The following is a 72,089-nucleotide window of genomic DNA, read 5'->3' on the forward strand; positions in this document are numbered from 1 at the left end:
GACGTTGTCAGGGCATTGAAAATATATATTTCAAGGACGGCTGGAGTCAGAAAATCTGACTCGCTGTTTATACTGTATGCACCCAACAAGCTGGGTGCTCCTGCTTCTAAGCAGACGATTGCTCGTTGGATTTGTAGCACAATTCAACTTGCACATTCTGTGGCAGGCCTGCCACAGCCTAAATCTGTCAAGGCCCATTCCACAAGGAAGGTGGGCTCATCCTGGGCGGCTGCCCGAGGGGTCTCGGCATTACAACTCTGCCGAGCAGCTACGTGGTCGGGGGAGAACACGTTTGTAAAATTCTACAAATTTGATACCCTGGCTAAAGAGGACCTGGAGTTCTCTCATTCGGTGCTGCAGAGTCATCCGCACTCTCCCGCCCGTTTGGGAGCTTTGGTATAATCCCCATGGTCCTGACGGAGTCCCCAGCATCCACTAGGACGTTAGAGAAAATAAGATTTTACTTACCGATAAATCTATTTCTCGTAGTCCGTAGTGGATGCTGGGCGCCCATCCCAAGTGCGGATTGTCTGCAATACTTGTACATAGTTATTGTTACAAAAAAATCGGGTTGTTCTTGTTGTGAGCCGTCTGTTCAGAGGCTCCTACGTTGTCATACTGTTAACTGGGTTCAGATCACAAGTTGTACGGTGTGATTGGTGTGGCTGGTATGAGTCTTACCCGGGATTCAAAATCCTTCCTTATTGTGTACGCTCGTCCGGGCACAGTATCCTAACTGAGGCTTGGAGGAGGGTCATAGGGGGAGGAGCCAGTGCACACCACCTGATCCTAAAGCTTTATTTTTGTGCCCTGTCTCCTGCGGAGCCGCTAATCCCCATGGTCCTGACGGAGTCCCCAGCATCCACTGCGGACTACGAGAAATAGATTTATCGGTAAGTAAAATCTTATTATTCATGGTCTTCACCTGGGAGGCAGCGGCCTTTAAGCTCTTTTGCATAGCCGCCACCTGCCCAGGGCTTCCGACGTCTTCCTCTGGTGTCTTCACCTGGGAGGCGGTGGCCTATAAGCTCTTTTGCATAGCCGCCGCCCATCCAGGACTTCCACGGCGTCTTCTATCTTCAGGAGCTCTTCACTGCTCCTCCTGTACCGTCGGACTGACAGCCGCTGCTTCGCGATGACTTATATAAGTCAGCCTGAGGGGGCGGGGCGATGACGCGGCGAGCCGTGATTGGCTCGCGGTGGCCATCTTTAATTTAAAAAATGACACTGTGCCGCCATTTTTTAAATGGGTACCGCTCCGCTGCCAAACTCTGCAGAATGGCAGGCAGGGATCTGACACCCGCACCACCACCGCATCCCGCCGCATCCTGCCGCCCGCATCTCTGCCGCCCGCATCTCAGCCGCATTCGCCCGCACCCAGTGAGTGATGGCAGCAGATCCAGTGACGGATCCACTGGCCAATCACATCTGGCATCACTGACATGGGCGTGCTTTCATGGGTTGAAAGCACGTTCCTGTATGAAAGCGGCACTTTAGTAGGTGCCGCTTTCCATTATATTTTCAATGGGCTTTTACTGCCCAAGGCTTGGCCCGCCCCCGTCCCAGCCACTGCCCGCCCCCCGTTCCCATTAACAACGGGAGGCACCAATGATGGTGCCTCTCAAACCCATTCTAGAAGTAAAAATTATTAGATTAATATAAAGGAGATACTTATGACACAGAATATGTGTCATAGGTATCTTCTTTGTATTATTTTAATCATTAATGACAGGGGAGGCCCCTGCCTCCCCTGACTGCACGTCCCTGGTGAGGAGGGGTCAGAGGGTGCCGCAATGGGGAATGAGAAAGGATGAAAAAGGAGTTGAGGGAGAAGAGAGAAGGAACATATGAAATGGGTGGTGAGAACGGCACAGGGCTGGTCCCAGAGGTGGGGCCAGTCCACTGTTACTAGCCACTCACTGTAGGGGCTGGGGTTGAGTGCAGGGGAGAATGGCACAGGAGACGGGCTGTGGGGAGGGAGGAGGTGGAGCAGACTTGCCTACTCTCCTGGAATGGTCAGGAGGCTTACGAAAATCGGGTGCCCCGGAAAGGTGGGTAAGTCTCCCGCAGCGTCGCAACTCCCCCACACCCCCCTTGGCCGACCACTTACAGAGAACAAGTGGGTGGTCCGAGGGGAAACGATGACACGATTTGTGCTGAATTGTGTAATTGTAGGCCCGCCCCCCACTGTACAATGCCTGCAATAGCGGCACTGTATAGCGGGGGTGTGGCCACGGTGATGTGCTGCATCAACTACATAGCGACGCCCCACCATGCCCCCTATGTCATGTCACGCCCGTCCTTCCCCTGCTGCACTGAGCTGGCTGCCCTCTCCCGGAGGGGGCGGCCAGAAAGTCGGCAACCCTGAGGTGGAGCAGCTGGAAAAGGGATACTCTGTGTCATGACACTGCCCCGTGGCAACTAGGGTGGCCAATCCCAGGATCGGGATCTGTGGGATCCCAGGATTTAGGCCTAAAATTGGCCGGGATTCAATCCCAGGATTTGAGCTTCTAATCCCGGGGATTTCGGTATTAGAAAGCCCCCTTGATTTTTCAGTGCCAGGCAGCATTGAGCGTTCTCAGGAGGCTCAGACGCTGCCCAGCTCCCTCCTCCCGGCTCCCCCTGCCCCAGTAGTCAGAGGTCACACTGACTTCACGTCACGCAGTCTGACGCCAGCCGCCCGGACCGCACCTTGCCTTCCTCCGCCTGCAGCAAGTGAACCCGCCTACACTCCCAGAGGATGGTGTGTAGTTCTGTGGGCTGGGCGGGTCCGGGAAGGGGGCAGGGGGGCACTGAAGATTTTAATTTTAAAATCTTCAACCCAATCCCGGGAATCTTGGAATCCTGGAATTGCTCATTTTTCAATCCCAATACCCGAGATTGAAAAAAAGGCCCGAGATTGGCCTCCCTAGTGGTAACTCTAGATGGCGACTGCACTGCACCCTGAGATCCAATACATTGACTGGTGCCTCTCAAGTAATTGGAGGAAGACAAGCTGTTCCCCACCTTCCCATTCCGGCACGTATGGTTGGGCGCTCATTAATTATTACCGCCTAATAGCCTTAGGATTGCATATGTTTCATAGCATCACTACTGACCCTACAGCAGTGGGAGTCAAATGGAGAGAGTACAAAGGCAGGGGGTTACAGACACTGGGTAGACACTGTCTAGTAGTACCCCATCCACACCGGGTGATTTTAGCCTATTTTCTAAGCGATCTGTCTAGATCGCTTAGAAATTAAGCACGGATCGTTCTGTGTGTACACCCCATAGCGATGGCGATGCGCAGTCCTGTGCATCGCCATCAGCCGCTCAGATCTCTTGCACATACAGGCAAGATCTAGTTAGATCGCCTAGCATGTGTATAAAATACACTGGTTAGCACAGATCGCTCAGCACCCATCGCTGTGTGTATAGCGGTGTGCTGAGCGATCTGCGCTAACCTAAATCGCTTTAGCACACAGGACAAGTCGCCCCCTGTGTATGGGGCATTACAGAGTCAACGCCATATGGTCAACATGTAAAAGATCGAGAGGATCAATAGATCGATAGGTAAAAGGTTGACTGAGTGTAAGGTCGTCAGCTACAAAAGGTTGACCAGTTAAAAAAAATATATATTATTTTTTTAAACTTTTGCTTCATTTACCATCATGTGGACTACAATTCGGTGCCTCAGCATAATCCCTAATAAGTACCGGGTATCGGGGTAATTGAATAGCCCCCGGCAAATTAATTAGCTACTGTAGACTAAATGTATACTCCTCTAAATATTCAGGAATAATAATAATAATAATATTATTATTATTATTATTATTATTATTATTAATAATAATAACACCCTGTTGACAGCTTATTTAAAATCTGAAAAATAATAAATCCTGCTATAACATATTTTCGTGTTTGAAGTTTGAACAAGCTTCCACTTATTACAGCAGTTTATTTTCACATCTTCGATCTCAGTGAACAACCTACAGGTGACATCATAAATAATTGCAGTCGCTCTGCTGCTGAGTGAAAGAACAGGTGCTATCAGGTTATCGCTGTTATCATAGTAAATCTGTATGATTTATCCTTTACATAAATTTACATTCTGTATCATCTGTATGAATGATATATATTGACGTAACATTTGCTATTCTTCTGTTTGTCTTGCCCTTGCTGTAGGCTGCAGGCTGCAGGCTGTCACATATTCATGTGTATAGTTATTTGGGACACTGTCGCTTTAGTCACTGCCACTGTTTTAGCAATCAAGTTGCCGAATGAAAGAACATTCGCTGTCCTACCGCTGCGACCAACTTGACATTCAAATGAGAGACAGAGAGAGGAGCTCCTGGCAGGGTGAAAGGGGTGTGTTCCACCTCCTTGTGACGTGGCATTCTGGGCTGTTAAAGGAGAGGGATTCGGGCAGAGAGCCCGATCCGGGTGAGCTGAGCTGGGGGAAGGAGCAAAGCGGGAGGTACGTCTATAAGGCGCTGCCGCACAACAATCGCACAGAGCTGCGGCAGAACCAGCGCAGGCAGCGTCAGCGCCATCACCATGACCTGCCCCAAGGAGCCTCCTGGAGAGGGGGCGCAGCAGTACCCCCCCTCCCCCAATCGACCCCTACACGGTACACCCCGCAACAACAACTCCCACCACACAGAGGCAGAATGCCAACCATGTGCTATATCGCCGCAGGGATACAGCACAGCAGCAGCATTGAAGCGCAGTGGTCACATCATCTAGTGGCTTTGTCGCATGCAACTTATTTTTGCGATTTTTTTTTTTGCCATCTGTCATCTATTCTGTGATTTAAATGCCAGAAGTAATTATTATTTTTGGTAATCTGCATTTATATGGCAAGCAGTGCATGTGTTACAGAAGATTACGTATGTTTAATTTCTATTTTGTTCTGGATGTTTTATTAGAACAGCTGCAGATTTAGTTCATGGAGAAAGTTCCATATACTGTAGATTGTGCTGTAATGAGTTGCTAGGTCACTTACCTCCATACTGTGATGTTCTACAGAACGTTGACCCGTGGTAGACAACCCTTTGATAAAATACACAAGTTATTTTACTCTATGTATATAACCCCTGTAAAGTATATCAGTGAGTCTGATGTAATTGCTTCAATGTTCAATAGGGAAACGAGTAGTAATGCATTTTTTCTATACTGTCAGTTATTAACAGTTATTAAGGATTTTACAAGTTAATGAGGTTTATTATAATGCATAGTCCCGCATGTCCTTGGTGACTTTTAATATCCATATAACGTAGAGTAGCTAATGTATTGCCATACTGATGTTTTTTGGGTGGATCATGTGCGTTGACAGATCAATTATATTGCCAAGTTTTAATTATTCCAATACTTCTTGATCCACTGCATTTCTCAAATTGCACTATTCACCATAATTCAGAACTATATGATACTGTTGAAGTTCTGGCTTGTGTGTCTAAGGACAGGATTGGACTGTCCTAGAGGGAGTCTAGTAAATACCTGGGGGCCCTCCTGCTTTGGAGATCTACCCACTTGTCAGACTTTAGGGGTCAGTCCATTTAAATGCGAGTTTCTCCACTACGCATGTCAGCATGGCAAGAGCCGCACTTTGCAGCACCCTGAACTCTCACAGCCCTATGGGGCTGCAAGCACTTTTAAGCGAATTCGGTCTGAAATCAGGCCGTGAAGGGTGCAAGTTTGGGTGCTGCTTCCAGCGTTGAAATGAAGCAAAACTCGCACCCTTCACATTCCATTGGATTTACCCCTTAGCCTGACTAGCTGCCAACAGTTTTTAATGTAAAGATAGACTCACCTCTTTGTGTGCATACTGCTACACTGATGTGTCTGTAAGGCATCCTGTAAGGATCCTGGCAGTCTGAATCCTGACACTGCTTGGAATACCAATGGCGACATAGATTGCAATGCCTGCGCTGGATTCCCGTACACCGGGATCCCGAGCGTAGGTATGCCTGGGCTGTGGGGGGTGCAGGGTTAGGTTTAGGCTCCGGGGAAGGGAGGGTTAGGCTGCAGGAAGGAAGGGGGGGGTTAGGTTTAGGCACCACTGGGGAGGGTTAGGCTGCGGGGAGCGAGGGTTAGGTTTATGCTGCTGGGAAGGGGGGGTTAGACTGCAGGAAGGGGGGGGGGGGGTTAGGCTTAGGCACCATCGGGGAGGGTTAGGCTGCACGCGCGCATATGTATGTGTGTGGGTTGGGGGGTGGGGGAGGGGGGTTATGGTCAGGCTGCAATTAGGGTTTTGTTTGGATGCTGTGCATTGGAATGCTGCTGCCGGTATTCTGACTGCCAATATCCCAAGTGCAGGGATCCCCATACGATCCTATAGCGCTGAGGGGTTTCTATCTATCTCAGAATAACTTTCCCCATGTTGTATGCAAACTTTGTATTTGTACAGAGGTGCAGCTGCACATCATTTTAAATACTTTATGCGTAACGGGATGCAGTTAATAACCCGGCTGTCGGGATTCTGGCATTCAGGATCCCGACGCTGGAATCCTAACAGTCGTGGAAATACCGGTGGTTGGAATCCCGACTTAAGCTCCGTATTCCCACTCGGGTGGTGGTCCACGCCACCACCCAAGGGAGGATATAAGAGTGTGGCCTGAAGCATGGTGAGCGCAGCAAGTCCGCGAGGGGACTTGCTGCGCTCGCTGTCGGGATCCCGGCGTTAGTCTCCTGACCGCCGGGATCCCGACCGCTGGTATTTAATACTGGATCCATGTGTAACTACTGCCTTCGTCTTCCTTTGAGTCCGCAATTCATTCTGTGTGGGTCATCCTGTTCTGGTTTAGATCACATTTGAAAATTACCCAGCTCTTTTCAATAGGACGAAAGCGACTTAAGTGTTTATCTGGGTGCCCGTCACAGCAATTCAATTGTTGCTGTATTTTGTGCCCTCTAGTGGTAGCCACAGAAGAAAACAATGGAATGCCCCCCCCCCCCCCCCCTCCACGTGAGGCTGACCTAGATTAGGAACCAGATGATATACTGTACAGTCTGTTAATGTCACTTTTTGTTTACTAATATAAACACGTAGAACGATATCTAAGAATTTGTTTGGGGCCCCATTGTTAACTTTTCAGAGGGACCAGGAGGCTTTAGTTGTTTTATATACAATTAAAATTGAGGTGACATTAAAAGTTAATCTATTTCTAAAACTTTGCTTTAATTCTAAGCTTGCCTGTGAAAAATTAGAAATTCACTAAGTGTCACGCCTGAATACCCCCTCCCAGCTCATGGCCATGCCACTTTTACTTACGTTAAACAATGGTACTGTACTATGAAATATAAGTTTGTTACATAGTAACATAGTAATTGTGATTGAAAAGAGCCAAAATGCCCATCGCGTTCAACCTGTATTTTGTATTAAGTCGAGTTGATTTTACTGTACCTGCTGAAGAATGTTTTATGACTAGTTAACAACTACAATTCATGTTACACCCGGATTAACAACGTCAATATTTTAAAAGTTGTAACCTCGGATATCCTTTTCAATCAGAAATTCATCCAATCCCCTTTTAAATGCATTTACAGTGTCCACCATTACCACCTTCCCTGGCAAGGAATTCCAAATCCTTATTGCCCTAACAGTGAAGAACCCTTTCCTCCGTTGCGTATGGAATTTTCTCTCCTCCAGCCTCAGCGAGTGCCCACGTGTTCTAAACAGGGTTCTTTTAATAAATAATTCCTCTGATAACTACTTGTAGTGCCCCTTTACATATTTGAAGACATTAATAATGTCTCCTCTTAGACGCCTCTTTTCCAGTGTATACATATTAAACCTAGTAGGCCTTTCCTCGTAATCCAGTCCCTCTAGCCCTTTAATCAATTTAGTAGCTCGCCTTTGAACCCTCTCTAGTTCACCGATATCTTTTTTTATACAGTGGTGCCCAAAACTGAACACAATATTCCAGGTGCGGACGTACCAATGATTTGTACAGCGGCATGATTACATCCTCGTCCCTTGTCTCAATTCCCTGTTTTATGCACGCTAGCACCTTACTTGCCTTCTTTACTTGCCTACTTTGACATTGTATACGGTTATTAAGCTTATTATCAATGAGTACCCCCAAATCTTTTTCCAAAACTGTTACCCCTAGACTGTCCCTGTTTAATATGTAGGGTGCAAGTTTGTTTTTAGTCCCGAAATGCATAACCTTGCATTTTTCTATATTGAACCTCATTCTCCATTTAGACGCCCAGATTTCAAGTTTAGATAAGTCATTCTGCAGAGACTCCACATCTATTTCTGAATTAATTACCCTACACAGTTTAGTATCATCTGCAAAGATTGACACTGTGCTTTCCAGGCCTATTTCTAGGTCATTGATAAATATGTTGAACAGTAGTGGCCCGAGTATGGACCCCTGTGGTATTCCGCTGACTACTGGTGTCCAGCTTCAAGACTTCCCGTTGACCACTACTCGCTGTGCCCTGTTGTCCAGCCAGTTATTACTTATCCATGTACAAACAGTTTTTGCTAGGCCAAGCTCTTTTAATTTGATGATTAGTCTCATGTGAGGCACTGTATCGAAGGCTTTTGCAAAATCCTAAGTAGACCACATCCACTGCTTTTCCTTGGTCAAGATTGTCGCTCACTTCCTCATAGAAGTTAACTAAGTTAGTTTGACATGATCTGTCCCTCACAAACCCTGGTTCTTGCTAATAATCTTTGTGGTCTGCAGATACTCCTGCATGCTATCCCTTAGAATTCCTTCCAATATTTTCCCCACTATAGATGTCAAACTAACCGGTCTGTAGTTACCCGGATGATTTTTGGATCTCTTTTTAAATAATGGCACTACTTCTGCTATACATCAATCCTTCTGTGCCATGCCAGATCTAATTGAACTATTGAAAATCAAGTATAGGGGTCTGTTTGGTTGGGGAATGTTCTTATTCTCATACTATTTACATTAGAAAGTTGATGTGGTATGTGTATCACATTTCATCCACTGCAATTTGCACTAACCAGTAGAAGAGAACTGTAGACTAAAGCTGGGTACACATCCATACAGTCGTCGGGCTGTTCTTCGATTCCCAACCTGCTCCTAAAATATATTAAGAATGTGTATGAACCATCAGTCATGTTTTATTGGATGAAAACATGTTGCATCGGAAGATCGGGTTTCTTGTGCAGTTTAATATTCGATGGTACACCCTTATGTGCAATGCTTCTCCAGCAGAAGTGCCATCTTGTGTCTTTTGAGCAGATTTGTTTTACATCATTAAGTTTCATGGATCAAAGGTATTTGTACAGATGTGTGCTCAGGAATCGCACTTTTATCAGGACTTCCAAACATAAGTAAAATGGACAGTAAAATCGCATTGAAAGTATTTGTACAAGTGCGTACCTAGCTTTATTCTTTCAGTGGCCATCTGGATTATGTTTATGGCTCTACAAATGTAGTATCCACTAGTTCTAACCACCTAGATCATAAAAGGTTTTACATGTTTAGGTAAGTTGTGTGCTTTCTGTGTTATGTAAACAATCTCCTTGTAATAAGTTGTTTGTATAAGGCCAGTGAGTAGCAATGCACTATGCATTTAGCTCTCTGAGCTGGGGGAATGTCTTCTGACTGTAATGTATGTTCATCTGGTCTTTTCTCCATGTTATTCTTTAGATGGGAGGGGGCACATGACCAACGGCCCATTGATTTTAGTGTACGGAACCAACTAGGGTGTTGGCGCACATTTGTGTTACTATATTGGGCTAAAGGTGTCCCAAGGATTTATGATTAAAGGAGAAAAAAAACACATAAATAAGTTAAAGATGTGCAATTGGGGAAGTTATAACTACTAGGAATGAACAGACTTGGATGAACACCCACCTTTAGGGGTCTATTTATGAAGCAGTGAAAAGTGTGGAGAAGTTGCCCATGACAACCAATCAGCATTGAATTAGTATTTATGATTTGCATACTATACAATTGTATGTAGCAGCTGATTGGTTGCCATGGGCAACTTCTTCACTGGCTCACTTCTCCACTCTTTTCACTGCTTCATGAATAGACCACTTAGTGTCCATTGGTTCTGATAGGTTCGAGATAATCTGGTACACTGCAACAGATGTGCGTTCTCTTCTTTCCTTGGCAGAGAGGTGAAGGCAACCGACTATAGACACATGAAGAACACAGTTTTCTAAAATAAATTCATGATCTATTTGTCATGTTCTACTTTGTTGGCTTTCTACAAATGGTCATTCTGGCCACCTGGGGGACAGATCTACTTTTAGTAATTTGAGGGCATCCTATCATTTTACATGAGTGGGGGTAAGGCCTAAGGCCCTCATATGCATTCACCCGTATAACCACATGGCTTTTTTGTGTGCTCATATACACCTGGAAACCACTAATACAACTACCCAACCCGTTCTTTGTTGCTTGGAGTACTCTATTATACTCCTATTGCTCCCTACAGTTTACCCAGATTTCCTGAGCACACCTCCTTGGACACAACTGTCCCAACTGAATTGTACTCCTCCATTCACATCTGAAGAGTGAGGATCGACCTCTTTCTATTCTCCCCTTCACCCTCACAGATGCACTGCTTTCCTTCTCTGAACAAGTCCAGGGACAGTTTTCTGTACATTCTGTAATCTGTTACTAAAACTACATTAAAAGTCTCAATCTCCGAGTAAGACATCCTCTCTCTATCGCACTTCATCTGAATGATTATGTGATGTTCTCATAAGAGACCAATATTCGTTCAAACCAATCCATCTAATGGTTCTAAACACTTTTTCTCTGACGTCCTAGTGGATGCTGGGAACTCCGTAAGGACCATGGGGAATAGCGGCTCCGCAGGAGACTGGGCACAAATAGAAAGCTTTAGTACTACCTGGTGTGCACTGGCTCCTCCCCCTATGACCCTCCTCCAAGCCTCAGTTAGATTTTTGTGCCCGAACGAGAAGGGTGCACACTAGGGGCTCTCCTGAGCTTCTTAGTGAAAGTTTTAGTTTAGGTTTTTTATTTTCAGTGAGACCTGCTGGCAACAGGCTCACTGCATCGAGGGACTAAGGGGAGAAGAAGCGAACTCACCTGCGTGCAGAGTGGATTGGGCTTCTTGGCTACTGGACACCATTAGCTCCAGAGGGACCGATCACAGGCCCAGCCTTGGAGCTCGGTCCCAGAGCCGCGCCGCCGGCCCCCTTACAGAGCCAGAAGCAAGAAGAGTCCGGCAAATCGGCGGCAGAAGACATCCTGTCTTCCACAAGGTAGCGCACAGCACTGCAGCTGTGCGCCATTGCTTCTCAGCACACTTCACACTCCGGTCACTGAGGGTGCAGGGCGCTGGGGGGGGCGCCCTGAGCAGCAATAGAAACACCTTGGCTGGCTAAAAATACATCACATATAGCTCCTGGGCTATATGGATGAATTTTAACCCCTGCCAGATTTTCACAAAAAGCGTGAGAAAGGCCGCCGAGAAGGGGGCGGAGCCTATCTCCTCAGCACACAGACGCCATTTTCCCTCACAGCTCCGCTGGAAGGACGTCTCCCTGACTCTCCCCTGCAGTCCTGCACTACAGAAACAGGGTAAAAAAGAGAGGGGGGCACTAATTGGTGGGATATTAACAATACAGCAGCTATAAGGGAGAAACACTTATATAAGGTTGTCCCTATATCTATATATAGCGCTCTGGTGTGTGCTGGCATACTCTCCCTCTGTCTCCCCAAAGGGCTAGTGGGGTCCTGTCCTCTATCAGAGCATTCCCTGTGCGTGTTTGTGTGTCGGTACGTTTGTGTCGACATGTATGAGGAGGAAAATGATGTGGAGGCGGGGCAATTGCCTATAATAGAGATGTCACCCCCTAAGGAGTCGACACCTGAGTGGATGGCTTTATGGAAGGATTTACGTGACAGTGTCAGCTCCTTACAAAAGACGGTTGATGACATGAGACAGCCGACTAATCAGCTAGTCCCTGTCCAGGCATCTCAGAAACCATCAGGGGCTCTAAAAAGGCCGTTACCTCAGGTGGTGGATACTGACGTCGACACGGATACTGACTCCAGTGTCGACGGTGAGGAGACAAACGTGACTTCCAGTAGGGCCACACGTTACATGATCACGGCAATGAGAGAGGTGTTAAACATTTCTGATACTGCAAGTACCACTAAAAAGGGTATTATGTGGGGTGTGAAAAAACTACCTGTAGTTTTTCCTGAATCAGACGAATAAAATGAGGTGTGTGATGAAGCGTGGGTTTCCCCCGATAAAAAACTGATAATTTCTAAAAAGTTATTGGCATTATACCCTTTCCCGCCAGAGGTTAGGGCGCGTTGGGAAACACCCCCTAGAGTGGATAAAGCGCTCACACGCTTATCAAAACAAGTGGCGTTACCGTCTCCGGATACGGCCGCCCTCAAGGAACCAGGTGACCGAAAACTGGAAAATATCCTAAAAAGTATATACACACATACTGGTGTTATACTGCGACCAGCAATCGCCTCAGCCTGGATGTGCAGCGCTGGGGTAGCTTGGTCGGATTCCCTGACTGAAAATATTGATACCCTGGATAGGGACAGTATATTGTTGACTATAGAGCATTTAAAAGATGCATTTCTATATATGCGAGATGCACAGAGGGATATTTCCACTCTGGCTTCAAGAGTGAGTGCGCTGTCCATTTCTGCCAGAAGAGGATTATGGACGCGACAGTGGTCAGGTGATGCGGACTCTAAACGGCATATGGAAATATTGCCTTATAAAGGGGACGAGTTATTTGGGGTCGGGCTATCGGACCTGGTGGCCACGGCAACTGCTGGGAAATCCACATTTTTACCCCAGGTAGCCTCTCAACATAAAAAGACGCCGTCTTATCCGGCTCAGTCCTTTCGTCCCCATAAGGGCAAGCGGGCAAAAGGTTCCTCTTTTCTGCCCCGGGGCAGAGGAAGGGGAAAAAGACTGCAACAGACAGCCACTTCCCAGGAACAAAAGCCCTCCCCCGCTTCTGCCAAGTCCTCAGCATGACGCTGGGGCCTTACAAGCGGACTCAGGCACGGTGGGGGCCCGTCTCAAGAATTTCAGCGCGCAGTGGGCTCACTCGCAAGTGGACCCCTGGATCCTGCAAGTAGTATCTCAGGGGTACAAATTGGAGTTCGAGACGTCTCCCCCTCGCCGGTTCCTGAAGTCTGCTTTACCAACGTCTCCCTCCGACAGGGAGGCAGTATTGGAGGCAGTTCACAAGCTGTATTCCCAGCAGGTGATAATCAAGGTACCCCTCCTGCAACAAGGGAAGGGGTATTATTCCACGCTGTTTGTGGTACCGAAGCCGGACGGCTCGGTGAGACCAATTTTAAATCTGAAGTCTTTGAACACTTACATACAGAGGTTCAAATTCAAGATGGAGTCACTCAGGGCAGTGATCGCGAACCTGGAAGAGGGGGACTATATGGTGTCTCTGGACATCAAAGATGCCTACCTCCATGTCCCCATTTACCCTTCTCATCAAGGGTACCTCATGTTTGTTGTAGAAAACTGTCACTATCAGTTTCAGACGCTGCCGTTTGGATTATCCACGGCACCTCGTGTCTTTACCAAGGTAATGGCCGAGATGATGATTCTTCTTCGAAGAAAAGGCGTTTTAATTATCCCTTACTTGGACGATCTCCTGATAAGAGCAAGATCCAGAGAACAGTTAGTAGTCGGAGTAGCCCTATCTCAAGTAGTGCTACGGCAGCACGGCTGGATTCTAAATATCCCAAAATCGCAGCTGATTCCGACAACACGTCTTCTGTTCCTAAGGATGATTCTGGACACAGTCCAGAAAAAGGTGTTCCTTCCGGAAGAAAAAGCCAGGGAGTTATCCGACCAAGTCAGAAACCTCCTGAAACCAGGGCAAGTCTCAGTGCGTCAATGCACAAGAGTCCTGGGAAAGATGGTAGCTTCCTACGAAGCGATTCCATTCGGCAGATTCCACGCAAGAACGTTCCAGTGGGATCTGCTGGACAAATGGTCCGGATCGCATCTTCAGATGCATCAGCGGATAACCCTGTCCCCAAGGACAAGGGTGTCTCTTCTGTGGTGGTTGCAGAGTGCTCATCTTCTAGAGGGCCGCAGATTCGGCATTCAGGACTGGGTCCTGGTGACCACGGATGCCAGCCTGAGAGGCTGGGGAGCAGTCACACAGGGAAGAAATTTCCAGGGCTTGTGGTCAAGCCTGGAGACATCACTTTACATAAATATCCTGGAGCTAAGGGCCATCTACAATGCTCTAAGCCTAGCAAGACCTCTGCTTCAAGGTCAGCCGGTGCTGATCCAGTCGGACAACATCACGGCAGTCGCCCACGTAAACAGACAGGGCGGCACAAGAAGCAGGAGGGCAATGACAGAAGTTGCAAGGATTCTTCGCTGGGCGGAAAATCATGTGATAGCACTGTCAGCAGTGTTCATTCCGGGAGTGGACAACTGGGAAGCAGACTTCCTCAGCAGGCACGACCTCCACCCGGGAGAGTGGGGACTTCACCCAGAAGTTTTCCACATGATTGTGAACCGTTGGGAAAAACCAAAGGTGGACATGATGGCGTCACGCCTCAACAAAAAACTAGACAGGTATTGTGCCAGGTCACGGGACCCTCAGGCAATAGCTGTGGACGCTCTGGTAACACCGTGGGTGTACCAGTCAGTGTATGTGTTCCCTCCTCTGCCTCTCATACCCAAGGTACTGAGAATCATAAGAAGGAGAGGAGTAAGGACTATACTCGTGGCTCGGATTGGTCAAGAAGGACTTGGTACCCGGAACTTCAAGAGATGCTCACGGAGGACCCGTGGCCTCTACCTCTACGAAGGGACCTACTCCAGCAGGGACCCTGTCTGTTCCAAGACTTACCGCGGCTGCGTTTGACGGCATGGCGGTTGAACGCCGGATCCTGAAGGAAAAAGGCATTCCGGATGAAGTCATCCCTACCCTGATCAAAGCCAGGAAGGATGTAACCGTGCAGCATTATCACCGTATTTGGCGTAAATATGTTACGTGGTGCGAGACCAGGAAGGCCCCTACAGAGGAATTTCAACTGGGTCGTTTCCTGCATTTCCTGCAAACAGGACTGTCTATGGGCCTAAAATTAGGGTCCATTAAGGTTCAAATTTCGGCCCTGTCGATCTTCTTCCAAAAAGAACTGGCTTCAGTTCCTGAAGTTCAGACGTTGTCAAAGGGGTGCTGCATATACAGCCTCCTTTTGTGCCTCCAGTGGCACCTTGGGATCTCAATGTGGTTTTGGGGTTCCTAAAATCACATTGGTTTGAACCACTCACCACTGTGGACTTAAAATATCTCACATGGAAAGTGGTAATGCTATTGGCCCTGGCTTCAGCCAGGCGCGTGTCAGAATTGGCGGCTTTATCCTATAAAAGCCCTTACCTAATTTTTCATACGGATAGGGCAGAATTGAGGACTCGTCCTCAATTTCTCCCTAAGGTGGTTTCAGCGTTTCACCTGAACCAGCCTATTGTGGTACCTGTGGCTACTAGGGACTTGGAGGACTCCAAGTTGCTGGACGTAGTCAGGGCCCTGAAAATATACGTTTCCAGGACGGCTGGAGTCAGAAAATCTGACTCGCTGTTTATTCTGTATGCACCCAACAAGCTGGGTGCTCCTGCTTCTAAGCAGACTATTGCTCGTTGGATTTGTAGTACAATTCAGCTTGCACATTCTGTGGCAGGCCTGGCACAGCCAAAATCTGTAAAAGCCCATTCCACACGGAAAGTGGGCTCATCTTGGGCGGCCGCCCGAGGGGTCTCGGCTTTACAACTTTGCCGAGCAGCTACTTGGTCAGGGGAAAACACGTTTGCTAAATTCTACAAATTTGATACCCTGGCTGAGGAGGACCTGGAGTTCTCTCATTCGGTGCTGCAGAGTCATCCGCACTCTCCCGCCCGTTTGGGAGCTTTGGTATAATCCCCATGGTCCTTACGGAGTTCCCAGCATCCACTAGGACGTCAGAGAAAATAAGAATTTACTTACCGATAATTCTATTTCTCATAGTCCGTAGTGGATGCTGGGCGCCCATCCCAAGTGCGGATTGTCTGCAATACTTGTACATAGTTATTGTTAACTAAATCGGGTTATTGTTGTAGTGAGCCATCTTTTCTAGAGGCTCCTCTGTTTATCATACTGTTAACTGGGTTCAGATCACAAGTTATACGGTGTGATTGGTGTGGCTGGTATGAGTCTTACCCGGGATTCAAAATCCTTCCTTATTGTGTACGCTCGTCCGGGCACAGTATCCTAACTGAGGCTTGAAGGAGGGTCATAGGGGGAGGAGCCAGTGCACACCAGGTAGTACTAAAGCTTTCTATTTGTGCCCAGTCTCCTGCGGAGCCGCTATTCCCCATGGTCCTTACGGAGTTCCCAGCATCCACTACGGACTATGAGAAATAGAATTATCGGTAAGTAAATTCTTATTTTAGTAGTGTAATATTCGTCTGGTGCCACAAAACACGGCAGAGTTACTATCGGGCTTATCTTTTGTGGCTTGTTCAGTTGTGACGGACACAGATGTATGTTATATTATTCTCACAGGCAAACGTAATTCGGAAATCACTTTGTCCATTCTGTATGAACCCCTTAGACCAGGAACATAGGTATTTCTCCTGATTGGCGGGTACTTTTAATACTGTCCTATATAGTAGACTTGTCTAAGGAATCTAGATCACTCCTGTATCTCACAGTAACACCGAGTGCCTAAATAGAAATCTTGGCAATGGACCTTTTCAGTACATGGTGTGGTGTCCTTAATACCTCCTCGTGGGATTATACTTTTTACTCCTGCTTCTACAGAATGTTTTCCAGAAAAGATATGCTATTGGAATTTATCCTTCTCTCCACAAATGTCACCGGTTCTGCAATATGAAATTGGGATCCTTTTTGTACCTTTTTGTTTTAATGAACCAAATATACAGTAATTCACTTTTAGTTTTCAAACAGATTTCTATTTTATCATGTTTCATATTTATTACAATGCTTTAGAAACAGGAGTGTTCTAAAATCTTGAAAATGTTATCTGACAAGACAAAACAGTTTGGTTCCTATTCTGTTTGATTCTCGTGACTTAATTAGGTAACTGTGGCACAAGCAATCCCTTAAGCCTTTTAGCATACTATAAGTGTCAGATTTTATACACCGAAAATATAAATATATAAAATGTTATTATATACAGATTCATCTGAATCCTAAATAGCTGTTATTGTCCTGTCTAAAATAGCTGTATTCCCTGGTGGTACACACTCCTCTTGGAACTTCGTACTGGCCTAGGATGAGAAGGGTGACTGCATTGATGCACTTCCCATTCACCGTTAAATATTCGACATTGCATCACAGGACTGTTAGAGCCATCGAGGCCACCCATTATTCTGGGCGATGGTGCCCGCAGTGCAAGCTAAGGTGATGAAGGCTTCTTCTGACTCCTTCATCTCCACTGAAAACTTCATCTTTAATATCTGTGGTATAAAAAATATGAGCTGTAGACATACAGCTCAGACCAGATGTCCGTCAGTTCTGGAGGGGTGGATTTCGTGTTGGTGTTCAGGGTAACATAGTATCTGAGGTTGAAAAAAGACAATTGTCCATCGAGTTCAACCTATTTGTGGTCTCCTATGCATGATGATTTGACTAAAATTTCTGACTGATGCTGCTGTCAGCCGTTGCATTTTATCCCTATTTATAGTAACTATAATGCATGACTATGCACCATACCCCTGGATATCCTTATCCATTAGGAATTTATCTAACCCATTCTTAAAGGTGTTGACAGATTCCGCCATTACAACTCCCTCGGGCAGGGAATTCCAAACACGTATTGTCCTTACCGTGAAAAAGCCTTTACGCCGTATTGTGCGGAATCTCCTCTCCTCTAACCTGAGCGAGTGTCCACGAGTCCTCTGTGTTGATCTAACCAAAAACAGCTCTGTGTATTGTCCCCTTATATATTTGTAGATGTTGATCATGTCCCCTCTTAGTCTCCGCTTTTCCAATGTAAACATGCCTAGTCTTTCAAGCCTTTCCTTGTATTCCATCGTCTCCATGCCCTTAATTAGTTTGGTCGCCCTCCTCTGTACCTTTTCAAGCTCCAGGATATCCTTTTTGTAGTACGGTGCCCAGAATTGTACACAGTATTCAAGGTGTGGCCTCACTAGTGATTTATATAACGGGAGTATAATACTCTCGTCCCTAGCATCAATACCCCGTTTTATGCATGCTAATATCTTTTCTCTGATGTCCTAGTGGATGCTGGGAACTCCGTAAGGACCATGGGGAATAGACGGGCTCCGCAGGAGACTGGGCACTCTAAAAGAAAGATTAGGTACTATCTGGTGTGCACTGGCTCCTCCCTCTATGCCCCTCCTCCAGACCTCACTTAGAATCTGTGCCCGGCCAGAGCTGGGTGCTCCTAGTGGGCTCTCCTGAGCTTGCTAGAAAGAAAGTATTTGTTAGGTTTTTTATTTTCAGTGAGATCTGCTGGCAACAGACTCACTGCTACGTGGGACTGAGGGGAGAGAAGCCCCGACGGGGCCGACACCTGATTGGATGGATATGTGGAAGGTCTTACCGACAGTGTCAACTCCTTACATAAAAGGTTCGATGACGCAGCAGCCTTGGGACAGCCGGGGTCTCAGCCCGCGCCTGCCCAGGCGACTCAGAAGCCGTCAGGGGCTCATAAACGCCCGCTAGCTCTGATGGTAGACACAGATGTCGATACGGAGTCTGACTCCAGTGTAGATGAGGATGAGACAAATGTACAGTCTACAAAAGCCATCCGATGCATGATTACTGCAATGAAAGATGTATTGCACATTTCAGATATTAACCCGGTTACCACCAAAAGGGGTATTATGTTTGGGGAGAAAAAGCAGCCAGTGACTTTTCCCCCATCTGATGAATTAAATGATTTGTGTAAAGAAGCGTGGAGTTCCCCTGATAAGAAACTAGTGATTTCTAAGAGGTTACTGATGGCGTACCCTTTCCCGCCAACGGATAGGTTACATTGGGAAACATCCCCTAGGGTGAACAAGGCGCTAACACGCTTATCTAAAAGGGTGGCACTGCCGTCTCAGGATACGGCCGCCCTAAAGGATCCTGCGGATAGAAAGCAGGAAGCTATCCTGAAGTCTGTGTATACACACTCTGGTACTCTACTGAGACCTGCTATTGCTTCAGCCTGGATGTGTAGTGCTGCAGCAGCATGGACTGATACCCGGTCAGACAACATTGATTCCCTCGACAGGGATACTATTTTGCTAACCATCGAACATATAAAAGACGTCGTCTTATATATGCGGGATGCACAGAGGGACATTTGCCTGCTGGCATCTAGAATTAATGCAATGTCCATTTCTGCCAGGAGAGTATTATGGACTCGGCAGTGGACAGGTGATGCTGAGTCTAAAAAACACATGGAGGTTTTGCCTTATAAGGGTGAGGAATTATTTGGGGACGGTCTCTCGGACCTCGTATCCACAGCAACTGCTGGGAAGTCGACTTTTTTACCTCAGGTTCCCTCACAGCCTAAGAAAGCACCGTATTATCAAATGCAGTCCTTTCGGCCTCAGAAAGGCAAGCGGGTCAGAGGAGCATCCTTTCTGGCCAGGGGCAAGGGTAGAGGAAAGAAGCTGCACCAGGCAGCCAGTTCCCAGGAACAAAAATCCTCCCCTGCTTCCACTAAGTCCACCGCATGACGTTGGGGCTCCACAGGCGGAGCCAGGTGCGGTGGGGGCGCGTCTCCGAAACTTCAGCAACCAGTGGGTTCGCTCACAAGTGGATCTATGGGCTGTACAAATTGTATCTCAGGGATACAAGCTGGAGTTCGAGGCGACTCCCCCTCGCCGTTACCTCAAATCAGCCTTGCCAGCTGCTCCCAGGGAAAGGGAGGTAGTACTGGCGGCAATTCACAAGCTGTACCTCCAGCAGGTGATAATCAAGGTCCCCCTCCTTCAACAGGGCAGGGGTTACTATTCCACAATGTTGTGGTACCGAAACCGGACGGTTCGGTGAGACCCATCCTGAATTTAAAATCCTTGAACACTTATATAAAGAAGTTCAAGTTCAAAATGGAATCGCTCAGGGCGGTTATTGCAAGCCTGGAAGAGGGGGATTTTATGGTGTCGCTGGACATCAAGGATGCTTACTTGCATGTCCCCATTTTCCCACCTCACCAGGAGTACCTCAGGTTTGTGGTACAGAACTGTCATTACCAATTCCAGACGTTGCCGTTTGGTCTCTCCACGGCTCCGAGAATATTTACCAAGGTAATGGCCGAAATGATGATAATCCTTTGAAGAAAGGGAGTTATAATTATCCCGTACTTGGACGATCTCCTCATAAAGGCGAGGTCCAAAGAGCAGTTGTTGGTCAGCGTAGCACTCTCTCAGGAAGTGTTGCATCAGCACGGCTGGATTCTGAATATCCCAAAGTCGCAGCTGATTCCTACGACGCGTCTGCTTTTCCTGGGAATGATTCTGGACACAGAACAGTAGAAGGTGTTTCTCCCGGAGGAGAAGGCCCAGGAATTGTCATCTCTGGTCAGGGACCTCCAGAAACCAAAACAGGTGTCGGTGCATCACTGCACGCGAGTCCTGGGAAAGATGGTGGCTTCTTACGAAGCAATTCCCTTTGGCAGGTTCCATGCAAGGATCTTTCAGTGGGATCTGTTGGACAAATGGTCCGGATCGCATCTTCAGATGCATCGGTTGATCACCCTGTCCCCAAGGGCCAGGGTGTCTCTGCTGTGGTGGCTGCAGAGTGCTCATCTTCTCGAGGGACGCAGGTTCGGCATACAGGACTGGATCCTGGTGACCACGGATGCAAGCCTCCGAGGATGGGGGGCAGTCACTCAGGGAAGAAACTTCCAAGGACAGTGGTCAAGTCTGGAGACTTCTCTACACATAAATATATTGGAACTAAGGGCCATCTACAACACCCTGAGTCAAGCAGAGCCCCTGCTTCAAAACCAATCTGTACTGATTCAGTCAGACAACATCACGGCGGTCGCCCATGTGGACCGCCAGGGCGGCACAAGAAGCAGGATGGCAATGGCAGAAGCCACAAGGATTCTTCATCAAGAAGTCTTCACACAGATTGTAAATCGTTGGGAACTGCCACAGGTGGACATGATGGCGTCCCGCCTCAACAAAAAGCTAAAAAAATATTGCGCCAGGTCACGGGACCCTCAGGCGATAGCTGTGGACGCACTGGTGACACCGTGGGTGTACCAGTCGGTTTATGTGTTCCCTCCTCTTCCTCTCATACCCAAGGTACTGAGGATAGTAAGAAAGAGAGAAGTAAGAACTATACTCATCGTTCCGGATTGGCCAAGAAGAACTTGGTACCCAGAACTACAAGAAATGATCTCAGAGGACCCATGGCCTCTGCCTCTCAGACAGGACCTGTTACAGCAGGGGCCCTGTCTGTTCCAAGACTTACCGCGGCTGCGTTTGACGGCATGGCGGTTGAACGCCGGATCCTAGCGGAAAAGGGTATTCCGGATGAAGTTATTCCTACGCTAATAAAGGCTAGGAAAGACGTGACAGCAAACCATTATCACCGTATATGGCGAAAATATGTTGCTTGGTGTGAGGCCAGGAAGGCCCCTACAGAGGAATTCCAGCTGGGTCGATTCCTGCACTTCCTACAGGCAGGAGTGACTATGGGCCTAAAATCAGGATCCATAAAGGTCCAGATTTCGGCCCTGTCTATTTTCTTTCAAAAAGAACTGGCTTCACTGCCTGAAGTTCAGACGTTTGTTAAGGGAGTGCTGCATATTCAGCCCCCTTTTGTGCCTCCAGTGGCACCTTGGGATCTTAACGTTGTGTTGGATTTCCTGAAATCACACTGGTTTGAGCCACTTAAGACCGTGGAGCTAAAGTATCTCACGTGGAAGGTGGTCATGCTGTTGGCCTTGGCTTCAGCCAGGCGTGTTTCAGAATTGGCGGCTTTGTCATGTAAAAGCCCGTATCTGATCTTCCATATGGACAGGGCAGAATTGAGGACTCGTCCCCAATTTCTCCCAAAGGTGGTATCAGCGTTTCATTTGAACCAACCTATTGTGGTGCCTGCGGCTACTCGGGACTTGGAGGCTTCCAAGTTGCTGGACGTAGTCAGGGATTTGAAAATCTATGTAGCCAGGATGGCTGGAGTCAGGAAAACTGACTCGCTGTTTATCCTGTATGCACCCAACAAACTGGGGGCTCCGGCTTCAAAGCAAACTATTGCGCGCTGGATTTGGAACACGATTCAGCAAGCTCATTCTGCGGCAGGGTTACCGCATCCTAAATCGGTAAAAGCCCATTCCACAGGGAAGGTGGGCTCTTCTTGGGCGGCTGCCCGAGGGGTCTCGGCTTTACAGCTTTGCCGAGCTGCTACTTGGTCGGGTTCAAACACATTTGCTAAGTTCTACAAGTTTGATACCCTGGCTGAGGAGGACCTTGCCTTTGCTCATTCGGTGCTGCAGAGTCATCCGCTCTCTCCCGCCCGTTTGGGAGCTTTGATATAATCCCCATGGTCCTTACGGAGTTCCCAGCATCCACTAGGACGTCAGAGAAAATAAGAATTTACTCACCGGTAATTCTATTTCTCGTAGTCCGTAGTGGATTCTGGGCGCCCGTCCCAAGTGCGGACTCTCTGCAATACATGTATATAGTTATTGCTTAACTAAAGGGTTATTGTTATGAGCCATCTGTTAATGAGGCTCAGTTGTTGTTCATACTGTTAACTGGGTATGGTTATCACAAGTTGTACAGTGTGATTGGTGTGGCTGGTATGAGTCTTACCCTGGATTCCAAATCCTTTCCTTGTTGTGTCAGCTCTTCCGGGCACAGTATCCTTAACTGAGGTCTGGAGGAGGGGCATAGAGGGAAGAGCCAGTGCACACCAGATAGTACCTAATCTTTCTTTTAGAGTGCCCAGTCTCCTGCGGAGCCCGTCTATTCCCCATGGTCCATACGGATTTCCCAGCATCCACTACGGACTACGAGAAATAGAATTACCGGTGAGTAAATTCTTATTATTAGCCTTCTTTGCTGCAGTCCTACTTTGGGTACTACTGCTTAGCTTGCTATCTATGAGGACACCTAAGTCCTTTTCCAATACAGAATCCCCTAATTTTACCCCATTTAGTAGGTAGGTGTAATTTTTGTTCTTGTTACCACAGTGCATTACCTTACACTTGTCTGTGTTGAAGCGCATTCTCCATTTGGCTGCCCATGCTTCTAATTTAACGAAGTCGTTCTGAAGAGACTCGGCATCCTCCTCTGTATTTATAGCCTTACACAATTTGGTATCATCTGCAAAAATTGACACCATGCTCTCTAGACCTTCTGTTAGGTCGTTAATGAAAATATTGAACAATAGCGGTCCTAATACTGAGCCTTGCGGCACACCACTTAGCACTTTAGTCCAAGTTGAAAAAGATCCATTAACCACAACGCGCTGCTCCCTATTATCTAACCAGTTTTTGACCCAAGTGCATATTGTGCTTCCTAGCCCTGATTCTTGTAGCTTGTAGATAAGTCTCATGTGTGGTACAGTATCGAACGCTTTGGCAAAGTCTAAAAAGATTACATCCACGTCTTTACCCTGATCTAGGTTTGCGCTTACTGTTTCATAAAAGCCAAGTAAGTTGGTTTGACAGGATCTGTCCTTCATAAACCCATGTTGATTCCTTTTAATGACCTTATTGACTTCAAGGAACTTCTGAATACTATCTCTTAGAATACCTTCCAATACTTTCCCCAGTATAGATGTAAGACTAACTGGTCTATAATTATCTGGTTCAGCTTTACTTCCCTTTTTGAATATAGGCACTACTTCCGCTATACGCCAGTCTTTGGGAACCATACCTGATATAACTGAATCCTTAAAGATCAAAGATAGCGGTTTTGCCAGTTCAGAGTGAAGCTCCATTAGAACCCTTGGGTGAATACCATCGGGCCCTGGTGATTTATTAATCTTTAAATGTTTTAATCGGTCACAGACTACTTCCTCGCTTAAATAAGTACCTATCAGTGGGATATTCTCATTATTGAGATTGTGTGTCAGTCCCTGAAATGGGTCCTCCTCTCTAGTGAATACTGTTGAAAAAAACTCATTTAGTGTGTCCGCTATGTCATTATCATTTTTGCTTAAGACTCCCAACTTGTCTTTTAAAGGGCCTATACTCTCCTTCTTTAATCTCTTGCTATTAATGTATTTAAAGAATTTTTTGGGATTCGCTTTGCTTTCCTTTGCTACTAGTTTTTCAGTTTCTACTTTAGCCGCTGTTTCCTTTTTGCAAATTTTGTTACATACCTTATAGTGCTGAAATGACTGCTTCCCCGTCAGATTTGTATTTTTTAAATGCTCGCCTTTTCTTGCCCATAAGTTCCTTAATCTTTTTGTTAAGCCACATCGGTTTATGATTTTTATTCCTTTTTTTGCTACTCATAGGAATAAATTTGAGTGTATTTTTAGCTAGCAGGAATTTTAGTACCTCCCATTTCTCCGTAGTATTTTTTCCTAAAAACAAACCTTCCCATTCAATATCCCTGAAAAATACCCTCATCTTTTCAAAATTTGCTTTGCTAAGGTTTAGAGTCCTAGTTGATCCAGTATAGGGCTGTTTATGGAAACTGATATTGAATGTGACCATATTGTGGTCGCTGTTTCCTATGGGTTCCCCTACTATAATACCTGATACCAAATCCCCATTGTTTGTTAATACCAGGTCTAAGATTGCATTGTACCTAGTTGGTTCCTCAATTAGTTGGACGAAGTAGTTATCATTAAGTGTGTTTATAAACATATTTCCCCTAGCAGTATCACATGAATCGTTTTTCCAGTTTATCTCTGTATAGTTAAAATCTCCCATCACTACTATGTCTCCTACTCCTGCTGCTCTTTCAATTTGCTTTAGTAACAATTCCTCATCAGATGCGTTGATACCAGGCGGCCTATACAATACACCCAATACTAACTTTTTTTATTCCTTTTTCCCCGCATGCAATTTCTACCCATAATGTCTCGACAGTGTCTACAGTCCCCTCCTGAATATCTTCCCGTATATCAGGTTTTAAAAACGGCTTTACGTAAAGACACACCCCTCCACCCTTTTTATTTAGTCTGTCTCTCCTAAACAGTGTATAGCCCTCCAGATTGACTGTCCAATCATGAGATTCATCCCACCAAGTTTCAGTAATGCCTATAATATCATACTGTTTGCTTGCTGCAAGTATTTCTAGTTCACCCTTTTTACCAGTAATGCTTCTGGCGTTTACATACATACAACTAAGATAAGTATTTTCCCTTGCGTTAGGGACATCTTTCACCTTATGTAGCAATGATGACCTGTAATCGTCATTGGTTAGTGCTTTGGTAAAATCCCTTTTAGTACCCATGTTAGTAACCTTACCGCCTGCTCTTACCCTCCCCCCAACTTCTCCCCCATTTCGTTTACTACCGCCATCCCCACTATTCTCACTGCATGACCCGTAGTTTCTAGCTAAACCCTCCCCCCAGGCTCCTAGTTTAAAATCTCCTCCAACCTTCTAACCATCCTTCCCCCCCCAGCACCGCTGCCCCCTCCTCAGGAAGTTGTCCTATAACGTGTCTGCCATTGCTGATAACAGTTGAGTCACTTTTTACCTTTGTCAGCGAGTGCTCTTGTGGAAAATGTATATTTGAACAGTCTGTTTGTCTTTTGTCCTCTGACAGCTAAACCTAAAATTTACATTTCTATACTTTTACCTATAAACTTTATGGGGACCATTTATGATTATTTTTTTTTGTGGCATATTTTCCAAAAACAGACAGACATTTTCGGGGGGGTACCTGCAAATATCAAGTCTCACACGCATGTATGATGGAGTGACCGCAGCATGTATTGGATATCCATCCATTCCCGACAGGAGCCGCAGTCCCCATATGGGGAATGTGACACTGTCTTATTTACCAAGCTTGGCCCTCACAGATGATACCCAATAAAGATGACATTATTCGCTGTAGCCTATGGGCTACACTCTTCAAAAGTTTACCGGGAGTGGGTAGTGCTGAAACCCTCCCTTGCAGTGGCTGCCGCACATGCGTGGTCAGTAGACTGCAAATGCGTAGAAGTCCGGTTAGAGAAGTGAAGAGACTGCTGATGCGGACTCTTCACTCTGAGCACATCGCAGGGACAGGCTCCTTTCAGAGCTTCTGTCCCTGCTTGTGCTCTTTAATACATTCTGACGGTACAATCTCATACTGTATTGCTACTGTGGGCGCTAATATCGTGCCCAGATTACACAAAGTGTGAATACTGATAAATGGGCCTGCTAATAGGGGCAGGTAGAACTATGTGAGTCTAGGTGGGTAATAAGATCGTCAAACCTTTTTGTACAAGTTTTAACACACACATTTTATAAGATTATGGGCAGAAAGCCTGTAAAAGAAATGGTCAAAGATATAATGCCCCCTACACATTCAGCGACCCGCCCCCGAGCTGCCCGACGGCGGATATGGCCGACGGGCGACCCGGCAGTAGGGGGGAGGTGACGGGGGAGTGAAGTTTCTTCCTCCATCACCCGGCTCCATAGCAGTGCATGCTAATATGCACGAGATTGTCCATATTGGCCTGCATCTCATAAGCAACTCGGCACCAACGATGAACGAGCGTGGGGCCGCACATCGTTCATCGTTGGTGCCTACACACTGAACGATATGAACGAGTACGTGCATATCGTTCACTTATATATATTTAAGTGTGTAGGGCCCTTTACACATTACAGAAAGATATACAGGTATGAGGTCCATTATCTGGAAAAATCTTTCTCCACAAAGTTCTGAAAACCAGAAAGGTAAAGAAGTATATAATTGTTGCTGCTTGGAGAAGTATGTATACAGACATGGACATTGAGTGTCCCTCCCACAATCACTGTATGGAGCACTGATAGACAAGGTAGCACAATGTCCGATGAAGTGGGCGGAACAGGGCTTATTTTGAAACTACCACTACTACTCTTTCTCTAACGTCCTAGAGGATGCTGGGGACTCCGTAAGGACCATGGGGATAGACTGGCTCTGCAGGAGACATGGGCACTTTAAGAAAGAATTTAGTTCCTGGTGTGCACTGGCTCCTCCCTCTATGCCCCTCCTCCAGACCTCAGTTTGATACTGTGCCCAGATGAGCTGGGTGCTTTTCAGTGAGCTCTCCTGAGTTTACTGATAGAAAGTATTTTGTTAGGTTTTATATTTTCAGGGAGCTCTGCTGGCAACAGACTCCCTGCATCGTGGGACCGAGGGGAGAGAAGCAGCCCTACTCTCTGAAGCTAGGTCCTGCTTCTTAGGCTACTGGACACCATTAGCTCCAGAGGGATTGGTACGCAGGATCTCACCCTCGCCGTCCGTCCCGGAGCCGCGCCGCCGTCCCCTTCGCAGAGCCGGAAGATAGAAGCCGGGTGAGTATGAGAAGAAAAGAAGACTTCAGAGGCGGCAGAAGACTTCATGATCTTCACTGAGGTAACGCACAGCACTGCAGCTGTGCGCCATTGCTCCCACACACCTCACATACTCTGGTCACTGTAAGGGTGCAGGGCGCAGGGGGGGGGGGCGCCCTGGGCAGCAATATAAACCTCTTATTTGGCAAAAGGAGCATATATACAGCTGGACACTTATATATATATATATATATATATATATATATATATATATATATATATATATATATATATACATACACACACACACATTAACCCCCCGCCAATTTTACACTTTTAGCGGGACAGAAGCCCGCTGTCGAGGGGGCGGGGCTTCTCCCTCAGCACTCACCAGTGCCATGTTTTTCTCCACAGCACCGCTGAGAGGAAGCTCCCCGGACTCTCCCCTGCTTATACCACGGTAGAAGAGAGGGTTTTAAAGAAGAGGGGGGGCACATAATTCGGCGCAGATAATAACAGCGCTACTGGGTAAACATTAAATTGCTGTGTTTTTTCCTGGGTCATATAGCGCTGGGGTGTGTGCTGGCATACTCTCTCTCTGTCTCTCCAAAGGGCCTTGTGGGGGAATTGTCTTCAGATGAGCTTTCCCTGAGTGTGTGGTGTGTCGGTACGTGTGTGTCGACATGTCTGAGGTAAAAGGCTCTCCTAAGGAGGAGATGGAGCAAATGTGTGTGAGTGGTGTCTCCGTCGACGACGCCGACACCTGATTGGATATGTGAAATAAAGTGCTGAGGTAAATTTATTGCACAAAAGATTAGAGAACAGACAGTGAATCTACACAGGTCTGTCCCTATGTCGCAGAGACCTTCAGAGTCTCACAATGCTCACTATCCAAAATAATAGACACTGATATCAACACGGAGTCTGACTCCAGTGTCGACTACGATAATGCAAAGTTACAGCCAAAACTGGCAGAAAAGTATTCAATATATGATTATTGTAATAAAAGATGTTTTGCATATCACTGATGCCTCATCTGTCCCTGACACGAGGGTACACATGTTTAAGGGGAAGAAAGCTGAGGTAACTTTCCCTCCTCTCATGAAGAAAAAGAGCGGGAATCTCCAGACAAGAAGCTGCAGCTTCCCAAAAAGAATTCTCAGGGAGTATCCTTTCCCTACTAGGGCCAGGATACGATGGGAATCTTCCCCTAGGGTGGACAAAGCTTTGTCACGTTTACCCAAAAGGTAGCGCTGACTTAACAGATAGCTTACAGTAAAAGTACTTTGAAGTCCATTTACACACATTCTGGTACACTACTCAGACCGGCGATGGTGTCGGCATGGGTTTATAGCGCTGTAGCAGCGTGGACAGATACCTTATCAGCGGAGATTGAAACCCTAGATAAGGATTCCATGGTATTGACCCTAGTATATATGTGTGTGTGTGTGTGTGTGTGTGTGTGTATGTATATATAATATATATATATATATATATATATATATATATATATATATATATATATATATATATATATATATATATAAGATGCTGTCTTATATGTATATAAAACATGCCCAAAGAGACATTAGTCTACTGGGTTCTAGAGTCAACGCTATGTCGATTTCTGCTAGAAGTGTCCTGTGGAACATGCAATGGACAGGTGATGCCAACTAAAAGAGGCATATGGAAGGCTGAGGAATTGTATGGAGAAGGGCTCTCGGGCCTGGTCTCCACAGCTATAGCTGGTAATTCTGATCTTTTGGCTTATATTCCCTCACAGCCTAAGAAAGCACGACATTATCAAATGCAGTCCTTTCGGTCGCAGAATAACAAGAAAGTACGAGGAGCGTCCTTTCTTACCAGAGGTAAGGGTACAGGGCACAGCTAGTTCCCAGGAACAGAAGTCCTCCCCGGCCTCTACTACATCCAACGCATGACGCTGGAGCTCCGCTAAGGGAGTCCGCCCCAGTGGGAGCACGTCTTCGTCTCTTCAGCCACATCTGAGTTCACTCACAGGTGGTTCCCGGGGCAATAAAAAAATTGTTTCTCAGGGTTACAAGCTGGAATTCGAAAGGTGCCTCCTCGCTGGTTTTTTCTTATCGGACCTACCGGCTTCTCCCCCAGGAAGGGAGACAATATTAAATACAATTCACACATTGTATCTCCAACAGGTTCCCCGCCTGCAAGAAGGAAGGCGATATGACTCAACCTTGGCTGTAGTCCCGAAACCGTACGGTTCGGTCAGACCTATTTTTAAAATTAAAATCTCTGAACCTATACGGGAAAAGGTTCAAATTTAAAGTGGAATCGCCCAGAGCGATCATCGCCAGCCTGGAAGGGGGGGATTTGATGGTGTATCTAAACATAAAGGCTGCATACCTTCATGTTCCCATTTATCCACCCCATCAGGCGTACCTGACAATTGCGGTACAGGATTGTCATTACCAATTTCAGGGTAATTGGCGGAAATAATGGTGCTTCTACGCAAGCAAGGAGTCACAGTTGTCCCATACTTAGACGATCTCCTAATAAGGGCGAAATCAAAAGAGCAGTTGTTGAACAGCGTGTCACTTTCGCTGAAGGTGTCACAGCAACACGGCTGGATTCTCAATTTCCCGAGGTCACAGTTGGTTCCTATAACTCGTCTGCCCTTCTTGGGTATGATTCTGGATACAGACCAGAAATGGGTTTACCTTCAGATAGAGAAGGCCCAGGAACTCATGACTCTAGTCAGGGACCTATTGAAACCAAGACAGGTGTCAGTGCATCACTGCACTCGAGTCCTGGGAAAAACATTCCCTTCAGCAGGTTCCATGCGAGGACTTTCCAATGGGACCTACTGGACAAGTGGTCCGGGTCACATCTACAGATTCATCAGTTGATCACCCTATCCCCCAGGGCCAGGGTATCTCTCCTGTGGTGGCTGCAGAGTGCTCACCTTCTAGAGGGCCGCAGATTCGGCATTCAGGACTAGATCCTGATGACCACGGACGCGAGCCTCCGAGGCTGGGGAGCAGTCACACAGGGAAGAAATTTCCAAGGTCTTTGGTCAAGTCAAGAGACTTGTCTTCACATCAACATATTGGAACTAAGGGCCATATACAACGCCCTACGTTAGGCGGAGACCTTTCTTCGCGACCAACTGGTTCTGATCCAGTCAGACAACGTCACTGCAGTAGCTCATGTAAACCGCCAAGGCGGCACAAGGAGCAGAGTGGCGATGGCGAAAGCCACCAGAATTCTTCGCTGGGCGGAGAATCATGTAAGAGCACTGTCAACAATGTTCATTCCGGAAGTGAACAACTGGGAAGCAGACTTCCTCACCAGACATACGTCCTGGAGAGTGGAGACTTCATCAGGAAGTCTTCGCACAGATTGCAGTTCGGTGGGGACTGCCACAGATAGACAGGATGGCGTTCCGCCTCAACAAAAAGCTGCAGAGTTATTGCGCCTGGTCAAGAGACCCTCAGGCAGTAGCGGTAGACGCCCTAGTGACACCGTGGGTGTTCCAGTCAGTCTATGTATTTCCTCCTCTTCCTCTCATACCCAAGGGTTGAGAATAATAAGAAAAAGGAGGAGTGAGAACAATCCTCATTGTTCCAGATTGGCCACGAAGGATCTGGTATCCGAATCTGCAGGAAATGCTTACAGAAAATCCGTGGCCTCTTCCTCTAAGGCAGGGCCTGTTGCAACAGGGCCCCTGACTGTTCCAAGACTTACTGCGGCTGCGTTTGACGGCATGGCGGTTGAACGCCGGATCATAGTGGAAAAAGGCATTCCGGATAAGGTCATTCCTACGCTGATAAAGGCTAGGAAGGACGTGACATCTTAACATTATCACCGTATATGGCGAAAATATGTTTCTTGGTGTGAGGCCAGGAATGCTCCTACGGAAGAATTCCATCTGGGCCGTTTCTTTCACTTCCAACAAACTGGAGTGAATTTGGGCCTAAAACTTAGGCTCCATTAAGGTTCAGATTTCGGCCCTATCCATTTTCTTTCAAAAAGAGTTGGCTTCTCTACCAGAAGTTCAGACGTTTGTAAAAGGAGTGCTGCGTATTCAGCCTCCTTTTGTGCCTCCGGTGGCACCTTGGGATCTTAACGTGGTGTTAAGTTTCCTAAAGTCACACTGGTTTTAACCACTTAAAACGGCGGAGTTAAAATATCTCACCTGGAAGGTGGTCATGTTATTAGCCTTAGTTTCGGCTAGACGTGTGTCAGAATTAGCAGCTTTGTCACATAAAAGCCCCTATCTGGTTTTCCATATGGATAGAGCAGAATTGCGGACCCGTTCGCAATTTCTGCCGAAAGTGGTATCATCTTTTCATATGAACCAACCTATTGTGGTGCCTGTGGTTACACGTGACTTGGAGGATTCCGAGTTACTTGATGTGGTCAGGGCTTTGAAAATTTACGTGGCCAGAATGGCTAGAGTCAGGAAAACTGAAGCGCTGTTTGTCCTGTATGCATCCAACAAGATTGGTGCCCCTGCTTCAAAGCAAGCTATTGCTCGCTGGATTTGTGACACGATTCAGCAAGCGCATTCTACGGCTGAATTGCCGTTACCAAAATCGGTCAAGGCCCATTCCACTAGGAAGGTGGGCTCTTCTTGGGCAGCTGCCCGGGGGGTCTCGGCACTACAGCTGTGTCGAGCTGCTACTTGGTTGGGTTCAAACACTTTTGCAAAATTCTATAGGTTTGATACCCTGGCTGAGGAGGACCTCATGTTTGCTCAATCGGTGCTGCAGAGTCATCCGCACTCTCCCGCCAGTTTGGGAGCTTTGGTATAATCCCCATGGTCCTTACGGAGTCCCCAGCATCCTCTAGGACGTTAGAGAAAATAAGTTTTTACTTACCGGTAAATCTATTTCTCGTAGTCCGTAGAGGATGCTGGGCGCCCGTTCCAAGTGCGGACTTCTTCTGCAATACTTGTATATAGTTATTGCTTCAATAAGGGTTACGTTATAGTTGCATCGGTCTTGCACTGATGATATGTTGTTTTCATACTGTTGACTGGGTAAGTTTATCACAAGTTATACGGTGTGATTGGTGTGGCTGGTATGAATCTTGCCCTGGATTAACAAAATCCTTTCCTTGTACTGTCCATCTCCTCTGGGCACAGTTTCTCTAACTGAGGTCTGGAGGAGGGGCATAGAGGGAGGAGCCAGTGCACACCAGGAACTAAATTCTTTCTTAAAGTGCCCATGTCTCCTGCGGAGCCCGTCTATCCCCATGGTCCTTACGGAGTCCCCAGCATCCTCTACGGACTACGAGAAATAGATTTACCGGTAAGTAAAATCTTATTTTATGCATGGTGATCCAAACTTTTTCTGGGAAACCCAAGTGACACACACATTTCGTTTGTTGTGGAGGGAACACCTTTTTCAGAAATGGCTCTAGAATAGTAAGCTGGCTAATTATGTGAGTTGTTCTTTAAGCCAGTGGGGACTTGGCAAATATCTTACACGCTTAGATGTTCCAGTTTCCAGTTTTTTTTGGTTTTTTTTTTTTGGGGTGATTTTACTAGCATTGGCATTCTGTAGTCTGCATCTGCTGTGATTAGGGAATTAAGGAAACATTCAGTCCGCACCAAACACTAGTAACACAGCTATTTTGTTTTTAACCTGTCTCTCTGGGAAAAAAAGACTTCTATAACTAGTCTTACCAAACTATCTCTTTAAACCCGGACACTCATGAATTACACAGGTTCTGTGGCTGATTAAATACACTTAACTTGAAGTCAGCCAGCCACAGAACCTGTTTAGTCCCAGTGTAAAGGGATATTATGGTGAGCCTGTGTATGAGGCATTTTGTTGGAATAAAGGGTTAATTGTTCCTCCGTCTTTTGTTTGATTGTTCCTCCAACATTTTTGTATAATGAATTGGTTCCTTTAAATTGCCCCTCCTCCCAGCAACAGATGGTTAGGAAGAGTTTGCAGAATATCTCCCTATAACTATATACTGTACAGTGAATTTAAGCTATGATTCATTATATCGCTGGGTGTGAAAGATTACATCTATGCTGCCCTCCCATGTGGGTGTGGTATGTAAGGTCGATGGTTAGTTGGTCGACAGTGTTTAGGTTGACCACTATTGGTAGACAGTAAGTAGGTTGACAGGGTCTTTAGGTCGACATGGTGTAGGTCGACAGGTCAAAAGGTCGACATTAGTTTTTCATGGGGTTTTTTGGTGTCGTTTTCTCCGTACAGTGACAGGGAACCCCAATTAGTGCACAGTGTCCCCTCGAATGGCTCGCGTACCGCTGTGCTCGGCACAGGTTACTATTCCCAATCGTAGTCCGCGTGGATCATTCAGTATGAAAAAGTTAAAAAAAAGGAAAAATATTTGAAAAACTCATGTCGACCTTTTGACCTGTCAACCTAAAGACCCTGTTGACCTAGTTACTGTCGACCAATAGTGGTCGACCTAAACATTGTCGACCTACTTACTGTCGACCAAGAGACCAGATCCCCTCCCATGTATGGGGCACATTTTGCACAGGGAATTGGCTGCACAACACCTCACACTTATAGTGGGTGCAGGCAGGCAGACCTCTGGCGTCAATATATCCGATATCGGACGCCTCACGGGTCGCACCGTGTTTATGCAGCTCTAGTAATTTCATTATTAATGGATACATTAGCCTGCTATCTTCCACATTTTGATGCTGGCTGAAACTTCTGTTCTCAGGGTTTCTTGAAAAGTGAATAAACGTTTTTTTTTTCTTACATAATATTTGGATTACAGTTTATTACTTTTATTGGTGACAGAAAACTGATCAATGTGGTAAATGAACTCTTGTAGTTATTTTGTGGAACCATGCATTTTAGTGTGTTGAGCTGGTCTAGCCGGTTTGATGTGGGAAATGATGCAGTTGGGTTTATGATCCATTAGTTAGTAGCAAAGGTTATCAGTCCTCCTACATTAAGATAAGAAATGATATTAATCCCGTGTGAACTATGTTGAACTTGGCAATAAAGTACACTGCGTCTAATCCATGGAAAGCTGTTCCGTTTGTGGTTTATTGGATATGTGTAAATAGTTGCAGATTATCTATTGCTCACACCTTATCTGTGAGATACAGAGAAAGGAAGACCATATAAAGGACCAGGTTACATAAATGCATTAGCAATCCACTTTACTCTGTACAGGAAGTATCGGTAGGGCTGCAGTTACTATCTAGGCCAGTGGTTCCCAAACTGTGTGCCATAGCACCCTGAGGTGCCTCGGAACACTTGCAGGGGTGCCTCAGGTTGGTGGTCCAGAACCAATTTAAATGATTTATGGTCAATATAATAGGCAAAACCAGTACTGGTGCTGTCAATCATAAAATGTTTGGACAAACAGAAGTGAATCTTGTCTCTCAGCACATAATTAAACCTAAAGGTGATCTATAAAAACAATTTACTTAATTTAAGAATTTTTCTAAAATTCTCCATAAGAAACTCTTGGCCTAGGGGTGCCGTGACAAAGTTTCTGATACTCTAGGGTGCCGTGATTCAAAAAAGTTTGGGAACCACTGATCTAGGCAAAATAGACTGGGGTCTTCACTGTTTTGTTAACATTTAAATTTTATTGTCTTATATTTTTGCTATTTGACCTTTACTGATCACTTATATCACCGTATAATACTGATATCTACAGTTGTAAATGCAAGATGAGGAATTTAATCTTAACAGTTCACCTTAAAATACAAAGGCATAAACACATGGTAGGTTTACGCTACAGACTCCTCTTGCCCTGATATAATTTACCACAGGCCATCCTTTTTTTCATGGCATTAATAAAAGCAACCAATTTGCATTATATACAGTGAGCAGCTCTATGGCTCATCCCAACAGCGGGATGCGCCTAGCCATAGGGGCCATTATGTGATATGAATGTGTCGTAAGATTGGCTCCTCCTCTTCAGCCAGTTTCTCCAAGCTGTCATGGAGATTCCTATCCAATGACATTAATGTTACTTGGCTGGGTATATAAATCCCATGTTAAGATCTGCTTTAATCAAAAACTGTTTAAAGTATTCTTATTGCCTGATGTCTGGGGATCTGATCATAGATCACCAAAGGTACAAGTAGTGACATCTATATGTGCTTGGATCGGAAGTAACATTTATAATTTGCATACTATACAGTTGTACGGAGCAGCTGATTGGTTGCCATGGGCAACTTCTCCACTCTTTTCACTGCTTCATGAATAGACCCCACAGTCTTTTGTAAGAAGTACACATGGGAAACTCAACCCCAGGCACCTGCAGCATTTCTGAGATAAAGTACCTTGGAATTTGTGTTCACCACGACTTGTAGCTGTGAGTGAAATGCAGCAGCCACCGAATTCTCATTCAGATGATTGTATCTGATTTGCTGGCAGCCAACGATCCAGTCATCAGGCAGACAAATCTAACGCTCTTCCACAAGGCTCAAGCGTCTGAGAATGCAAATATCAGGAAGAGAGTATAGATCCAAAATGATGTTCAAGGAGCATAACCCACTTTTTATGAAGTACATAGAAACATAGAATTGGATGGCAGATGAGAACCACTTGGCCCATCTAATCTGCCCGAAACACATGTACATGAACATGCTAGGGTTAATTTTGGACAAGGGCCAATCAAACCCATTTTCTCTGACGTGCTAGTGGATGCTGGGAACTCCGTAAGGACCATGGGGAATAGACGGGCTCCGCAGGAGACTGGGCACTCTAAAGAAAAGATTAGGTACTATCTGGTGTGCACTGGCTCCTCCCTCTATGCCCCTCCTCCAGACCTCAGTTAGAATCTGTGCCTGGCCAGAGCTGGGTGCTCCTAGTGGGCTCTCCTGAGCTTACTAGAAAAAGTATTTATTAAGTTTTTTTATTTTCAGTGAGCTTCTGCTGGCAACAGACTCACTGCTACGTGGGACTAAGGGGAGAGAAGCAAACCTACCTGTTTGCAGCTAGCTTGTGCTTCTTAGGCTACTGGACACCATTAGCTCCAGAGGGTTCGAACACAGGCACCTGTCCTCAATCATCCGTTCCCGGAGCCGCGCCGCCGTCCCCCTCGCAGAGCCAGAAGAACAGAAGCTTGAAGACGACGAAATCGGCGGCAGAAGACTCCTGTCTTCATTTAAGGTAGCGCACAGCACCGCAGCTGTGCGCCATTGCTCCCAGCACACTTACACACTCCGGTCACTGTAGGGTGCAGGGTGCTGGGGGGGGCCGCCCTGGGCAGCAATTGAAGTACCTTTTGGCAATAAAAATACATATATACAGTCTGGCACTGTATATATGTAAAAAACCCCGCCATTTTTTTACACAGAAAGCGGGACAGAAGCCCGCCACTGAGGGGGCGGGGCCTTCTTCCTCAGCACACCAGTGCCATTTTCTCTTCACAGCTCCGCTGGAAGCAGCTCCCCAGGCTCTCCCCTGCAGTATCCAGGTACAAGAAGGATAAAAAAAGAGAGGGGGGGCACATAAATTTAGGCGCAAATAAGACATATAAAGCAGCTATTGGGTAATCACTTATTATAAGTGAAAATCCCTGTGTTATATAGCGCTGTGGTGTGTGCTGGCATACTCTCTCTCTGTCTCCCCAAAGGACTTTGTGGGGTCATGTCCTCAGTCTGAGCATTCCCTGTGTGTGTGCGGTGTGTCGGTACGGCTGTGTCGACATGTTTGATGAGGAGGGTTACGTGGAGGCGGAGCAAGGGCAGATAAGTGTGGTGTCGCCCCTGTCGGGGCCGACACCTGATTGGATGGATATGTGGAAGGTCTTAAACGACAATGTAAGCTCCTTGCATAAAAGGTTTGATGACGCTGCAGCCTTGGGACAGCCGGGGTCTCAGCCCGCGCCTGCCCAGGCGACTCAGAAACCGTCAGGGGCTCATAAACGCCCTCTATCTCAGATGGTTGACACAGATGTCGACACGGAGTCAGACTCCAGTGTCGACGATGATGAGGCACATTTACAGTCTAAAATGACCAAGGCCATCCGATACATGATTATTGCAATGAAAGATGTATTACACATTTCTGAGATTAACCCTGTTAATACCAAGAGGGTTTATATGTTTGGGGAGAAAAAGCAGCCAGTGACTTTTCCCCCATCTGATGAATTAAATGAATTGTGTGAAGAAGCGTGGAGTTCCCCTGATAAGAAACTAGTGATTTCTAAGAGGTTACTGATGGCGTACCCTTTCCCGCCAACGGACAGGTTACGTTGGAAAACATCCCCTAGGGTGGACAAGGCGCTGACACGCTTATCTAAAAAGGTGGCCCTGCCGTCTCAGGATACGGCCGCCCTAAAGGAGCCTGCGGATAGAAAGCAGGAAGCTATCCTGAAGTCAGTGTATACACACTCTGGTACTCTACTGAGACCTGCTATTGCTTCAGCCTGGATGTGTAGTGCTGTAGCAGCATGGACAGATACTCTGTCAGACGACATAGATTCCCTCGACAGGGATACTGTTTTGCTAACCCTGGGCCATATAAAAGACGTCGTCTTATATATGCGGGATGCTCAGAGGGACTTTTGCCTGCTGGGCTCTAGAATTAATGCTATGTCCATTTCTGCCAGGAGGGTCTTATGGACTCGGCAATGGACAGGAGATGCTGATTCTAAAAAACACATGGAGGTTTTGCCTTATAAGGGTGAGGAATTGTTTGGGGACGGTCTATCGGACCTCGTGTCCACAGCGACAGCTGGAAAGTCAACTTTCTTGCCTCAGGTTTCCTCACAGCCTAAGAAAGCACCATATTATCAAATGCAGTCCTTTCGTTCTCAGAAAGGCAAGAGGGTCAGGGGTGCATCCTTTCTTGCCAGAGGCAGGGGTAGAGGTAAGAAGCTGCACCATGCAGCCAGTTCCCAGGAACAAAAGTCCTCCCCTGCTTCCACTAAGTCCACCGCATGACGTTGGGGCTCCACAGGCGGAGCCAGGTGCGGTGGGGGCGCGTCTCTGAAACTTCAGCAACCAGTGGGTTCGCTCACAGGTGGATCTCTGGGCTGTATAAATTGTATCTCAGGGATACAAGCTGGAATTCGAAGCGACTCCTCCCCGCCGTTACCTCAAATCAGCCTTGCCAGCTTCCCCCATGGAAAGGAAGGTAGTACTGGTGGCGATTCACAAGCTGTACCTCCAGCAAGTGATTATCAGGGTCCCCCTCCTTCAACAGGGAAGGGGTTACTATTCCACAATGTTTGTGGTACCGAAACCGGACGGTTCGGTGAGACCCATTCTGAATTTAAAGTCCTTGAACACTTATATAAAGAAATTCAAGTTCAAAATGGAATCGCTCAGAGCGGTTATTGCAAGCCTGGAAGAGGGGGATTTTATGGTGTCGCTGGACATCAAGGATGCTTACTTGCATGTCCCCATTTACCCACTTCACCAGGAGTACCTCAGGTTTGTGGTACAGGACTGTCATTACCAGTTCCAGACGTTGCCGTTTGGCCTGTCCACGGCACCGAGAATATTTACCCAGGTAATGGCCGAAATGATGATACTCCTTCGGAAGAAGGGAGTTATAGTTATCCCGTACTTGGACGATCTCCTCATAAAGGCGAGGTCCAGAGAGCAGTTGTTGATCAGCGTAGCACTCTCTCAGGAAGTGTTGCAACAGCACGGCTGGATTCTGAATGTTCCAAAGTCGCAGCTGATTCCTACGACGCGTCTGCTTTTCCTGGGCATGATTCTGGACACAGAACAGAAGAAGGTGTTTCTCCCGGTGGAGAAGGCCCAGGAATTAGCATCTCTGGTCAGGGACCTCCTGAAACCAAAACAGGTATCGGTGCATCACTGCACGCGAGTCCTGGGAAAGATGGTGGCTTCATACGAAGCCATTCCCTTCGGCAGGTTCCATGCAAGGATCTTTCAGTGGGATCTGTTGGACAAGTGGTCCGGATCGCATCTTCAGATGCATCGGCTGATCACCCTGTCCCCAAGGGCCAGGGTGTCTCTTCTGTGGTGGCTGCAGAGTGCTCACCTTCTCGAGGGCCGCAGGTTCGGCATACAGGACTGGGTCCTGGTGACCACAGATGCAAGCCTCCGAGGATGGGGGGAAGTCACTCAGGGAAGAAACTTCCAAGGGCTGTGGTCAAGTCTGGAGACTTCTCTACGCATAAATATACTGGAACTAAGGGCCATTTACAACGCCCTGAGTCAAGCAGAGCCCCTGCTTCGAAACCGGCCAGTGCTGATTCAGTCAGACAACATCACGGCGGTCGCCCATGTAAACCGCCAGGGCGGCACAAGAAGCAGGATGGCAATGGCGGCAGCCACAAAGATTCTTCGGTGGGCGGAGAATCACGTGCAAGCACTGTCAGCAGTGTTCATTCCGGGAGTGGACAACTGGGAAGCAGACTTCCTCAGCAGACACGACCTCCACCCGGGAGAGTGGGGACTTCATCAAGAAGTCTTCACACAGATTGGAAACCGATGGGAACTACCACAGGTGGACATGATGGCGTCCCGCCTCAACAAAAAGCTAAAAAGATATTGCGCCAGGTCAAGGGACCCTCAGGCGATAGCTGTGGACGCCCTAGTGACACCGTGGGTATACCAGTCGGTATATGTGTTTCCTCCTCTTCCTCTCATACCCAAGGTACTGAGAATAGTAAGAAAGAGAGGAATAAGAACAATACTCATTGTTCCGGATTGGCCAAGAAGGACTTGGTACCCGGAACTGCAAGAAATGCGCACAGAGGACCCATGGCCTCTGCCTCTCAGACAGGACCTGCTGCAACAAGGGCCCTGTCTGTTCCAAGACTTACTGCGGCTGCGTTTGACGGCATGGCGGTTGAACGCCGGATCCTAGCGGAAAAAGGCATTCCGGATGAAGTTATTCCTACGCTGATTAAGGCTAGGAAGGACGTGACAGCAAAGCATTATCACCGTATATGGCGAAAATATGTTGCTTGGTGTGAGGCCAGGACGGCCCCTACAGAGGAATTCCAGCTGGGTCGATTCCTGCACTTCCTACAGTCAGGGGTGACTATGGGCCTAAAATTGGGGTCCATAAAGGTCCAGATTTCGGCCCTATCCATTTTCTTTCAAAAAGAACTGGCTTCACTGCCTGAGGTTCAGACGTTTGTTAAGGGAGTGCTGCATATTCAGCCCCCTTTTGTGCCACCAGTGGCACCCTGGTATCTTAACGTTGTGTTGGATTTCCTGAAATCCCACTGGTTCGAGCCACTTAAGACCGTGGAACTAAAGTATCTCACGTGGAAAGTGGTCATGCTGTTGGCCTTGGCATCGGCTAGGCATGTGTCGGAATTGGCGGCTTTGTCATGTAAAAGCCCATATCTTATCTTCCATATGGACAGGGCAGAATTGAGGACTCGTCCCCAATTTCTACCAAAGGTGGTATCGTTTCATTTGAACCAACCTATTGTGGTGCCTGCGGCTACTCGGGACTTGGAGGACTCCAAGTTGCTGGACGTAGTCAGGGCTTTGAAAATATATGTTTCCAGAACGGCTGGAGTCAGGAAGACTGACTCGCTGTTTATCCTGCATGCACCCAACAAGCTGGGTGCTCCTGCTTCAAAGCAGACTATTGCTCGCTGGATCTGTAGCACGATTCAGCTGGCTCATTCTGCGGCTGGATTGCCGCATCCAAAATCAGTAAAAGCCCATTCCACAAGGAAGGTGGGCTCTTCTTGGGCGGCTGCCCGAGGGGTCTCGGCTTTACAGTTTTGCCGAGCGGCTACTTGGTCGGGTTCAAACACCTTTGCAAAGTTCTACAAGTTTGATACCCTGGCTGAGGAGGACCTTGTGTTTGCTCATTCGGTGCTGCAGAGTCATCCGCACTCTCCCGCCCGTTTGGGAGCTTTGGTATAATCCCCATGGTCCTTACGGAGTTCCCAGCATCCACTAGGACGTCAGAGAAAATAAGAATTTACTCACCGGTAATTCTATTTCTCGTAGTCCGTAGTGGATGCTGGGCGCCCGTCCCAAGTGCGGACTTTCTGCAATACGTGTATATAGTTATTGCTTAAATAAGGGTTATTGTTATGAGCCATCCGTTGAGTGAGGCTCAGTTGTTGTTCATACTGTTAACTGGGTAAGGTTATCACAAGTTGTACGGTGTGATTGGTGTGGCTAGTATGAGTCTTACCCTGGATTCAAAATATCCTTTCTTGTAATGTCAGCTCTTCCGGGCACAGTTTCCCTAACTGAGGTCTGGAGGAGGGGCATAGAGGGAGGAGCCAGTGCACACCAGATAGTACCTAATCTTTTCTTTAGAGTGCCCAGTCTCCTGCGGAGCCCGTCTATTCCCCATGGTCCTTACGGAGTTCCCAGCATCCACTACAGACTACGAGAAATAGAATTAGTAAATTCTTATTTTCCCCCATCCGTAGTAGTGGGGGAAAATTTTGATCTTGGCATAAAATAAAAGTTGGAGCAAAAACTATTTAAGCCCATTGGGTTGCAGTCACCAAGAAATGTATGTAGAGTAAATGTGTTATGTCTAATGTCTTTGTGTAGTGGGTGGTAGGGCAGGAGTAGACAACACATTCTCAGTCAAGCAAGGCCTTTCATCCGGAGAGTTACACAATAAAAATAAGATCCAGTTAAGGTTGTGTTTTAATCTTTTTTTTTGTAAACTTGTATCTTGTATTGAACCGTCCCTTCACCACTTCTTCTTTGGTCAGGTTTATACTACAGAGGGAACCATATTCTTTTCTTTGGTCAAAGAGACATGAAGCTTCTACATGGGATTCCTGCACTGGCTCTACGCAGCCTCACCAGGCCGCAAAGGTAAGGCCTGCTGTTTGTGATTAATAATTTACTTTTATTACTCAAGCCCGAGATAGTAAATGTTTGGTCAGGCTATGATCCGGAATGCTCAGCTGTCTCCTATGGTTATTTCATTAAAAATAGTTGTTAACACAATGCATACAGTGGGTGTCTTAATTTACATTATTCCATTTGTCAGCAGGGTAAAAGAGCATTGCAGGCAATTCTCTATTTGGTAAATGCCTGTTATAAAAATTTGGCAAAACTGTAGAATCATTTTATCTGAAATGCCCAAAGTTAGGTCCAAGTTATCTCCTGCAGCTTGCTGGATCATCTGCTGGTTACTAATACTGCCTTCCCCCTCCCCTTCCCCCTCTAAGGACCCGATCCAGTAAGGATTGCAAATTCTATCAGCGCCCCCCCTCCCGGCCACGCTGAAAATTCCGGTGCGACTGCAATTTCAACATGATCGCTAAAAGTGAGGTCCGACACCATTTTTCTGATTACAGTGGCTGCGTGTGACACCACGCAGCTGCCCGATCATGCCCCAGTCATGCCCACCGTTTCTTTGTTGCCGACCCCCCCGCCATGCGAATGCCTCTGCCTTATTGACAGGCAGAGGTGATCGCATTATCTGTGGGGCGTCTGCAGAAAATGCAGGCACATGCACCCACATCCTCTTAGCAGTTTTTGCAGCTGGATCGCTTATTGCGATCCAACGTGAATCAGACCCTAAATACGCTACAACTGATTCCAGTGATTCCTATATTACATCTCTCCCCCATAAGCTTTCATTTGTGTGTCAGTGCACAACTAGTGAAATCGTTATCTACTTACAGTATTGTTGTAAATCTCACCCTCTGCCACTTACTGTACCTATTCCTAATATAGCTATGGCATTTTCTTCCTCATTAAGCTCATGGACATTCTAGTGTCAGATTTTTTTATTTTGTTTCCTTTATCTGGGGACATTTGATGGGCTAGGATCAGGTCAGGCTGTGGCGCAGTGGGCACTTGCAGAGAATTCATGTGCTTCATCCATTCAGCCTGCAGAGAACTGCACATATGGTGCTTTTAGAGAACATTTAATAAGTCATTGTGCAATCACACCATCTCCCAGCAACGACCCTTTCATATAGTTACTGTACACAGTGTCCATTTAGCTCCGAACAAAAGGTCACATGGACTTTAAACTTTACTGTGGTCATATCCTAAGTAACCCATCGCTCATAAGGACTTATCCCTCATATTGGCTTCTGTTTCCTACATTATTCATAGTTAAGTCATTTTATGGCTTTTATCTTATCATATTATTTGCAGCTGATATGTTCTGTTCAGTGTTTTACTCCTGCATTTCATGAAAAGTCTTTACACACTATGGGCCTGATTCTGATGTGGTTGGAGCTGCCCCCATCGCCGCAAAGTACCGATTTCCGCATGCGCAAACAGGTCCTGCGACACAGGGCGCAGAGCAGCAGCAGACTGTCAATGATTGACAGTCTCCTGATGTCTAGATGGCAGGGATGGGGCAGTAACAGCCTCCGCTTGTGAAAATGTTGGCGCATCGCAGTCGTTTAGGGGGATTGAAGAGGCCAGCGACCGCCGTCGTAGGACAGGGATTTCCTGGCCTCTGCGATGGCCGGCTTGCGCGGCACCATGGGTGCCATAAGCCACCTGTTGGGGGGGTGATAGATCCGATGCTGCATCCTAAGACGCAGGTTCTATCACTACTGCAGCAGGAGGCGTCTGCTTGTAATAGACGCCACCATGCAGCGCTGTCATAGCAACTCCAACCACATCTGAATTAGGTCCTATATTTGAAGTTCAAATCTGTTAATCAAACCACCACTAATTATGGATATAATTAGTGTACACATATTAATGATATGTGAATGCATTAATATCCAAATTATGGAAAAGGATGGAACTCTGTAGAATTACTTTCACTGTATAGAAATTTTGTTGAGTTATGGTCCATAACTTACTGTACACTTTATAAGGCTCATGGGTCTCTTTGTGTCTTGTTGGACAGGCTGCAGCGACGGATGTTTCTGTGTATGCGAATCTGTACACCAGGCACCACATCCAGCCAAAATCATAGCACTGAGGCAAGGTCCAGAACAAACCACTGGAAATGGGGACTCTCCACGGCTGGAGCTCTGTTGGGTTTAGGTTCTTTCTTGATTTATGAGACCCAGAGGAGAAAGGTAGGCACTTTCTGCATGAAACCTGAAGCTCTATATTGTACTGCAAATCTGTGAACAATTAATAAAGTGTATGGTACCTACTGTGTGTGTACATGCAAATGAAAGGCGTTGGGTATGATATGCCGGCGGCCGGGATCCCGACGGTCAGTATACTGAGTACTGACGCCAGGATCCCGGCCGCCAGAATGTCAGCAGGGGGGGTGAGCGCAACAAAGCCCCTTGCGGGCTCACTGCGCTCGCCACAGGTTCTATTCCTACTCTATGGGTGTCATGGACACCCACGAGTGGAAATAGCCCCTGTTAGCTGGGATTCCGACTGTCTGCATGTCAGTGGTCAGGATCCTGACGTCGGTATCCTGACCACTGGGATCGCGACTGCCGTCATTGTAACCGCTTCCCAATGAAAGGTTTTGTTTGTTTGTTTGTATTAATATAAAGTGTGTGAGCATGGAAGTATTTTTTTTTTTTTTTTTTTATTGTGCGAGCTTGTATCTTTGTAATATTATATTCATGTGTGTATTGAATACAGCTTTACGCCTACATGCACAGACCTTCGTAAGTGCCACATAATTCCATCCTGTAGCACAATCACACAGGCAGCAAAGCATATATAAACATACATGTGAAGATGCATGTAATGTATGTGCTGGCAGTGTATCCGGAATTGGCAGCGGCCCTGTGTATCACAGCTGCCGTGTAGAACCCGAGACACTGGGACGGGCTTAGAGTGAATCCTAATGCTTGCTGACTGAGTCCTGGGCTTTGCATGGCGGCTGTATAGCGCCGCTGTTGATCCCGGACACACTGCCAGGACATTACATACATCTTCAGATGAATATTTATGTGCTTAGCCCCCCCCCACACACTAGGTAGTCCGGTCTGCCACTGATACCACGCCCGCACAACAGGAGCTATGTGGGATGTACCGATCCCATTGATGCTGTTAATAAAAATACTGCTTAGTGTACACTGTGTGAACACTAAGCAGTTTTCATTTTTTAGTTGATAAACACCTGCGCTCAAGAGAAGCTTCTTCCAAACTCCGTTCAGGGTGGATTCTGGTCCTCCCTGTAATTTGTCAATGGCAGTGAAAATACAGCGTAATCATCTCTTCCTACCTCAGCTAGTGGAGAGGAGCGGATCCCACCTTTCCCCATTGTCCAGATATGTAATCAGACCCTATTGCCCAGATCCCATTGCACAAATATTGCATATACCACATTGAATAAAGCCCCATTGTTGTCCACATTACGTGACCAGGGGTAGCCAACACTGCTGTGTCTGGGTACCAGACATACAACCAGAGCTGGATTAAGATTTTGGGGGGCTGTGGCGTTTAATATGAGCCCTTCCTTCCCCTCCCTGTAGCTCTCTGTTCTTTGCCAGCTCTCCTTCTGTTCCCCCTTATTAAAAGAGCAGTTACTATTTAGCTGCCCCTGCCACAGCAGCCTCCAGGACGGTGAGCAATCTCATTGGCCGCTGGAAAGTCATGCTCCTGATCATTTGTCTCCTTCACTCTATCTGCAGCTGATGACTTTGGATGGCCTAATCATCTGCAGCTACTGTAGTTGCTGTTTAAGGGCGTGCTTGGCACTTACTAATAGGATCTTATCACAATTGAAAAAAGTAGTTAGAAATATTAAAATGTTTTAAAATGAAATCCTTATTAATTGCTGACTTTGTCTCTCTGGAAGGTTGCACATGCAGATTCTGAGGAGCAGTCTACCATTACCTCCTTCTACCACCAGTACACACGGGAGGATGTGAAGAAACACAAAAGCCTTGCTGACAGGGTGTGGGTAACCTATGCGGGAGAAGTGTTTGACATTACGGATTTTGTGGAACTGCACCCTGGAGGGGAAAAAATCTTGCTGGCTGCAGGGGGAGCTCTAGAACCTTTCTGGGCACTTTATGGCGTTCACAAGAATGAACATGTTATGGAAATCTTGCAAGAGTACAAGGTGGGAGTACTTGGTCCTGATGAGAAGGAGTCACATGACTTTTCTGATCCCTATGCTAATGATCCTCCTCGACATCCTATTCTGAAGGTCAATAGCCAAACACCTTTTAATGCTGAACCCCTCCCAGACATTCTTACTGAGCACTTTATCACTCCAAGTGAGTTGTTTTTCAAGAGGAACCACCTGCCAGTGCCAGACATCAACCCTGATGAATTCCAGTTAATCATAGAAGGACCTCATGAAGCAGATCAGAGTAAACCATTAAATCTATCGCTCAATGAACTAAAGACGAAGTTTCCCCGGTATGAGATTACTGCCACCTTGCAGTGTGCTGGAAACCGGCGCGCTGAGATAAATGCAGTGAAACCAGTAAAGGGATTAGACTGGGATATAGCAGCAATCAGTACTGCTCGCTGGGCCGGAGCACGTTTAAGGGACGTTTTGCTGTATGCTGGATACACGGAGGACACACCTAATGCACATCATGTCCACTTTGAAGGATTAGATCAAGATATAACAGGAACAAATTATGGGGCGTCCATCTCCTTTAAGCGTGCAATGAGTAAAGAGAATGACGTGCTGCTGGCTTATGAAATGAATGGAGAGGAGCTACCAAGAGACCATGGCTTTCCTTTAAGGACTATTGTGCCAGGCGTGGTGGGTGCCCGCAATGTAAAGTGGCTGGGACGAATAGTGGTGAGTGCAGAGGAGAGTGCCAGCCATTGGCAGCAGAATGATTACAAGGGTTTCAGCCCATCTGTGGATTGGGACACAGTAGATTTTTCCTCCTCTCCGGCCATACAGGAACTGCCTGTGCAATCTGCAATTACAGAGCCACGTCCTGGGAAGACTGTCGCCCCTGACGCTGATGGAAAAATTACTGTCAAGGGCTATGCATGGAGTGGAGGTGGGAGAGAGGTTGTACGGGTGGATGTGTCTCTGGATGAAGGGAAGACATGGAAGGTTGCAGAGCTAACAGGGATGGGGCAGAAGGATGGACAGGCATGGGCATGGAAACTGTGGAAATTAGAAGAGACTGTGCCTTCCAGCGTCAAGGAACTGACAATTATTTGCAAAGCTGTAGACAGTAGCTATAATGTGCAGCCAGATACTGTGGCTCCACTATGGAACTTGCGCGGAGTATTGAGCAATGCATGGCACCGTGTACAAGTCACCGTGGATGCATAAACATGGATAAGCTGTATGATTGACAGTAATTTCTTGTGCCCTTTCTACAGCAGTGCAGTAGCCTTTCATCCAATTTGCTTTTGTCTTGTATATAGGTTTTTTCTCTTCTATATTACTAATGTATATTGGGCCTAATTCAAGGTTGACTGCAAAACAACATTTTCCTCTAATGGGCAAAACCATGGGGGTAATTCAGAGTTGATGGCAGTAGCAAATTTGTTAGCAGTTGGGCAAAACCATGGGGTCATTCCGAGTTGTTCGCTCGCAAGCTGCTTTTAGCAGCTTTGCACACGCTAAGCCTCCGCCTACTGGGAGTGAATCTTAGCTTCTTAAAATTGCGAACGAAAGATTTGCAATATTGCGATAAGACATCTCTGTGCAGTTTCTGAGTAACTCGAGACTTACTCTGCCAGTGCGATCAGTTCAGTGCTTGTCGTTCCTGGTTTGACGTCACAAACACACCCAGCGTTCGCCCAGACACTCCTCCGTTTCTCCAGCCACTCCCGCGTTTTTCCCAGAAACGGTAGCGTTTTTTCACACACACCCATAAAACGGCCAGTTTCCGCCCAGAAACACCCACTTCCTGTCAATCACATTACGATCACCAGAACGAAGAAAAAACCGTGAGTAAAATTCCTAACTGCATAGCAAATTTACTTGGCGCAGTCGCAGTGCGGACATTACGCATGCGCACTAAGCGGAAAATCGCTGCGATGCGAAGAAATTTACCGAGCGAACAACTCGGAATGATCCCCCATGTGCACTGCAGGTGGGGCAGATATAACATTTGCAGAGAGAGTTAGATTTGGGTGGGTTATTTTGTTTCTGTGCAGGGTAAATACTGGCTGCTTTATTTTTACACTGCAATTTAGATTTCAGTTTGAACACACCCCACCCAAATCTAACTCTCTCTGCACATGTTATATCTGTCCCCCTACCCCCTGCAGTGCACATGGTTTTGCCAAACTGCTAACAAATTTGCTGCTGTGATCAACTCTGAATTACCCCCCATGTGCACTGCATGTGGGGTAGATGTAACGTGCAGAGATAGATTTGGGTGGGTTATTTTGTTTCTGTGCAGGGTAAATACTGAATGCTTTATTTTTACACTGCAATTTAGATTTCAGTTTGAGCCAACCCAAATTTAACTCTCTCTGCACATGTTATATCTGCACCACCTGCACTGCACATGGTTTTACCCATTAGAGGAAAATGGTGTTTTGCATTCAACCTTAAATTAGGCTCATAGTGCTAACCTGGAACCCTTAATTATATTATTAACCCATGATACTTTTTACAACCTATAACAATTGCAGGGGTACTAATGTGTCCTTAGTGAACGGATCATAGGAAAGCAAGGCTGGCTTATTTTATTATTTATTTAGACATTTTTTTTTGCATGTTCATCTCTCATAGAGATTAGTTGCCTTTATGCTCAGGGAGCAATTGACTATCTGGATAGACCCTTGCTCTAATACGGCCAGTGCTGCTAGAAACACCTGTACTAGCAGTGAGGTGTTATAATAGAACTGTAGTGCCATAAGATTGTGAGTCTAAGGTTTAAAAGACAAAAAAAGAATTAGTGTGGGGGAGGGGGGGGGGGGTGGTGACGGGCAGAGTGACTTTTCCCACCCAGTGACATGCATAGGAGGAGTCTATAATTCAGTGTGTATATCATGTACATTTCTTGGGCAGCCTGTATAGCTTATGTACCTGTTTGTTGCCAGTTTGCTGAGATATTGTGTATAAATATATTGATAGAAGAGATACTTTTTTTTTTTTTTATAAATAATTTTATTGACAGGTAAGGTCCATAAAAAAGAAAGGTCAATACGCGTAAACAGTACAAATATACAGAGCAGAAACAAAATGTTCTTACAGTACAGTACAACAGTTAAGAATAACCTTGCGTAAGGCGGCAGGAGCAAATACAGAGTAATATGTAAGAACTAGAGAATACAGACGCAGTCTATATAAATCACAAATTTGGATATGTGATGTTGCATCCCGGAACCAAAGTAAATTCAGAACGGTACACCAGAATCTAGGACTTCTAAATTATACCATTTAGTAGATTGGAAGCATTTCCGTAGGGCCTCTTTAATTATCGCCGATAGAGTGTGGGCATAAGGGAGCCATATGTCAAAATGTTTCCCTGTCAGCTTTTCTTTGTTAAGCGTAGTATTGGTCCAATCCAAGTGAAACAAATATGAGATTCTAGGCTGTAATAGTGAAACGGGAACGGATTCCGAGGAAATCCATTGGGAGAGTATTGTTTTTTTTGCGGCCGCAGCCAACTTGACAAGTAGGGCGCGATTCCCTCTAGTCGATGTACTAAGAGGAGATTTAGGGTAGATGCCCCAGAACGCCCAGGTTTTATCAATAGTGAACTGAAGTTTCAAATCGTTCATAATATAGAGTGCTCACCACAGGGCCTGCACTTTCGGGCAGGACCACAAGCAATGAACAATGTCAGTGTCTGGTGAACCACACTTAAAACGATTAGAATTAAGGGCATCCCCAATAAGGAACTTCCGTTTAGGTGTGAAATAGGCCCTATGTAATATTTTTTGGTGCATGTCTGTATATGATGTTGATGCCAGTATTTTATCCAAAGTCATATTAGCATCTAGAATGGACTTCAGTGTGAGATCTGGAAACTCTAGTTGCCAGCGGAACAAACCTACAGTACCGGAGCCCAGGTTAAGTAAAGATCGTGAGTGGGTGTATATGAAAGCAGTGGAGAAGTGACCATCTGAACCATGTCGTAGTGTTCCGTCCAAGGTATTAGTCCTATCAGTCTAAGTCAGAGTGGACAGAACCCTTTGCACATAAGTACTCGCTTGCAAGAAGGGGAATAGGGGGATCACCAAGGACAGAAATCAGTCCATTATTTGTGAGTGTGTGAGCAGGACTAAACTCTCCTTGTGCAAGAATTGGTGGACAAATTGAAGGACTCCTTTAAACCAGGTATGAAATACCGGAGAAGTATTGTGCGGTTCAAAATTGGGATTACCCCAAAGAGGTAAAAAGAAAGAGGTCTGTCGGGACAGATTCAGTTTAGAACACACCATTCGCCATGCCATACAGGTAGATGATAATAGGAGGTTATCGCTTATAAAATCAGGTAGGGAGTGTGGTGTGGTGTGCAATAGGGACACTACGTTCCAGATTGGTATGAAAGTTTGTTCTAATTGTAGGTTAGCGTAAACATTGCGTCCTTTAATCTAGTCCAAAGCATTTCTATAATTTGCTGCCAGTGCGCAGACATGGCAAGTTTAGGCCACCTAGGGATCTTGGCTGTTGCAATTTAAACAATGAAACCCTTGGCCGTTTACCTGCCCAAATAAATCTGGACAATGCTTTATTTAGTTGGGCAAATATGCTTTTAGGTGGGATTAACGGGAGCATTTGCAGCATATATAGAAAACGTGGAAAACTAATCATTTTGTATAAAATTACAGTGGCCAGTGTACGTCGAAGGGAGATCAGCCCATTTAGAAAAATCTGCGTAGGTCCTGGTAAGTAGTGAGGAAAAATTTAAGGTATATAACTTGGAGGGGTGATTAGGAATGTTAATACCTAAGTACGTGATACAATCGTCAAGTGCCCAGTGAAATGGAAACGAGGTCCCCATCCCTATTTGGCAGAGGAAAAAAAGGCCAAGGCTTCAGTCTTGGAATGGTTAATTTTAAGCCCAGACACTAATTCAAAGGAATCTAAAATGGAGCTTAGATACGGCAGTGCAACATGGGGGTTACTAAAATAAAGTAGTATATTATCAGCGAATGCAGAGAATTTAAGTTCCAACTGGGCCAGTTTAATGCCATGCCATCTATTTTCTTTCAGGAAATGCCGAAAAAAAGGGGGTCCAAAGCCAAGTTGAACAGGAGCGGGGACAAAGGGCAACCCTGTCTAGTGCCTTGGTGTAGTTTAAAGCAGTGGTTCTCAACCTCTGTCCTCAAGTACCCCCAAGAGTTCGTGTTTTCCAGGTGACCTAGCAGTTGAACAGGTGTATTCATTACTCACTGAGACATTTTATAAGACCCACAGGTGGAGCTAATTATTTCCCTTGCAATCCTGTGATGAGACCTGGAAAACGTGAACTGTTGGGGGCAGGGCCGGTGCAAGGTCTCTCTGCACCCTAGGCAGAGCTTCAGCCTAGCGCCCCCCTAACCTGTAAACCCCACCACCTCTCAGAGGGGAGATACAGATGGCCATTAGGTGGGCTGCGGTGAATAGCATCATTATACAGATACAGAGAAAAGGGACAACACTCAAGGACTTTTAAAGTGATAAAGTATATTGTAAACAAAGTCCCAAAATTTTGTGACTTTGGGCAGGGCTGTCTTAACAGCAGTGTAGGCCCCTGGGCACAGTAATGCTCTGGGCCCCCTAACCTTCCTCCAGCGATGGGGGTGGGTGCCATCAGCAGCAGCTTTGATGTCCCGGGGTGTTCTATCTTCAGCTCAGCATGTAGGACCTGGAGGGAGAGAGAACACTAAACTGTAGAAGAGGCAATGGGATGAATGAAGGGGCCCCGGTACATGACTTCCAGGGTGGTAGGGGGTGTGTAATATGTAGGGGAGGGCTTAATATTCATAATTTCCCAGTGGGAGGGCAGCTTGCTTGACTGCAGATATCTCCAGTTCCTGGAAATGGATTTCTTAGCTTTGTATGTGATTAAAAACTAAAAAGTCCCACCTTTCAGGAGGTAGTGGGGACTTGGGGATCAGAGTTCATGAGCCAGAGCAATCCACCGGCAAAAATATAAAAACTGCAAACCAGATGTTGTTAGGTTCCTGGTGCTCAGAACAAGGGAGATGTTATGAAGCGAGTCCAGAGCACCAGGACGTAATGCTGGGAAAGGGGAATGGAAAGGGAATAGCCCCTGGCGCCCTATCTCCGTTGTCTCACCCGTGCTGTCAGTACACTCTTGCGAGACTATGGTTGCTTGAGCCCATGGCAGCCGCGTTTGAAGGGCGGATTACGTCTGCCCAACTTCGATGCCCCCTCAGGTCTTAATGAGAGACAAAGAGTGAACCGAGACAGGGTGATAACAAGGGGCCCTCTGACTAAACAACAAGGCCAGGGGCTACTAACAAACCTAAAACCAAAGTATGTGCGGCTTGCCGCCAAAGGAAAAGAACAACAAAGGAAATGCTGACCACACGCCGACACAATACTTTTGTGTACCGGCGGTGACAGCATAAGCAGAACCCTCTGCAAAACACCAGTGACAGAAATAATAAGGGAATACAGCGGCCTAAGCCAACGGACGCGGCCGTGCCGCTACTCACGGAACCGGTACGAATACTGGCAAACGGACAGGAACTCCCAATGCTGCTGACACAGACTCTCAGAACTGGAGGACAGGCAGAATCCCAAACGACAGACCGGTGGACACCAAGAAGCCAGAAACTTGCACAGGCAAAGGTACTGGACCTCAGGACAGGAACGCCTCACGGCAGGACACGGGATCAGACATAGGAATCGACACAGGGACTGACACAGGAATCGACACAGGAAGCTCAGGAACTAGCAGGAACCAAGCTCAGAACTCAAGCAGACTGAAAACCCAGGAATATCACCAGCATCTGTGAATTGCAAACAGCCAGCATATAACAGAGAGGCCTAATTAATAATCCCATGCAGCTGCTTTGTTGCATGATTCCAAACTGACCAGATGCAATTAGCAGCCAGGTGAGGCTGAACACAAGGGAACAAGCTGCAATTACACAGACTCACCAGCGGCAGCAGACAAGAGTATTCTAAAACAGAGCAACAGGAAATCCTGGCATGCAAGACAACTTTATAAACATAAAATAGGAATAAACCACTACCTGTGGTTCATAACAGTATCCCCTCCTTAAGGGTGAGCTCCGAGCACCCCATGACACCCACGGGGAACATAAACAGAAGTATAACATGAAATACAGAACAAAACTGCAAAACAGGAATGAGCCACAGCCGTGGCTCATAACAGATGTGTGGAGCTGGAGTAGGGACCAGCTGCTTGAAGGCTTATATCTCTGTTTCTGGGCATAGTAGAGACAAACTGCCAGTGTTCACTGAAAGGGAGAGTCCCATCTTTTGGAAAATATCCTCAGAAAAACTCTAAGTCTGACAGAACCCGAGATATCTTGCTGGGAAGAGCAATTAACAGTCTTGGATGGGGACCACTGCTTCAAAGTCAGATATCTTGTGTTCCCCAGGGCCGATTTTCCAAAATCTGGTACCTCTAGAAAGGGAGGACCCTCAGCAATCGGTCTTGGGCCCTTAGACTCCTGGGGCCCTTGGGAAAGTGCCCACTGAGCCCATACGAAAAGACGACCCTGACTTTGGAGGTTATTCGGGTTTGTTAGCAAACCAAAAAAATCACACTAATGGTCAAAATTATGCTGCCCTGCAGGTGAGGCAGATGTAACATGTGCAGAGAGTCTAGATACTACTATGTGGTACAGCCTGATAGCGGCGGCTGCACCTGATTAGATCTGCAGCAGCAGCCAGCATAGTATAAAAGGAGGAGGCCGCATACAGATACATTCTTAAGATTTTGCTAGATGAATTTAGCAACGCCCTCCAGGAGCTGGCGCCCCTAGGCAGCCGCCTAATGGTAGAGCCGGCCCTGGTTGGGGGTACTTGAGGACCGAGGTTGAGAACCACTGGTTTAAAGTAACGGGTGTTATGGGCATTGATTGTCAAAAAAGCCAGAGGCTGTTGATATAGGGTGTAAAATACATGTAAGAAGTCAGGGCCAAAGTCTTGATGCTGAAGGATTCTACTTAGATGAGACACTATCAAAAGCCTTATCAGCATCACAGCTGATCACAGCCGTCTCTAGGGAACCGTGTGATTTGATCATGGCCGCTAATAAAGAGCGGACAATGTGAACTGAATTGTCTGTTACATAAAAAACCTGTCTGGGCAGGATGTAGTAATCTGGGCAGAACCAACTGAAGACTGGAAGCAATAATTTTTGTAATCTTGAAATATTGGTTCAAAAGGGAAATGGGTCTATAAGAGGAAACCAAAGTGAGGTCCTTATTTGGTTTAGGGAGAACAATTCCCCTGGCTGTGTTAAAACCAGGTGGGGCTGAGTGACCTGTAAGAATAGAGTTATAGAGTTTATAAAGGTGTTTTCTTATGTGTGGGGACAGGAGTTTATAGTACACGGCGGATAGGCCACCTGGTCCTGGGGTTTTCCCATTGGGTAAAGATTTAATAACCGCCTCCAGTTCTGTATCCGTGATGGGAGAGCTAAGAGCTTCTCTGTCATCCGCAGAAAGGGTAGGAAGATCTGCATGAGTCAGAAAATCCAAACCTTTGGCGGGTTGATCAGTGGGTGCAGTATATAAATTTTAAAAAAATTCAAGAAAGACGTCACTAATTGCATCCTAAGTTATTGTCAAAGTACCCTGGGTATTTCAAATAGACTGCATGGGTTTAGGGGCAGAGGAAGCTTTCACCAAGTGTGCCAACAATTTCCCAAGGTGATTACCCCACCGGAAATATTTATTAGGCTGAAACGATAGGAACAATTTAACTTGCTCAGCACAAAGGGTATCATGGACCGATTTGGCATCCCTATACAATAATCTGTAAGCTTCAGTTGGGTTTGCTAATAACTGAGAATATGACGAGGCAACGCTTTGGGTCGCATTGGACAACCTGTCCTGAAAATTGTTTCTTCCTAGTGGCCACATAGGATAGTATATGGCCCCGAAGCCTGCCAGAAAAGATTTATGTCATCAGAATGAATATTATTGTCATGAGCATGAAAGGATTGGGTTAGATGAAGTTTAAAGTCTTCAGAGGAAGCTAGGTAGTCTGGACAGCACCAATTGTGGGAATAGGTGCGGGGTGTTGTCAAGGTAAGTGTAAGAGTGATGGGAGCGTGGTCAGACAAAAGAATATTAGCTATAGTCGAGTCTTCGACTCTAAATCAATGAACCTGTTATCAACCAATAGTCTAGTCGGGAGAATAACTTATGTGGGTGAGAGGAAAAGGTATATTCCCTAGAATCAGGATAAAGGAACCTCCAGGGATCTAGTATTTGCAATGATTCCAACAAGATTGACAAGGTGGATGGAGCGGATCTACTCATCCCTGTCTGTCTGGGCCCACCCGATACATCTAGGGAAGGATCAAAAACTACATTCAAGTCACCCCCCCAGGATTAAAGAGCCTTCCATCCAACTTTGTAGGTTAACAAAAAGGTCTGAAAAAAATAATACATTCGGTCCATTAGGGGCGTAAATGCACGCCAAAGTGAATCTTTCCCGTTCAATATCTACCTTCAAAAACAAAAACCTCCCGTCAGGATCTAGCCATTTGTCCCGAATCTCATAATTCAGTGATTTATTAAATAAGATTAGTACACCCCGAGTTTTTGTAGTGGAGGAGGCACATCTATAATCACTAATCTAAGTATCTCTTACTTTGTTAGGGTCTGTAATTCGCCAGTGAATCTCTTGTAATAATGCAACGTCTGGATTAAACTTTTTAAGATGACTTAAAATTTTCTTCCCCTTAATTGGAGTGTTCAAGCCTTCCACGTTCCAAGAAACCAGTTTTAGAGAGGTCTTAGAGTCGTCTTTGGAGACACTAGGAGCAATAGGCCTCAACATTATCCAGTCCCCAGTCTGATGGAACGTGGAAGGGGGAAACCATAAGAGAACGTCCAACCATCTGTCCCAGAGAGCAGGGGAGGGACTAAGAACAAGTTACAAGAAAAAGTACATGTAATAAACAAGAAAAACTATATGTACTGTAATACATGTAAATGCTACAGCTACACATCAATAACCACCTGACAAAAATTTTTGCCATTTTTTGAACCCAGTATGACAGTTTGGAGAACCGTCGTAATACAGTAAAATTACTACTAAGATTAGAGAAAGAGGAAAAAGTGAGAGCAGACAGGGAAAATGAGTAAACATTCCCTCTCCACCCCAGCAACCACAGTGTAGTAGAGGGAATCCCTCATAACATTAACAGTGAAATCAGAAAAAAAAACAGACAAAACATTATGTCAAACATTAGAAAAAGAAAAGGGAGACATATCCTGGTGATACTTATCAGTCCATGGACAGTCAATCGGCATAATCCATACGGGATTCAGATGAGGACACAGACTTAAGAAAGTTTCGAGCAGTATCAGGGGTGTCAAAATAATGCGGCTTGCCAGCATGAAAAATCTGCAGCTTTGCAGGATAAAGGAGGGCAAATTGGATGTCGTTGGAGAAAAGTTCCTTGCTGACTGGAGAAAACTCCCGCCTCTGTGAAGAAACTTGGAATGAAAAGTTCTGATAAAGAAGCAGTTTGGAGCCCTCCTAGCAGAAGTTGGTGGATTTGCGGTAAATCTCCATAATTTTCACTTTATCTAGGTAATTCAGAAGCTTGAAAATCACTGGTCTAGGACGGTGTTGTGAAGTTTGTTTATCAGGGCCGATGCGATGAGCCCTTTCCACCATGTAGGATGTGGGCGAGGAAGGGAGGCCTAGAGTTTCAGGGAGCCAGCGAGAGACCAGATCCAGGATATCTTTGGGTAGGACCTATTCCGGAAGGCCAATAAGACGCAGGTGATTACGCAGATTGCATTTTTTCCAAATCTTTGATTTTATCATTCAGAGCCGCAATATTGGCTTTGTGTGTTTGCAGTTGCGATTTGGTCTCATGTTCGTCATCTTCCAAAGTGGAGATGTGGTTCTCCGCCTCCACAAGCCTTTTGGTGTGTTGCGTAATTTGTGCAGCAGCCGAGTTAATGGCCTCCATTAGTGGAGCCAACTTTGCATCCAAAAGGGGTAAAATAATGTCCGAGATTTATGTTGCTCTCTGAACAGAGGAAGGACTTAATTTATCAGATACAGGCCAGTGTGTCCATGGAGTCTCCCTGTCTGGGCGAGGCGGGAGAAAGGGAATGATCCGAACAGGTGTCATTACCTTTGAATACCGTTTTATTTTTATTCTGGGAGCCTTTAGTCGCCCGTTGCATTTTAGCCACATACCGCTCCATGGTTAGACATTGTAATTTAAATATGACTCAAGACAGAGGAAGAGAGAAATGTCTCAAAAACGATATAAGGAAGGAGCATATCACTGTCGTCACAAAACATGCAGTGGAGATGAAACACTGCGTCACACAGGGAGGGGGGTGTAGAGACAGGTAGAAACCCACGCAGCAATGGAGAGGGGAGGGAGTCCTTGGGTTATTAATGCAGTCTCTGTAGCAAGACAGGTAGCGTCCAGGCAGGGTGCCACGTCGCAGTTATATAGAAAGCCTGTGAGAAGCAGGGAGAAAAAGGGGAAGCCCTCTACGTCCCAAAGCAGCCTCTGTGGTAATAGGAAGTCTGTGGTTGGGAGAGCCCTCTGTTTCTCTATGCAGCTTCTGTTGTAAATCAGGTAGTGGCCAGGCAGGGTGCAGCGTGATGTGCCTGTACACAGCAATAAGGAAAGACTGTGTAGAGCGGGGGAGCCCCCTGCCACCCAATGCAGCCTCTGGTGGAAGCAGGCAGCGACCAGCGCAGTACCTGCTAAGCCAGCTAATCCTCCACTGCTGGGGCCTCAGGTGCGGCCAGGATCAAAGATGGCCGCTGCCGCACACAGCGTGTGCTGGTTTTAGGTGTAGGAAAGGAGAGCCCATGTGGAGCTGGGAATGGAGAAAGGGAGACCTGTGTTGCAGCTGTGGCGTGACACGGGCAGCAACCAGGGCATTTAGCATAACAGCCAGATCCCATGGAGCCACAGGAGGGACATAGGGAGGCTGAATCCTCAGGACACCCTGAGTGAATGTATGAACGTCAGGTACAGAGGCAATTTTTCTTTGAAACCATACTAACAAGGCACATATATGAACCTTGAGAGAGGCTAGACAAAGGCCTAAGTCCAGGCCTCGTTGCAGAAAAGCCAGAAGTCTGGAAGCTCTGAATCTATATGCATCATAATTCTTATCCGCACACCAGGCGAAGTAAGAATTCCAGATCGAGTAATAAATCCGGGCAGATGCTGGTTTGCGGGCCTTCAACATAGTTTTGATAACCGCCTCGGAGAATCCTTTGGCCATCAAAAGTGATACTTCAAGAGTCACGCCATCAAAGCCAGCCTGGCCAGGTCAAGTGCCCTGTATGAGGTGGTCTGGGCGCTGTACGAAGAGGTCTGGGCGCTGAGGAAGTAGGGATGCTCTGTTGACAGATCCTGCAGGTCTGAGAACCAATGCCGCCGAGGCCACACTGGAGTGACTAGAAGTAGTATTCCTCCTGCTTGTTTGAACTTCCATAGTACCCTGGGCAGGAGTGACACTGAAGGGAACACGTAGGGCAGCCGAAAGTTCCATGGAACCTCCAGTGCATCCACGAACGTTGCTTGAGGATCCCTGGTCCTTGATCCGAAGACCAGAACCTTGTGATTGTGTGGAGACGCCATAAGGTCTACATCTGGTAGGCCCCACCTGTCCATTAGGAGTTGAAAGACCTCTGGATGACGACTCCACTCTCTGGCGTGCACATCCTGGTGATTGAGGAAGTCCGCTTTCCAGTTCAGGACACCTGGAATGAACACTGCCGATATGGCTGGCAGATGGCGTTCCGCCCAACAAAGGATTTTTTTTTTTCAATATTAATTTTGATTATTTTATATTTTAAACAAAAAAAAAAAGAAGTGGGGATACAGAAGAGAAAAGGGAAGGGAAAGGGATAAGGGGGTACACATATGTTTTACAAAGGAAGGGACATGTACATAGAACATAAAAGTCCAACAAAATAGTGAAAATCATGTAAGTCTAAATCTATTCAACAACAACAACAACCACCAAAGATCTATGTATCCAAGTCAAGTCAAGTATCAATGAGTTGTTAATGGAGTCTAGAGGTCGACTGTGCCAGTAGTTGCTCCACGAAAGCCAGCGTAGAAGTGGGCAGTAGGGAAAGGAAAAATATGCTACCCCCGTGGTTTTAAACTCTTAGTGAGACTGTATAGCCTTTTCTATTGCAGCTATATTCGGGACCACAGGGGAGCGCCAATGAAGGGCAATTAATAGTTTTGTAGAAATGAGTATATGGCCCAAAACATATTGATCACCTGGTGATAAGCCGCCATAATAAAGGTGTAGGATAGCCAATCGTGGATGTGGTCTTATATGATGACCTAATACAGATGCGATTAGCTTAAATAAGAGTTCCATAGGTGGGCAAGTGCAGGGCATTCCCCAAAAATATGTAATAGTGTTCCCACATTACCGCAGTTGCACCAACATAGGTTAGAAGAGGAGGGTTGCATCGCATGTAGGCGAGAAGGTGTAAAATATAAACAGTAGAGGATCTTATAAAATGAATCAATATGTGATACACATTTAGAAACTTTAAAACAAGTTTGGAAAACCACCACCCATTCCTCCTCTGAGATGGAGCATCTAAGATCAGTCTCCCATTTTAATTGGATAGGGGCTTTCTGTAAAGGAAGGGGATTGATGATATAATTGTACCACTTGGTTATGCCTACCCTCCCCCGCACTAAAGAAGTCCTGGATGAGCTTGGGTAATGGGAATATTTGGTGAGGAGAGTGTGAAGCTTCAAAGAGCCAGTGCCTAAGCTGCAAATATTTGTAAAATTCTCTATTAGGAATTAGGGAGGCTAGGCCCTTCAGTGTAGATTGAACCGTGAGTGATTTAGCTATCAACATCTTGCCCTCAGCACCCGGAAGCATCAATATATCTGACAGGGAAAGTGGGGACACAAGGCCCTGTTCAAGTTGACCCATAGTTTAGGGTCATCATGAGAGTGCCAAGCTCCTATTTGTGTAAGCATGCATGCCAATTGGTAGGAATGTATATCCGGGTAGTCCAAGCCCCCCTCCCGTTCAGGGCGGGTCATCATCTTCCTGGCTAGTCTCGGTTTCCTACCCTTCCAAACATAGCCGAATACGGACTTAAATTTAGACAGAAGATAATTGGGTAAGAGAATAGGAATAGTCCGAAATAGGTACATTACCTTGGGGAGAATCGTCATCTTCAGTGCAGCTATGTGCCCTAGCCATGAAACATGCTGCATCTTCCAGTCGGAAGACAGTTTAGTAAATTTGCGTAAAAGTGGGGGGTAGTTCGCTGAAATTAAGTCAGTCACTTTTGGGGTAATCTGAACCCCCAGATATTTGAGGCTTCTATCCTGCCAGGAATATGAATAAATAGCTTTCAAGGAGGTCAAAAGGGAAGGTGGGAAATTAATAGGGAGTGCTTCTGTTTTAGTATTGTTTAGCTTATAATAAGATACCGCAGAGTATTCATTCAGAAGTGCGTGTAAGGCTTGCAAGGAAGTAGCTGGGTCAGTTAGTGTTAAAAGGACATCGTCCGCAAAAAGACATATCTTATGTGATTGCCCCATAAATTCAGTGCCCTTAGAGTTGTGGATCTAATTTTCTCAGCTAGAGGCTCTATTGCTAGAGCGAATACTAGCGGGGACAGGGGGCATCCTTGGCGAGTGCCATTCATAATCCAAAAGTGTGGGGAGAGCATTCCATTTACATACACTCGTGCCGCTGGGTTGGAATAGAGAGCTAGAATGGAGGTGAGCACCCTGCCATTAAGTCCAAACTTACGCAGAACTGCCTGGAAATATCCCCAATGTAGTTGATCAAACGCCTTCTCTGCATCCAACGAAAGCAACAATAAGGGATCATCCAAAGCGGAGAAGGCGTCCAGAACATTTATTACCCGTCTCGTATTATCAGGGGACTGTCTACCGGGGACAAATCCTACTTGATCCTGATGAATGAGAGAGGGGAGGAGGGGATTAAGTCTGTTGGCTATAATCTTTGCGTATATTTTTAAATCTGTATTCAACAGTGCTATGGGGCGGTAATTGGGTATCATAGCTGGATTTTTTCCCCCCGGTTTTGGGAATGCCACTACTCGTGCTTCCAGCATTTCCGCTCGGAAGCTTCCGACAGATGAAGCAAAATTATAGACTGACGCTAAAATAGGAGTCAGCGATTCTTTGAAACACTTATAAAATGTATTAATGTACCCATCAGGGCCCGGCACCTTTTCTAGTGGAAGCGAATCAATCACTTTCTCAATTTCTTTATGAGTCCAAGGTCGTTCTAGAGCTTGTAAAGTATCTGGGTCTATCAAGGGGATATGTACAGTATATCTTTTAAGAAGGCTGCGATAACAGACGGTCTGGGTTTGCGTTGTAGACAGGTCGTCCTTTAAGTTATAGAGGGTGGAATAGTATTTAGCAAAGAGTCAGCAATCGCTGATGGGTCTGTTACTTTAATGTCATTAAAATCGAAAATAGCTTTCACGCTCTCCTTTGCTGTCTTCCCTCTTAATTGTCAAGCAAGCATTATCCCAGCCCTATCGCCCTGCATATAGAATTTTTGCCACATCTCTGACATGAAGTAAGGCACGATAGATCTTCTTATTAGATGGCTTGACCTTAAGTTGATGTTCCAAATCCTTAAGGTGGGCTTCGAGCTCTACCTGTAGTTTGCGGGAAGACCTGCGGAGCTGCCTGAATCGTTGCACCCCTAACTACCGCTTTGAGTGCACACCAGTGTGCAAATACAGAGGTGTCGGCAGGGATATTAGTATCAATATATAGGAATAAAGCCTGCGCTATGGATCGTTTAGCCTCCATGTTCGTGAGAAGATAATCTCCAAGGCGCCATGGGGTGTGAGTAGTCCTAACATGTTGAAGATCCATACGGACAGAGAGGGCAGAATGGTCTGACCATGATACAAGCCTTCGCTATCTGCTGAAGTGACCATTTATCTGATAAGGCCAAATCGATTCTAGAGAAAGAACCATGTACTGGGGAGAGAAACGAGTAGTCTCTACATGTCGGGTTCTTGGCCCGCCAAACGTCATAGAGATCGTACTGATGTAATATATTCCTGAATGAATGGGAATGGTCTCGGAGTGGGCCTGCTCTGGATGTATAACGAGACGAAGAACGATCTATACTGGGGTCAGGGACCATGTTAAAATCCCCCAAGAGCAACAATGCTCCTGAGCGATGTGTCTGCAGGATTTTAAAAAAAATCCTGAAGAAGAGAATTTGGTATTGGGTGCGTAAATAGTAGCTAAAGTGACAGGCTTATCCTCTAGCTTACCAATCAGGATAAGGTATCTACCTTCCTGATCTGAAATCTGATTGACTAGGGAAAAATTGCAGGTATTAGAAAATAAAATTGCCACACTTTTTTCTGAGGGCCATTGGCCGTATAGCAGGTGGGAAACTTGTTATTCATAAGGGATGGTGGGGATATAAACATAAAATGAGTCTCTTGTAGAGCCACTACTTGTGCCTTACATCTAGCAAAGTGATTCAGGGCTAGCCTCCATTTGTTGGGCGAATTCAGGACCTTTACTTTCAAGGAAAGGGCTTTAACCATTGGGCATCATAGGCGACCATTCTATAACCTACAGACATAATCCGTACAATGAAACAGCCGATTAAATAAGTGTACCAGAACTTGGGACAGGTGTAAAAGAGGGAAGGAATAGTAAAGGTAGAAAACATAGTATGCGCCACAAGGGTGCCAAACGGGGTTGCCCAGATAGGCAACACATGGGGGATAAGGCGGAGGGTGATACCCTTTATCACTCCTGTAATAGTTAAAATAGGACATTAACATAAACAGAACTTCCCAAAGTATGTACTGGGTCACCGTGGGAGTAAAAGAGTCCGATAGGCATGCCCAGCAGTCTGAGGGTGAACAGTAACAAACATCGAAAACATGTAAAGATAAAAATATAGCAGACAAGGATAAAAGTAAACGGTCTCAACTAACATAAGTAGTATAAATGTGAACAGTGTCTAAAGGCAGTACCCATACCGGCGGTCCATCCTGTCTAAAGGAAGAGACCCTTAAATATGAGTCTTCCATCGGTAATATGGTACAACGTATGTGAGCAGAAAGTAGAAAGTAGTAGGTAAAAAGAATAAAGCAGACCAGGTAAGTCATATAAGAGTCATCATAGTCAGCATATCAACAATGAGACATAAATCACATACATACGTGCGTATAATCCTCTGCGATTGAACCGCCAGGTGAATCGGCTGAGAGGACAGACTTATAAAAACGTCAACAATGCAAGAACAAATAAGTAGATCTAGTCAATCAGGCACATACGACCTGGCTGGAGCTGTAATTCTTCAGGTAGAGCTGCCGGCCACCGACCACTCTTGAGCCAGTTTAAGGCTCTGAGGAGCCTTCGCGGAAATGTCCTCTAATTTCCAAGAGTCTAAAAGTTGCATACCAGCATCAAGTGAAGTGACCACATTGGTAACGCCATTCCATCTGATAAGAAGTTTAGTCGGAAATCCCCAGCGGTAAGGAATATCTGCTTTCCGTAACGCCTTGGTCACCGGGTAGAATGACCGACACATAGCTAGGGTAGTAGCTGACAGGTCTCCATACACTTGCAGTTCTCCCAATATTCTCCCAATATTGATAGATCCGGTCGCATAGCTGCACAAAGGATTTGTTCCTTAATGTGAAAGTAATGCATCCTCATCAAAGTATCTCTCGCTGCGTCTTTCGGGGCATTTTTTGCTTTCTGTAGACGATGGATGCGATCAATGAGCAAATCAATGGAGGTGGTGGGAAGGAGGTCTGTTACAAACTGCTTAAGGTCTGAGTTGGGGACAGATTCTGGAATACCGCGGATTTTTATGTTGTTACAGAACCACCTATCTTCGAGATCACGTGTCTTCCATCTCAAGTCCACGACCTCAGACTGTTAACTCCTCAAGTTGAGTGACCACTTCATTGTAGGATTTCACCACTTCCTCGCATTTATTTTCAAGATGGTCAGTACGCTGACCTATGGCATCGACTGTTTGTTGGCAGCACTGTTGCGCTGCTTTCAATTCCGTCGATATATCATCCTTGAAGGTAGCCAGAAGTTGCCTCATAGAACCAAGTGTGAGAGGTGCATCGTCGTCAAGCATTGAAAGCTTCGTTGGGCCCAAACATGGTGTCTCCGATGGCCCATCACGTTCTGGAGAATGTTTAGGGCGGGCGTCTGTCATACTGGGACCCTTTGAGCTCTGTGTAGAGGGAGAATGCTTGAAGAAGTTCACTGGATGGACAGGAGTCTGCTCTTTTTGGCGTTTAGGTGGCATAATCCCGGAGGGGTGAGTTCACCGATGGAGGATCAGGTGAAGTGAATTGGCAACAAGAGGACAAACAAGATAAATCCAGCCTGCAGATTGTCAGGAATGATATCACAGCATTCAGGAGTGAGGGAGGGAGTGAAGCATAGAGAAAACGGTTACATCATCCGGCCAATGTGCCGGTGGGGCTCTCCTCACCCTCGGAGGAGCAGGTATAATTGAGAAGAATCAAATGCAGATGAAGTTAGGCGGCCCTGGAGACGTTGACAACAAAAGTAACGCCAGTATATAGGTGCAAAAGTGTTATCAGCTGGCGCAGACCTGTGGGACGGAGGGGTCTTAGTCATAGCCACTGTGATCCCACCAGGTAGCGTGATAGCACTGCAGTCGCAAGGTCAGGGGAGTGCTGAGGAAAGGTCGTGAATAGTGATAGAGTGATCGGGCAGCTTTGGAGGATCCAGCCAGATCTATCGGGGGAGGGGGTGCCTCTGAGTATAGCCCCAAGGTGAAACAGGAGCTATAGTGCTGATGGAGGAGTTGGGAGCCCTCGGTGTAGGTTGAAGGGAGCTCTAAACAGTAGCCACTGCACTGGATAATAGATGCTGCCGGGGAGATCTACAGGGCACAGCTGCAGCACTGCCTCTGGATGCAGGGAGAAGGCAATCATATATGTGCTCACAGTTCCGGAGCCAGCTGCCAGTGTTCTTGTTGATAGAGGTGCTCAGGTATTCAGAAGGCCCCCACTATAGTCAATTCAAGAGGGAGGAAGGTCCGGGAAGGTAGTCCGCAGCAGCGAGAGCAAGATGGCGGGTTCCCGTTTCGTGGGCCGCGCCGCTCCCCCGCCGGTAGCAGGAGCGGTCAGGGAGGTGAGGCTGGGTGTCCACCAGGGCAGGGAAGCACAACGGAGGAGCCGCTATGTCAGGCCATCCACCCGGGTACCTGTAACGGGTCCCCGCGCCTCAGTGGACGAGCAGCCCCAACACCGGGCGAAACTTGAAAATCGAGACCGCGGCTTCAGTGCGGCTGGTAGGCCCCGATCCCGGCCGGGTCCGGGAAGCCACCACAGCATCTGCCGGGAGTCAGAGGGACCCGTATATTCTGTGGTAGGACCAGGTATATGGGAGGAATGTCGCAGGGACACTGGATAAGGGAAGAATTTGCAGGAGCTCCCCAGATATGCTGCCCGTCTCCTCAGCGTCCAAGCCACGCCCCCCAACAAAGGATTTTTGACACTTCTATCATTGCCATGTGGCGTCGAGTGCGGCCTTGATGGTTTATGTATGCCACCGTGGTGGCATTGTCTGATCGTACTTGAACAGGCTTTTTCTGTACTAGAGGCACTGCCCTCAGCGCTAGAATGTTTATTGGGAGGAATGATTCCTCCTTGGTCCAGCGATCCTGAAAAGTGTGTTGCTCCAACACCACTCCCCATCCCCTCAGACTGGCATCCGTTGTCAGCAGGATCCAGTCAAGGATCTAGAAGGGACGGCCCCTGCTTAATTGCTGGTCCCGGAGCCACCATGTCAGCAACAGACGAACCTCCGGAGTCAAAGAAATCATGTGAGATCTGATGAGGTAGCCCCTCCCACTTGGAAAGGATTAACCTCTGTAGTGGGCGGGAATGAAATTAAGCGTACTCTACCATGTCAAGGTCAACACCATCAGGCCAAGCTTCAGGACTTTTTCTGGAGACAGAAACAGTCTCTGACTGTGCGTGTCCAGGAGTGCCGCCAGGTGCACCATGCTTTGAGCTGGGACCAGCAAGGAGTTTTTCCAATTGATAAGCCACCCGTGGGCTTGCTGGAAGGTTACCGTCAGTTGCTGATGACTGAGGAGGACTTCGTGGGAATTTGCCAGAAATAGCAGGTCGTCCAAATATGGCAGGATTCTGACTCCTAGGCAACAGAAATGGGCCGTCATCGTGGCCGTGCTCTTGGTAAAGATCCGAGGATCAGTAGGCAGTCCACATGGCAGAGCCTGGAATTGGTAGTGAAGATCGCCAATAGCAAACCACAGAAACTGCTGATGCGACATGGCAATAGGAATATGCAGATATGCATTCTGTATATCCAGGGATTACCATATAGTCTCCGGGATCCCTAGCAAGTACAGTGGAACCAATAATAGGATTTTAATACCTACCGGTAAATCCTTTTATCCTAGTCCGTAGAGGATGCTGGGGTCCACTTCAGTACCATGGGGTATAGACGGTTCCGCAGGAGCCATGGGCACTTTAAGACTTTTCAAGGGTGTGAACTGGCTTCTCCCTCTATGCCCCTCCTCCAGACCTCAGTATAGGAACTGTGCCCAGGGAGACGGACATTTCGAGTAAAGGATTTACTTTTAAACTAAAGGTGAGATTCATACCAGCTCAAACCTTAACCATGCCGCACAACATGGCATTCAACATAACACACGCCAACGGGCATGAACCATTGCAGCAACATTCTGAAATAATCATAACACAACATTAGTGGAACTACAAAATAACAACTGCAGGTAAAGTACGCACTGGGTCGGGTGCCCAGCATCCTCTACGGACTAGGATAAAAGGATTTACCGGTAGGTATTAAAATCCTATTTTCTCATATGTCCTAGAGGATGCTGGGGTCCACTTCAGTACCATGGGGTTATACCAAAGCTCCAGTACGGGCGGGAGAGTGTGGATGACCTTGCAGCATCGATTGACCAAACTTGAGGTCCTCATCGGCCAAGGTGTCAAACTTGTAAAATTTTGCAAACGTGTTTGACCCTGACCAAGTAGCTGCTCGGCAAATTTGTAAAGCCGAGACCCCCCCGGGCAGCCGCCCAGGATAAGCCCACCTTTCTTGTAGAATGGGCATTTACCGACTTCGGTATCGGCAATCCTGCCGTGGAATGAGCGTGCTGAATCGTCCCTCTGATCCAGCGCGCAATAGTCTGCTTAGAAGCAGGACACCCAATCTTGTTGGGAGCATACAGGACAAACAGAGCCTCTGTTTTCCTTATCCGAGCTGTTCTCATGACATAAATTTTCAAAGCTCTAACCACATCAAGAGACTTTGACTCAGTGAAAGTGTCAGTAGCCACTGGCACCACAATAGGTTGGTTCATATGGAAAGACGAAACCACCTTTTGGAAGAAATTGTTGGCGAGTTTTCAACTCTGCCCTATCTTCATGGAAGATCAGGTAAGGGCTCTTGTGAGACAAGCCCCCCAACTCAGACACCCGCCTTGCGGATTCCAATGCCAAAAGCATCACCACTTTCCAAGTGAGAAACCTCAATTCTATCTCCTTCAGAGGTTCAAACCAATCCGATTGAAGGAACTTCAACACCACATTAAGTTCCCATGGTGCCACTGGAGGCACAAATGGAGGCTGGATGTGTAGCACGCCTTTCACGAATGTCTGAACTTCTGGAAGAGAGGCCGATTGTTTTTGAAAGAAAACTGATAAGGCCGAAATCTGGACCTTGATTGAACCCAATCTTAGGCCCGCATCCACACCAGCCTGCAGAAAATGGAGAAAACGTCCTAACTGAAACTCTTCCGTAGGAGCCTTCTTGGATTCACACCAAGACACATATTTTCTCCAAATACGGTGGTAATGTTTAGACGTTACTCCTTTCCTGGCCTGAATAAGAGTGGGGATGACTTCCTTGGGAATACCCTTTCGGGCTAGGATCCGGCGCTCAACAGCCATGCCGTCAAACGTAGCCGCGGTAAGTCTTGATACACACATGGTCCCTGCTGCAGCAGGTCCTCACGAGTAGGAAGAGGCCGAGGATCTTCTATAAGCAACTCCTGAAGATCTGGATACCAAGCCCTCCTTGAGCAGTCTGGGGCAATGAGGATTGCTCGAACCCTTGTTCTTATGATTTTGAGAACTTTTGGTATCAGTGGAAGTGGAGGGAAGACATATACCGACCGAAACACCCACTGGGTCACCAGTGCATCCACTGCTATTGCTTGAGGGTCTCTCGACCTGGAACAATATCTCTGAAGCTTCTTGTTGAGACGAGATGCCATCATGTCTACTTGAGGAACTCCCCAAAGACTTGTTACCGCTGTGAAGACTTCTTGGTGGAGGCCCCATTCTCCTGGATGGAGATCGTGTCTGCTGAGGAAGTCTGCTTCCCAGTTGTCCACTCCCGGAATGAAAATTGCTGACAGAGCTCTTGCATGCCTTTCTGCCCAGAGGATGATCTTTGTCACCTCTGCCATTGCCGCTCTGCTTTTCGTTCCGCCCTGACGGTTTATGTACGCGACTGCTGTTACATTGTCCGACTGGATCTGCACGGGTTGATCTTGAAAACAAGAGAAGAGAAGAAAAGGGCTGTACTATCAGTGCACACACTGAGGAGTGATTTAATTATCACTTCTCCTTTAAAACTTAACTTTTATTATTATCATAAGAATAATGTGAAATCTCTTTATTTAAACTGCAAGTTGAGGCGAAACATAGAGGTTAAAATTATTGACATAGACAAGACATACAAAAGTGCAATAAAAGTAATAAATGTGAATAAAGATTAAAAATGTGTGTCAGCGTGTTTTGTTCTATTGTCCTAACAATATGATATATATCCTACGTTGAGCCAGTGATCAATTTTTTCTAATTCATCCACGCTATATCTACCAATGTCAATCTCACTCTTTAGTGATAACCAATAATTTTATAGGAACTATATTCCTGTACATTCTCATAGGATATATTAGTGAGACATTGACAATTGGTATATGTGAATCTTCAATTCCTATGGTATAGGCGGTGTATCGGGGAGTATAGGCCTTGTTAATGTTACAATAATAATTCAAAAATATATATTGAGTTCAGACCAAAACACATAAATCAGTTATTGCTGCATCTGATTTAAATATAGGACGCTTTAACCACTGTTAATTTATCATCCAGGTCATTTGCAATATTCAGTAATCATACTATTGCATTGAGGGATGTTATTATGGTGAATATAGTGAGCGTAATACACTGTCCAAAAGATATATGTATATCTCTCCAATATAGGTGATGCACTAGATCAGATTCAACTGTGTAATACACCTTAGAGTACAGGTTCTCAAACTCGGTCCTCAGGACCCCACATACAGTAGCATAACTACTGCCCCCGCAGTCCTCGCGGTGGCTTGGGGGCGAGGGGCTGCGGGGGCGCCACTGACTTTGCACAGATTGACATGCGGACGAGCGTCCGCATGTCAATCTGCGGTCTCCCTTCCTGCTGTAAGGACTTGGAGGGACACGGAGCGCATAGCGCGTCTCTCCTGAGTCCCTCCTGGCTCTCCCCCGGCCGGTCTAAGTGCCGTTCGTGAGCTCTGATTGGCTCACGAACCGGCACTTCCTTTATTAGACTTGCCGGGGGAGAGCCAGGAGGGTCACAGGAGAGACGCGCTATGCGCTCAGTGTCCCTCCAACACAAAGGTGCGGGGGGGGGGGCAGAGGAGGGCAGGCACTGGGCGCATATACCTGGCACTGGGGGCATATACCTGGCACTGGGGGGCATATACCTGGCACTGTGGGGGAAGATCTGGCACTGGGGGGCATATACCTGGCACTGGGGGGCATATACCTGGCACTGTGGGGGTAGATCTGGCACTGGGGGCATATACCTGGCACTGTGGGGGTAGATCTGGCACTGGGGGCATATACCTGGCACTGGGGGCATATACCTGGCACTGTGGGGGAAGATCTGGCACTGGGGGGCATATACCTGGCACTGTGGGGGTAGATCTGGCACTGGGGGCATATACCTGGCACTGGGGGCATATACCTGGCACTGTGAAGGAAGATCTGGCACTGGGGGCATATACCTGGCACTGGGGGCATATACCTGGCACTGGGGGCATATACCTGGCACTGGGGGCATATACCTGGCACTGTGGGGGTAGATCTGGCACTGGGGGCATATACCTGGCACTGGGGGCATATACCTGGCACTGTGGGGGAAGATCTGGCACTGGGGGCATATACCTGGCACTGGGGGCATATACCTGGCACTGTGGGGGAAGATCTGGCACTGGGGGCATATACCTGGCATTTGGGGCATATGCCTGGCACTGTGGGGGAAGATCTGGCACTGGGGGCACATACCTGGCACTGTGGGGGTAGATCTGGCACTGGGGGCATATACCTGGCACTGTGGGGGAAGATCTGGCACTGGGGGCATATACCTGGCACTGGGGGCATATACCTGGCACTGTGGGGGAAGATCTGGCACTGGGGGGCATATACCTGGCACTGGGGGCATATACCTGGCACTGGGGGCATATACCTGGCACTGTGGGGCATATACCTGGCACTGGGGGCATATACCTGGCACTGTGGGGGAAGATCTGGCACTGGGGGCATATACCTGGCACTGTGGGGGTAGATCTGGCACTGGGGGCATATACCTGGCACTGAGGGGGAAGATCTGGCACTGGGGGCATATACCTGGCACTGGGGGCATATACCTGGCACTGTGGGGGAAGATCTGGCACTGGGGGCATATACCTGGCACTGGGGGCATATACCTGGCACTGTGGGGGTAGATCTGGCACTGGGGGCATATACCTGGCACTGGGGGCATATACCTGGCACTGGGGGCATATACCTGGCAATGGGGGCATATACCTGGCACTGTGGGGGAAGATCTGGCACTGGGGGCATATACCTGGCACTGGGGGCATATACCTGGCACTGTGGGGGTAGATCTGGCACTGGGGGCATATACCTGGCACTGGGGGCATATACCTGGCACTGTGGGGGAAGATCTGGCACTGGGGGCATATACCTGGCACTGGGGGCATATACCTGGCACTGTGGGGGTAGATCTGGTACTGGGGGCATATACCTGGCACTGGGGGCATATACCTGGCACTGTGGGGGAAGATCTGGCACTGGGGGCATATACCTGGCACTGTGGGGGAAGATCTGGCACTGGGGGCATATACCTGGCACTGTGGGGGAATATCTGGCACTGGGGGCATATACTTGGCACTGTGGGGGAATATCTGGCACTGGGGGCATATACCTGGCACTGTGGGGGAATATTTGGCACTGGGGGGAGCAGGCACTGAGGGGGCATATGTGGCACTGTGGGGGAAGATCTGGCACTGGGGGCATATACCTGGCACTGGGGGCATATACCTGGCACTGTGGGGGAAGATCTGGCACTGGAGGCATATACCTGGCACTGGGGGCATATACCTGGCACTGTGGAGGAAGATCTGGCACTGGGGGCATATACCTGGCACTGGGGGCATATACCTGGCACTGTGGGGGAAGATCTGGCACTGGGGGCATATACCTGGCACTGTGGGGGAGCAGGCACTGAGGGGGCATATGTGGCACTGTGGAGGAATATTTGGCACTGGGGGTAGCAGGCACTGAGGGGGCATATGTGGCACTGGGGGAGGGGTATATTTGGCACTGGGGGCATGTACCTGGCACTGGGGGCATATACCTGGCACTGTGGGGGATTATCTGGCACTGGGGGCATATGTGGCACTGGGAGCACAGCACTAGCAACAAGCACTACCCCCTAGCAACGAG

General features: G+C 46.8%; 1 protein-coding gene across 3 annotated transcripts; it reads left to right on the top strand.

The window, feature by feature from the left end:
• The first annotated feature begins 4,351 nt into the window (after positions 1-4,351).
• SUOX (sulfite oxidase) lies at positions 4,352-49,204 on the top strand. Of its 3 annotated transcripts, none has more exons than XM_063952612.1 (4): positions 4,352-4,456; positions 42,001-42,106; positions 44,118-44,292; positions 45,987-49,204. In XM_063952612.1, exons 2-4 carry the CDS (start codon positions 42,048-42,050, stop codon positions 47,439-47,441), a joined length of 1,689 nt encoding a protein of 562 aa, XP_063808682.1. In that variant the 5' UTR covers positions 4,352-4,456; positions 42,001-42,047; the 3' UTR covers positions 47,442-49,204. The 3 variants fall into 3 exon arrangements, with proteins under 3 accessions (XP_063808682.1, XP_063808680.1, XP_063808681.1); XM_063952610.1 differs by lacking the exon at positions 4,352-4,456 and adding an exon at positions 4,487-4,609; XM_063952611.1 differs by lacking the exon at positions 4,352-4,456 and adding an exon at positions 4,676-4,804.
• Positions 49,205-72,089: the final 22,885 nt, after the last annotated feature.

Source organism: Pseudophryne corroboree, chromosome 2 (assembly GCF_028390025.1).
Source record: "Pseudophryne corroboree isolate aPseCor3 chromosome 2, aPseCor3.hap2, whole genome shotgun sequence".
Lineage (NCBI taxonomy): Eukaryota > Metazoa > Chordata > Amphibia > Anura > Myobatrachidae > Pseudophryne > Pseudophryne corroboree.

Coding starts and splice junctions, on each gene's coding strand:
- SUOX (XM_063952610.1), top strand. CDS start 4,537: ATGACCTGCCCCAAGGAGCCTCCTGGAGAGGGGGCGCAGCAGTACCCC. Junction 4,610..42,000: donor CCCCAATCGACCCCTACACG/GTACACCCCGCA, acceptor TTCTTTGGTCAG/GTTTATACTACAGAGGGAAC. Junction 42,107..44,117: donor AGCCTCACCAGGCCGCAAAG/GTAAGGCCTGCT, acceptor CTTGTTGGACAG/GCTGCAGCGACGGATGTTTC.